This window comes from Schistocerca gregaria, chromosome 4 (assembly GCF_023897955.1).
Source record: "Schistocerca gregaria isolate iqSchGreg1 chromosome 4, iqSchGreg1.2, whole genome shotgun sequence".
NCBI classification, from domain to species: domain Eukaryota; kingdom Metazoa; phylum Arthropoda; class Insecta; order Orthoptera; family Acrididae; genus Schistocerca; species Schistocerca gregaria.
Genome location: NC_064923.1, coordinates 11,127,960 through 11,200,048, shown reverse-complemented (window position 1 = coordinate 11,200,048; position 72,089 = coordinate 11,127,960). Strand labels below are relative to the sequence as shown.

Genomic DNA, 72,089 nt, shown 5'->3' with positions numbered 1-72,089 from the left:
GAGGCAGTCTGAATTACATTTTATAGATGTATTTCTCACATATCTCAGAGCCTTTCGCGGTCGTCGTCGTCGTCGTCGTCGTCGTCGCTTCTGCAGAAGTAGCAAATGGGCATCGTAGCAAATGCGGCGACGGACGCCCTGCCTTTGATTCCGAATGCGCAAAGTGTGTGGTCTTGTGTCCCAGTCTATATTTGGTCGGTCTCGTTAGAGGCTGAATGTAACGAATGGGTGGGAAAGAGCAAGGGGCAGCGGCTGTGTTGAACGGAAACACAATTCCTCAGGGGTTGTGAGCGTTTCGAGATGAGTCGTATATAAGTTATACTTGGTCGTCAGTGACCGTGTGGTCTAATGGATTAGTCGTCGGACTTCGGATCTGAAGTTTACAGGTTCGAATGCTATCACGGTTGTGTTTTTCCAGTTCTGAAAAAGATACATACCGTTTTAATGTAGCAATTGAGCAGTACGAAATCGTCTGAATGTTGCTGTTGACATTTTCTGCTTGGAGATGCTCCTGAGCTTGAAACACACACAGCAAGACCGGTGATTATGGCGAGTGGCGTAGATAAAGCATTTGCCAAAGCGGTACAGCATAAGGTGGGACGAGGCAGTCTGAATTACATTTTATATATGTATTTCTCACATATCTCAGAGCCTTTCACGGTCGTCGTCGTCGTCGTCGCCGCCGCTTCTGCAGAAGCAGCAAATGACCATCGTAGCAAATGCGGCGAGGGACGCGCTGCCTTGGATTCCGAATGCACAAAGTGTGTGGTCTTGTGTCTCAGTCTATATTTGGTCGGTCTCGTAAGAGGTTGAATGTAACGAATGGGTGGGAAAGAGCAAGGGGCAGCGGCTGTGTAGAACGAAAACACAATTCCTCAGGCGTGTGAGCGTTTCGAAATGATTCGTATACACGGTAGACTTAGTCGTCAGTGACCGTGTGGCCTAATGGATAAAGCGTCGGACTTCGGATCTGAAGGTTAAAAGTTCGAATGCTGTCACGCTCGTGTTTCTCCAGTTCTGAAAAAGAAACATACCGTTTTAATGTAGCAATTGAGCAGTACGAAACCGTCTGAATGTTGCTGTTGACCATTGTCTGCTTGGAGATGCTCTTGAGCTTGAAACACACACAACAAGACCGTTGTTGACTAGCGAAATGGTCAGCAGTGTGCCGTCACCGCAAGTTTTGACTGGCACTTGCACATCTAAAACAACGTCGGATAGTAACTCGTTCTTCTTTTGAGTCACATCAAGTATGTGTGTTAATTTTGACGCCACTAGCTCCGCAGGTTGTCATGCAATTCCTTTACCTCTTAGAAACGATTCCGAAATAAAAGTGAAGTACGTGACGAGTGTGACGTTTGGAAAACATTAGGCAGCATGGAGAGATTCTGTATGGGACCATCCAACCCAAATGAGTACTGTGTGACGTGCTACCCGACAGGTATTCACCGAGGCAGCCGGCTAGCTCAGTCGGTAAATCATGAGACTGTTAATCCCAGGGTCGTGGGTACTAACCCAACGCTGGGCGGAACGGAATTTTGTTCCTCTGCAGATGTAAATTACCGTTTTTCTGATTAACGTGATGTAATGGCAATAGCAACTTTAAACTTTGCCTACGTCTCTGTCAGTCGCAAGGAAACTGTATTTGAGGGTGAAGGTGATTTTGTAGACATGTGTGAAAGACATGTTCTGAAATGCAAGTGTTGTTGTTTGGAGAGCACATCGGTTACGTGTCAGATATGTAGCCAAGCAGTAATGGGTCGCCATAGCTGCAGATATTAGTCGGTAATATGAAGTGTTGTCAGCTGAAGTCTGATGATCCACACGACCGTAAGGACGAAGTACGCAAAAGTACCGCTAGGCATCGCCTCTTTAGCTCAGTGGTAGAGCACTGATCCAGTAAACTAGGGGTTGTGAGTTCCATCCTCACAGGAGGAAGACGAATTTGGAAATCAGTTGCGCGTCGTGGCCGTATAGCAAACAGTATCTGTGATGATGAATAATTAGCGACAGGCGTTTTATTAAGAATTACTCTCATATGTGATTATGGCTAGTGGCGTAGATAAAGCATTTGCCAAAGCGGTACAGCCGGGATCTTCGGCGTAACTCGAGAGGGTTGCGCCCTTCGATATTATTGTCGTTAATATCGAAGTGCTAGCAGTTTCAGTGATCGCTGCAGCTGCCGTTGTGCCGAGCCTTTGCCGCCGTTGGTCCCAGCCGCCGCTGCCGCTGCCGCCGCCGCCGCCGCCGGTTCCCACCGCCGGTTCCCACCGCCGCCGTATCCGGTTCGTGCCGCTGCTGCTGTTGCCGACCGCCGCCGCCGCCGCCGCCGCCGCCGCCGCCGCCGCTCCCTGCCCGTCTTTCGTTCTGTCGTCTCTGCTTACGTCTTACCCTTCCTCTTCTTCAGTCTCTTGTCCTTGTCCTTGTCCTTTGACTGTCCCCTGTTATTTTTCCTCTTTTCCCCTCTCCCACTTATCCTCTCACCATGACAACCCCCACAACTACCGCCACTACCACTGCAATCGTGTACACGTCCCCCTCACTTGCTGCCACCACCATCACGTGGTGTGCTCAATCACCGCCTCCCCCATATATTCCCCCCCTCCTCACTCTTCCCACCCCCGCTCCTTTTGTTGCTCCCTCCCCTGTTCCTACCCCCCATGCCTCACGTGACCCATTCCCTCCCCTCCCACATGTAACTCATGCCACCCCCGCCAGGGTTGTTGCCCGTCGGGCCACCACCCACGCCACACCATCATCATCGTCATCACCATCACCATCACCATCGCCCTCGCCATCGCCAGTGCCAACCACTGCCACTGCATCTTCTGTGGCGCCAGCTCCAGCTCCAGCGCCAGCACCAGCACCACCACCAGTGCCTGCACCGCCGGTGGGACCTGCCATCTCCCGCCATCTCCCGGTCGTCCCCATCCCCCACACCTCTTCCCATCCCTCTCCCGCTGTGAAACGTCCCAGCGGCACCCCAGCCTCTTCTGCTCCCAAGAAGTCGCGGACTCTCCCCCCTCCAACCCCCCAGGATGCCATGGATACCACCCCACCTTCCCTATCTACTCCCTCCTCTACCTCCCCCTCCTACAGGTACCTCCTTTCTCACCCTGATCCCTCTCTCCTGGAGGCCCGCAATCTTACCCTTCTCCTCCGCCAGCACTTCCCCGGAGCCCCGATCTCCCTTCTCACCCCCTGTCGGGACTCCGTCCTGATCACATCCCCCAGCCCCACCCTCCACTCCGACATCCTCTCCCGCATTCCCCTCACCCGGTTTGGTCCCCATGCCTCCCTTGCCCCTGCTCCCTCCCCCTCCTCATCCCGACAACCCCAGCCGCCCCGTCGCCCACCGACCCTCACTGCCGTGATCACTCGGCTTAGCCCGATGATCACGGAGGAGGAGGTGTTGGCGGAGCTGAAGGCCCATCCCTATCTAGAGGTTCGAGCTGTCCGCCGGATTCACAATCCAGCCGGCCCCACCCGCCTCATGCGGGTGTTCTCCGAGCATGCTCCCTCCATAGACCTCCTCCTCAAGGAGGGTGCCCTCCTTTTCAACCGCCGTTATAAGGTCGACCCCTCCCGCTCCCTTCCACAGTCCATCCGCTGCCAGAGGTGCTTGCACTATAATGCACATCCTACATCTGAGTGCCGCGAGGCCCCCGTCTGCCCGCACTGCAAAGAAGCACACTTCCTCCGGCAGTGCCCCAACCTTCAGTCCCCCCCCTCCTGTAACACCTGTAACCTCCAACACCCAACCTACTCCCAAAAGTGCAAGGCCCGACCCCCTCCCTCCGCTCCTGAACTCACTGTCCCTGTCCGCCCCTTGGATGCCCCCACCCCTCCCGGCAATTCCCTCCGTCCCCCCCCCCCACAGCTGAGGACATCATCCGCTTTGTAACCGTTGTCCTTCAGAACATCCACCCCTTTCAGCGCCCCCACACCCTCCAGCAGATATCCCTTGCCGCCCGTTCCGTCTTCCAGCTCAACACTTACGCCACCTACTCCCATAACCAGGCCCATTTTACCTTCTCCCGTCTCGACACCCTCGTCTAAATTCCCACTATGGCGCGACAGCAACGTATCCTGTTTAACAACATCCGTTCCCTTCCTGTCAACAAGAATCTCCTTATGCATACCCTCACCACCCACCGCGTGGATGCCTTCCTCCTAAACGAAACATTTCTCCAGCCCCACCATACTGTCCATACCTCGCCCTACCTCCTTCACCGCTCTGACAACCCCCTCCCGATAGCGCGTGGCGGAGTTGCCATTGGCCACCATCGCCAGATCCCTGTTCGGCTCCAACCCCTCCTTCCCAACCCCACGGAACACCTGATCCTTAGTCTATTCTTCCCCGGCCTCACCGTTACCTGCGCCACCATCTATGTCCGCCCCTCTGCCCCTATTCCTTTTGACTTCCTTTCCCACATCGACCGTACCTTCTCCTCCTACGTGATTGTCGCAGATCTCAATATCCATAGTCGCTCCGCCACCCAGTTACGGCGGTGGCATCGGTTCCTCGCCACCATCCAAGGAGATGTCCTTCCTCTTCCCCAACACACCCGCCCTGAATCCAATACCACACCCGATGTCGTCCTAGCCTCCCCCAACCTCCTTGGCCGCATAGCGGTGGACGTCCTCGACCCTATTGGCAGTGACCATCTCCCTGTCCTTTTTACCATATCAGACGGTCGTCGCCCCCGTCCCGATCCTCGCCTTGACCCTCCCCCCAAGTATGTCCATGATTACTCCCGTGCCGACTGGAATGCATACCGGGATACCCTTACTACCCGAGTCGATAGCCACCCCCTCACCTACCACCGCCCACATGACATAACCCATGCCGCATCCTTTCTCCAGCAGACCTTGTCTGAGGCCGTGGAGGCCCACATCCCTACCGTCGCCATCCACCCGCACCGTCCCACTTTACCCCCACAGGCCGTCCTCCTCCTTCGAGAATCCCGTCGTCTCTACCATGCCTTCCTCCACACGCGTGACCGGGACACACTACAATGATACCGGCAACTCCAGAGACACATCCGGAACTTGCTCGCGGCTAAGAAACGCCGGGACTGGCGACAGACATGCACCCGTCTTAATGCTACCCTACCTATTAACTCGTCCAAATACTGGTCAGCCTTCCGCCGCCTTACTGGATCAAAACCCCCCCTTACTATCCTCTCCTTCTTAATGACAATCCCTTTCCTGACAACCTTAGTAAGGCCAACCATTTTGCCTCCTACCTCACCGATGTCTTTACCATCCCTGACGATCCCCAGTTCGATTATTCCCTCTTCCCCGATGTCCGCGATCGAACTGACACCTCTATCCCTCCACTGTTCCGTGCTGTGCTGCCCGTTTTTTAAAACTGAAACAGTGCTGCGTCGGTGAACGACTTCAATTCTTTTTATTCTCTGTTGTCTTCTGATTTTTGTCCTCGATGTCTGTGTTTTGAGATTATGTCTTCCTGTTTTTATCTCTTCTATGTTTCTTGTGGCCGAAGAGCGGCATATTAGGCCGCTGCCGGCCTACCTTTGTAGGTATAAAATGACAATAAAGGAAAAAAAAAAGCGGTACAGCATAAGGTGGGACGAGGCAGTCTCAATTACATTTTATAGATGTATTTCTCACATATCTCAGAGGTTGTCGTCGTCGTCGCCGATTCTGCAGAAGTAGCAAATGTCCATCGTAGCAAATGCGGCGAGGGTCGCCCTGCCTTGGATTCCGAATGCACGAAGTGTGTGGTCTTGTGACCCAGTCTATATTTGGTCGGTCTCGTAAGAGGTTGAATGTAACGAATGGGTGGGAAAGAGCAAGGGGGCAGCGGCTGTGTAGAACGAAAACACAATTCCTCAGAGGTGAGAACGTTTCGAGATGAGTCGTATACAAGTTATACTTAGTCGTCAGTGACCGTGTGGCCTAATGGATAAGGCGTCGGATTTCGGATCTGAAGGTTACAGGTTCGAATGCTATCACGCTCCTGTTTTTCCAGTTCTGAAAAAGAAACATACCGTTTTAATGTAGCAATTGAGCAGTACGAAACCGTCTGAATGTTGCTTTTGACCATTTTCTTCTTGGAGATGCTCTTGAGCTTGAAACACACACAACAAGACCGGTGTTAACTAGCGAAATGGTCGGCAGTGTGCCGTCACCGCGAGTTTTGACTGGCACTTGCACATCTAAAACAACGTCGGAAAGTAACTCGTTCTTCTTTTGAGTCACATCAAGTATGTGTGTTAATTTTGACGCCACTAGCTCTGCAGGTTGTCATGCAATTCGTTTACCTTCTAGAAATGATTATGAAATAAATGTGAAGTACGTGACGACTGTGACGTTTGGAAAACATTAGGCAGCATGGAGACATTTTGTATGGGACCACCCAACCCAAACGAGTACTGTGTGACGTGCTACCTGGCAGGTATTCACCGAGGCAGCCGGCTACCTCAGTCGGTAGAGCATGAGACTATTAATCCCAGGGTCGTGGGTTCGAGCCCCACGCTCTGCGGAACGGAATTTTGTTCCGCTGCAGATGTAAATTACCGTTTTTCTGATTAACATGATGTAATGGAAATAGCAACATTAAACTTTGCCTACATCTCTGTCAGTCGCAAGGAAACTGTATTTGAGGGTGAAGGTGACTTTGTAGACATGTGTGAAAGACAAGTTCTGAAATGCAAGTGTTGTTGTTTGGAGAGCACATCGGTTACGTGTCAGATGTGTAGCCAAGCAGTAATGGGTCGCCATAGCTGCAGATATTAGTCGGTAATATGAAGTGTTGTCAGCTGAAGTCTGATGATCCACACGACCGTAAGGACGAAGTACGCAAAAGTACCGCTAGGCCGCGCCTCTTTAGCTCAGTGGTAGAGCACTGGTCTAATAAACCGGGGGTTGTGATTTCCATCCTCACAGGAGGAAGACGAATTTTGGAAATCAGTTGCGCGTCGTGGCCGTATAGCAAATAGTATCTGTGGTGACGAACAATTGGCGACAGGCGTTTTATTAAGAATTACTCTCATATGTGATTAAGGCGAGTGGCGTAGATAAAGCATTTGCCAAAGCGGTACAGCATAAGGTGGGACGAGGCAGTCTCAATTACATCTTATAGATGTATTTCTCACATGCCTCAGAGCCTTTCGCGGTCGTCGTCGTCGCCGTCGCTTCTGCAGCAGTAGCAAATGGGCATTGTAGCAAATGCGGCGAGGAACGTCCTGCCTTGGAATCCGAATGCACGAAGTGTGTGGTCTTGTGCCCCAGTCTATATTTGGTCGGTCTCGTAAGAGGTCGAATGTAACGAATGGGTGGGAAAGACGAAGGGGTAGCGGCTGTGTAGAACGAAAACACAATTCCTCAGGGGTGTGAGCGTTTCGAGATAAGTCGTATACAAGTTACACTTGGTCGTCAGTGACCGTGTGGCCTAATGGATAAGGCGTCGGTCTTCGGATCTGAAGGTTGTAGATTCGAATGCTATCACGCTCGTGTTTTTCCAGGTCTGAAAAAGATAGATACCGTTTTAATGTAGCAATTGTGCAGTACGAAACCGTCTGAATGTTGCTGTTGACCATTTTCTGCTTGGAGATGCTCTTGAGCTTGAAACACACACAACAAGACCGGTGATTATGGCGAGTGGCGTAGATAAAGCATTTGCCAAAGCGGTACAGCATAAAATGGGACGAGGCAGTCTGAATTACATTTTATGGATGTATTTCTCACATATCTCAGAGCCTTTCGCGGCCGTCGTCGCCGCCGCCGCCGCCGCCGCCGCCGCCGCCGCCGCCGCCGCCGCCGCCGCCGCTTCTGCAGATGTAGCAAATGGCCATCGTAGCAAATGCGGCGAGGGACGCACTGCCTTGGATTCCGAATGCACAAAGTGTGTGGTCTTGTGTCCCAGTCTATATTTGGTCGGTCTCGTAAGAGGTTGAATGTAACGAATGGGTGGGAAAGAGCAAGGGGCAGCGGCTGTGTAGATCGAAAACACAATTCCTCAGGCCTGAGAGCGTTTCGAGATGAGTCGTATACAAATTATACTTGGTCGTCAGTGACCGTGTGGCCTAATGGATAAGGCGTCGTATTTCGGATCTGAAGGTTACAGGTTCGAATGCTATCATGCTCCTGTTTTTCCAGTTCTGAAAAACATACATACCGTTTTAATGTAGCAATTGAGCAGTACGAAACCGTCTGAATGTTGCTGTTGACCATTTTCTGCTTGGAGATGCTCTTGAGCTTGAAACACCCACAACAAGACGGGTGTTAACTAGCGAAATGATCGGCAGTGTGCCGTCACCGAGAGTTTTGACTGGCACTTGCACATCTAAAACAACGTCGGAAAGTAACTCGTTCTTCTTTTGAGTCACATCAAGTATGTGTGTTAATTTTGACGCCACTAGCTCTGCAGGTTGTCATGCAATTCCTTTATCTCTTAAAAATGATTATGAAATAAAAGTGAAGTACGTGACGAGTGTGACGTTTATGAAACATTAGGCAGCATGGAGAGATTCTGTATGGGACCACCCAACCCAAACGAGTACTGTGTGAGGTGCTACCTGGCAGGTATTCACCGAGGCAGCCGGCTAGCTCAGTCGGTGAAGCAGCAGGGCGTGGCCCCGGTCCCCGCTCCCTGCCGTCGTAGCAGCAGCCGCCGCCGCCGCCGTGTTCGCCTTCCTGGACTTGTGCAGTGTAGTGTAGTCTTCGTCTTCATCTTCGTCTTCGTTGTCTGTCATCCTTAGTGTTTCTTTTTCCCTCATCCCGTTCAGTTATTTCCTTTCACCATGACCACCCCTACCACCACCGCCTCTATCACAGCCATAACTTACACCTCCCCCTCATCAGCTACCACCACCATTACTTGGTGTGCTCAAACACCCCCCGCCCCCTACATCCCACCCCTCTTCACCCTTCCCTCCCCAGCTCCCTTTGTCGCTCCTTCTCCCCCAACCACCTCACCTGACCCCTACCCTCCACTCCCCCACGCCACTTCATCCGCTCATGCAGCCCCCGCCAGGGTTGTGGCTCGGAGAGCCACCACCCCTGCCGCACCTTCACTAGCACCAGCACCAGCACCAGCACCTGCAAAATCTGCAGCACCGGCCCCAGCGGCACTGCCGGGACCGGACACCCCCCACCATCTCCCAGTTGCTCCTGTACCCCGCCCCTCTTCCCATCCTGTAAAACGTCCAAGTGGCACCCCTGCCCACCCCACTCCCAAGAAATCACAGCCCCTTCCCCCTCCTCCCCCCAAAGATGCCATGGATGTCTCCCCGCCCGCCCCTTCTACCGCTACCTCTACCACCCCCTCCTACAGATACCTCCTTTCCCATCCGGATCTCTCTCTCCTGGAGGCCTGCTACCTCACCTTGCTCCTCCGCCAACACTTTCCTGGCGCCCCTATCTCCCTTGTCACCCCCCCTAGGGTCTCCGTCCTTATCACCTCCTCTAGCCCCACCCTCCACACCGACATTCTATCCCACATCCCCATTACCCGCTTTGGCCCAATGCCTCTCTCACCCCTGCTCCTTCCCCTTCCTCCTCCTGTCAACCCCAACCCCCGTGTCGCCCGCCAACCCTCACTGCCGTGATCACTCAGCTTAGTCCGATGATCACGGAGGAGGAGGTGTTGGCAGAGCTTAAGGCGCATCCCTACCTCGATGTTCGTGCCGTTCGCCGGATCCACAACCCTGCCAGCCCCACCCGCCTTATGCGGGTTTTTTCTGAGCACGCTCCTTCGATCGACCTTCTCCTTAAGGAGGGTGCCCTCCTCTTCAACCGCCGCTACAAGGTCGACTCTTCCCGCTCCCCTCCCCACTCCATCCGATGCCAGAGGTACGTGCGCTATAATGCACACCTAACATCTGAGTGCCGCGAGGCCCCTGTCTGCCCACACAGCAAGCAAGCTCACTTCCTCCGGCAGTGCCCCAACCTTCAGTCCCCTCCATCCTGCAACACCTGCAACCTCCCTCACCCCACATACTCCCAGAAATGCAAGGCTCGACCAGCCCCTTCCACTCCTGAACTCACCGTCCCTGTCCGCCCTCTGGATGACCCTACCCCCCTGGTAACTCCCTTCGTCCCCCCCCCCCCCCCCACTGCCGAGGACATCATCCGCTTTGTCACCATTGTCCTCCAAAACGTCCATCCTTTTCAGCGGCCCCACACCCTCCAGCAGATATCCCTCGCCGCACGCTCCGTGTTCCATCTCAATACCTATGCCACCTACTGCCATAACCAGGCCCACTTCACCTTCTCCCGTCTTGACACTCTCGTCTAAATTCCCATCATGGAGCGACAGCACCGTATCTTGTTCAATAACATCTGCTCCCTTCCTGTCAACAAGAACCTCCTTGTGCATACACTCACGACCCACCGCATGGATGCCTTCCTCCTGTCGAAACCTTTCTCCAGCCCTACATCACCGTCCACACCTCCCCCTACCTCCTTCATCGCTCCGACAATCCCCTCCCAATAGCGCGTGGTGGAGTCGCCATTGGCCACCACCGCCAGATCCCTGTTCGGCTCCAACCCCTCCTTCCTGACCCCACAGAACATCTGATCCTCAGCCTCTTCTTCCCCGGCCTCACCATTACCTGTGCCACCATTTATGTCCGCTCCACTGCCCCTATTCCTTTCGACTTCCTTTCCCACATCGACCGTACCTTCTCCTCCTACGTGATTGCCGCAGACCTTAACATCCATAGTCGCTCCGCTGCCCAGCTACAGCGGTAGCATCGGTTTCTCGCCACCCTCCAAGGAGATGTCCTTCCTCTTCCCCAACATACCCACCCTGAATCCAATACCACTGCCAATGTTGTCCTGGCCTCCCCCAACCTCCTTGGCCACATAGCGGTGGACGTCCTTGATCCTATTGGCAGTGACCATCTCCGGGTCCTCCTTACCATATCTGACGGTCGTCGCCCCCGTCCCGACCCTCGCCTTGACCCACCCCCCAAGTATGTCCATGATTACTCCCATGCCGACTGGAATGCCTACCGGGATACCCTTACTGCCTGAGTCGTTAGCCACCCCCTCACCTACCACCAACCTGATGACATCACCCATGCCGCGTCCTTTCTCCAGGAGACCTTGTCTGAGGCCGTGGAGGCCCACATCCCTACCGTCGCTATCCACCCGCACCGTCCCACTTTACCCCCACAGGTCGTTCTCCTCCTTCGAGAATCCCATCGTCTTTACCGTGCCTTCCTACACACGTGTGACTGGGTGACGCTACAACGCCACCGGCAACTCCAGAGACACATCCGGAACTTGCTCGCGGCTAAGAAACGCCGGGACTGGCGACAGACATGCACCCGTCTTAATGCTACCCTACCTCTTAACTCGTCCAAGTACTGGTCTGCCTTCCGCCGCCTTACCGGATCTAAACCCCCCCCCCTTACTATCCTCTCCTCCATAATGACCGTCCCTTTCCTGACAACCTTTGTAAGGCCAACCATTTTGCCTCCTACCTCACTGATATCTTTACCGTCCCTGACGATCCCCAGCTCGATTATTCCCTCTTCCCCGATGTCCGCGATCGAACTGACACCTCTGTCCCTCCACTCGCTCCTGGCTTCCAATACTTGGACAACATTACACACACCCAACTCAATACCCCTATCACTACTCAAGACATCCTAACTATACTCCGCACCAAACGCAACACCGCTCCTGGTCATGACCGTGTTACTTACCGTCACCTCCGTGAAGCTCCCGCCTCCTTCCTCTCCACCCTGGCCAGAATGTACAATGTGGTCTTGTCCACCGCCTTCTACCCCGACCTGCGGAAAACCTCCCGGATCCTAATGTTCCTCAAACCTGATAAACCACCTTCCGCTGTCTCCTCCTACCGTCCTATAAGCCTTACCTCGGTCTTCAGCAAGGTCCTGGAATCCGTTCTTACCCGCCGCATCCACCAGCACCTCAACCAACACCGCTTCCTTCCCTCCACCCAATGTGGCTTTCGGCCATCATCTCTGCCAATGACCTTCTCCTTCACCTCACTCACCTCCTCTCAGAACAACTCAACTCCCGTCGCTCTGCCATCTTCCTCTCCTTCGACCTTGAACGCGCATATGACCGAGTTTGGCATTCTGGTCTCCTCTTCAAGCTCCAAACCTTTGCCCTTTCCATAAACTACGTCCGTCTGGTCGCCTCCTTCATTTCCCACCGTCCTTCCTATGTCACAATACACAACAAGTATTCCTACACCTTCTACCCCTCCGCTGGTGTGCCCCAAGGCTCCGTCCTTTCCCCTCTTCTTTACTTTCTTTATACGGCGGACATGCCTCCGCCTGCAACCCCCCTACACCTTCTCCAGTACGCCGATGACAATGCCTTCCTAGCCCTCGCCCCCACCCTGCAACGCTCCCAGCACCTTCTCCAAACCCATCTTGACCGGTTCACCTCTTGGTGTAACCAGTGGTTGCTCAAGGTCAATCCTTCCAAGACCCAGGCAATCATCGTAGGCAAAACCACCCCTTCCTTCCGTCTCCTTGATTTCTATCTTACCATTTATGGCCGTCCTGTTAACCTCACCCCCACCCTCAAGTACCTTGGCGTCACCCTTGATCGTCGCCTCTCCTGGACCCCTCATCTCTGGACAATCCAAGCCAAGGCACACTCCCGACTCCGCCTCCTCAAGCTCCTCTCTGGCCGCACATGGGGTCTGGACCCGTCCACCGTCCTCCACACCTATAAATCCCTCATCTGTCCTATCCTTTGTTATGCCCATCCCGCCTGGATCTCCGCCCCTCCTACCTTTTACCAATCCCTTCAAATCCTTGAACGCCATGCACTCCGCCTCGCCTATCGCATCCGCCTCCCTTCCCCCACGCGGCTCCTCTATGACCTCATCCCCTTCCCACACCTCCTCCTTTGCCTCTAACGGATACGGATCCTCTACACCTCCCGCAAGCTTGATCCTCCCCACCCGCTTTTCTCTCCCATCCTCTCCCACCCCAACCCGCTGCTGCGCCTGTACTCCTGTATCCCATCTGCTCTCCATCTTCACACTCTCCACACCCTCTCCCAAGGTGGCTTCCGCCAACTCCCCCTCCCGGATGATGCCCTCCTCCACTCCATCTACCCCTCCTACCAACTTTGAGCCTTGCCTTCCCTCTCCTCTCCTTATCCTGTGGGCACCCTCTCTCCCTTCTCTTCCTCCCTCCTTCCCTCCCCTCCCCCTCTCCCTGGGCTTCCGCACACCACGCCTCCCTCTTCCATCCTCACCCAATTGGCATCAACCCCTCCCCCATTCCCTCCTACCCTCGCCACTTCCCTCTGGCAGGTCCCCGGCCTTACTCGTGTGACAAGTACACCACCAAACGCCGGAGATTGTCACCGCGGTGCTTATGTGTTTTGTCGTCCCGCTAGTGTATCCGTGTCTCTTGTTCCGTGCTCCATCGTTCACGTGTGCTACTTTCTATCTCACCGTTATGTGATGTGTGAATCACTTTTATCTTGACTGCCCCACAGTGAACGGCTTCTGTTATTTTACTCTGTTTTGTCTACTGTTTTTTAACCTCCATGTCTCTGTGTGTCTATTACTGCTTGTACTATGTTCATGTCTGTGGCCGAAGAGCGGCTTAGTTACGCCGCTGCTGGCCTACCTATGTATAGGTTTAAAATAACCATAAAGGAAAAAAAAGCGGTACAGCATAAGGTGGGACGAGGCAGTCAGAATTACATTTTATGGATGTATTTCTCACATATCTCAGAACCTCTCGCGGTTGTCTTCGTCGTAGTCGTCGTCGTCGTCGTCGCCGCTTCTGCAGATCGTAGAAAATGCGGCGAGGGACGCCCTGCCTTGGATTCCGAATGCAAAAAGTGTGTGGTCTTGTGTCCCAATCTATATTTGGTCGGTCTCGTAAGAGGTTGAATGTAACGAATGGGTGGGAAAGATCAAGGGGCAGCGGCTGTGTAGAACGAAAACACAATTCCTCAGGGGTGTGAGCGTTTCGAGATGAGTCGTATACAAGTTACACTTGGTCGTCAGTGACCGTGTGGCCTAATGGATAAGGCGTCGGATTTCGGATCTGAAGAATACAGGTTCGAATGATATTACGCTTGTGTTTTTCCAGTTCTGAAAAAGATACATACCGTTTTAATGTAGCAATTGAGCAGTACGAAACCGTCTGAATGTTGCTGTTGACCATTTTCTGCTTGGAGATGCTCTTGAGCTTGAAACACACACAACAAGACCGGTGTTAACTTGCGAAATGGTCGGCAGTGTGCCGTCACCGAGAGTTTTGACTGGCTCTTGCACATCTAAAACAACGTCGGAAAGTAATTCGTTCTTCTTTTGAGTCACATCAAGTATGTGTGTTATTTTTGACGCCACTAGCTCTGCAGGTTGTCATGCAATTCCTTTACCTCTTAGAAATGATTATGAAATAAAAGTGAAGTACGTGACGAGTGTGACGTTTGGGAAACATTAGGCAGCATGGAGAGATTCTGTATGCGACCACCCAACCCAAACGAGTACTGTGTGACGTGCTACCCGAGTGGTATTCACCGAGGTAGCCGGCTAGCTCAGTCGGTAAAGTATGAGACTCTTAGTCCCAGAGTCTTGGGTTCTAAACCCACGCTGGACGGATCGGAATTTTGTTCCGCTGCAGATGTAAATTACAGTTTTTCTGATTAACGTGATGTCATGGAAATACCAACATTAAACTTTGCCTAGATCCCTGTCAGTAGCAAGGAAACTGTATTTAAAGATGAAGGTGATTTTGTAGACATGTGTGAAAGACATGTTCTGAAATGCAAGTGTTGTTGTTTGGAGAGCACATCGGTTACGTGTCAGATGTGTAGCCAAGCAGTAATGGGTCGCCATAGCTTTAAATATTAGTCGGTAATATGAAGTGTTGTCAGCTGAAGTCTGATGATCCAGACGACTGTAAGGACGAAGTACGCAAAAGTATCGCTTGTCCGCGCCTTTTTAGCTCAGTGGTAGAGCAATGGTCTAGTAAACGAGGGGTTGTGTGTTCAATCCTCACAGGAGAAAGACGAATTTTGGAGATCAGTTGCGCATCGTGGCCGTATAGCAAACAGTATCTGTGATGACGAACAATTAGCGACAGGCGTTTTATTAAGAATTACTCTCAGATGTGATTAAGGCGAGTGGCGCAGATAAAGCATTTGCCAAAGCGGTAGAGCATCCCATCTTCGGCGTAACTCGAGAGGGTTGCGCCCTTCGATATTATTGTCGTTAATATCGAAGTGCTAGGAGTTTCAGTGATCGCTGCAGCTGCCGTTGTCCCGAGCCTTTGCCGCCGTTGGTCCCAGCCGCCGCTGCCGCCGCCGCCGGTTCCCACCGCCGCCGCCGCCGCTGCCGCCGGTCTCCCGCCGACGCCGGTTGCCGCCATCGTATCCGGTTCCTGCCGCTGCTGCTGTTGCCGACCGCCGCCGCCGCCGCCGCCGGTTTCCGCCGCCGCCGCCGCCGCCGCCGCCGGCGCCGCATCTGGTTCCTGCCGCCGCTGCCGCTGCTCGCCGCCGACGCCGCCGCCGGTTCCCGCCGCCGCCGCCGCCGCCGCCACAGCCGCCGCCGCCGCCGCCGGTTGCCGCCACCGTATCCGGTTCCTGCCGCTGCTGCTGTTGCCGACCGCCGCCACCGCCGCCACCGCCGCCGCCGCCGCCGCCGCCGCCGCTCCCTGCCCGTCTTTCGTTCTGTCGTCTCTGCTTACGTCTTACCCTTCCTCTTCTTCAGTCTCTTGTCCTTGTCCTTTGACTGTCCCCTGTTATTTTTCCTCTTTTCCCCTCTCCCACTTATCCTCTCACCATGACAACCCCCACAACTACCGCCACTACCACTGCAATCGTGTACACGTCCCCCTCACTTGCTGCCACCACCATCACGTGGTGTGCTCAATCACCGCCTCCCCCATATATTCCCCCCCTCCTCACTCTTCCCACCCCCACTCCTTTTGTTGCTCCCTCCCCTGTTCCTACCCCCCATGCCTCACGTGACCCATTCCCTCCCCTCCCACATGTAACTCATGCCACCCCCGCCAGGTTTGTTGCCCGTCGGGCCACCACCCACGCCACACCATCATCATCGTCATCACCATCACCATCACCATCGCCCTCGCCATCGCCAGTGCCAACCACTGCCACTGCATCTTCTGTGGCGCCAGCTCCAGCTCCAGCGCCAGCACCAGCACCACCACCAGTGCCTGCACCGCCGGTGGGACCTGCCATCTCCCGCCATCTCCCGGTCGTCCCCATCCTCCACACCTCTTCCCGTCCCTCTCCCGCTGTGAAACGTCCCAGCGGCACCCCAGCCTCTTCTGCTCCCAAGAAGTCGCGGACTCTCCCCCCTCCAACCCCCCAGGATGCCATGGATACCACCCCACCTTCCCTATCTACTCCCTCCTCTACCTCCCCCTCCTACAGGTACCTCCTTTCTCACCCTGATCCCTCTCTCCTGGAGGCCCGCAATCTTACCCTTCTCCTCCGCCAGCACTTCACCGGAGCCCCGATCTCCCTTCTCACCCCCTGTCGGGACTCCGTCCTGATCACATCCCCCAGCCCCACCCTCCACTCCGACATCCTCTCCCGCATTCCCCTCACCCGGTTTGGTCCCCATGCCTCCCTTGCCCCTGCTCCCTCCCTCTCCTCATCCCGACAACCCCAGCCGCCCCGTCGCCCCCCTGACCCTCACGGCCGTGATCACTCGGCTTAGCCCGATGATCACGGAGGAGGAGGTGTTGGCGGAGCTGAAGGCCCATCCCTATCTAGAGGTTCGAGCTGTCCGCCGGATTCACAATCCAGCCGGCCCCACCCGCCTCATGCGGGTGTTCTCCGAGCATGCTCCCTCCATAGACCTCCTCCTCAAGGAGGGTGCCCTCCTTTTCAACCGCCGTTATAAGGTCGACCCCTCCCGCTCCCTTCCACAGTCCATCCGCTGCCAGAGGTGCTTGCACTATAATGCACATCCTACATCTGAGTGCCGCGAGGCCCCCGTCTGCCCGCACTGCAAAGAAGCACACTTCCTCCGGCAGTGCCCCAACCTTCAGTCCCCCCCCTCCTGTAACACCTGTAACCTCCAACACCCAACCTACTCCCAAAAGTGCAAGGCCCGACCCCCTCCCTCCGCTCCTGAACTCACTGTCCCTGTCCGCCCCTTGGATGCCCCCACCCCTCCCGGCAATTCCCTCCGTCCCCCCCCCACAGCTGAGGACATCATCCGCTTTGTAACCGTTGTCCTTCAGAACATCCACCCCTTTCAGCGCCCCCACACCCTCCAGCAGATATCCCTTGCCGCCCGTTCCGTCTTCCAGCTCAACACTTACGCCACCTACTCCCATAACCAGGCCCATTTTACCTTCTCCCGTCTCGACACCCTCGTCTAAATTCCCACTATGGCGCGACAGCAACGTATCCTGTTTAACAACATCCGTTCCCTTCCTGTCAACAAGAATCTCCTTATGCATACCCTCACCACCCACCGCGTGGATGCCTTCCTCCTAAACGAAACATTTCTCCAGCCCCACCATACTGTCCATACCTCGCCCTACCTCCTTCACCGCTCTGACAACCCCCTCCCGATAGCGCGTGGCGGAGTTGCCATTGGCCACCATCGCCAGATCCCTGTTCGGCTCCAACCCCTCCTTCCCAACCCCACGGAACACCTGATCCTTAGTCTATTCTTCCCCGGCCTCACCGTTACCTGCGCCACCATCTATGTCCGCCCCTCTGCCCCTATTCCTTTTGACTTCCTTTCCCACATCGACCGTACCTTCTCCTCCTACGTGATTGCCGCAGATCTCAATATCCATAGTCGCTCCGCAACCCAGTTACGGCGGTGGCATCGGTTCCTCGCCACCATCCAAGGAGATGTCCTTCCTCTTCCCCAACACACCCGCCCTGAATCCAATACCACACCCGATGTCGTCCTAGCCTCCAACAACCTCCTTGGCCGCATAGCGGTGGACGTCCTCGACCCTATTGGCAGTGACCATCTCCCTGTCCTTCTTACCATATCAGACGGTCGTCGCCCCCGTCCCGATCCTCGCCTTGACCCTCCCCCCAAGTATGTCCATGATTACTCCCGTGCCGACTGGAATGCATACCGGGATACCCTTACTACCCGAGTCGATAGCCACCCCCTCACCTACCACCGCCCACATGACATAACCCATGCCGCATCCTTTCTCCAGCAGACCTTGTCTGAGGCCGTGGAGGCCCACATCCCTACCGTCGCCATCCACCCACACCGTCCCACTTTACCCCCACAGGCCGTCCTCCTCCTTCGAGAATCCCGTCGTCTCTACCATGCCTTCCTCCACACGCGTGACCGGGACAAACTACAATGATACCAGCAACTCCAGAGACACATCCGGAACTTGCTCGCGGCTAAGAAACGCCGGGACTGGCGACAGACATGCACCCGTCTTAATGCTACACTACCTATTAACTCGTCCAAATACTGGTCAGCCTTCCGCCGCCTTACTGGATCAAAACCCCCCCTTACTATCCTCTCCTTCTTAATGACAATCCCTTTCCTGACAACCTTAGTAAGGCCAACCATTTTGCCTCCTACCTCACCGATGTCTTTACCATCCCTGACGATCCCCAGTTCGATTATTCCCTCTTCCCCGATGTCCGCGATCGAACTGACACCTCTATCCCTCCACTAGCTCCTGGCTTCCAGTACTTGGACAACATTACACACACTGAACTCAATAACCCTATAACTACTCAAGACATCATCGATATACTCCGCACCAAACGCAACACTGCTCCCGGTCACGACCGTGTTACTTACCGTCACCGCCGTGAAGCTCCCGCCCCCTTCCTCTCCACCCTGGCCAGGCTGTACAATGTGGTCTTGTCCACCGGCTTCTACCCCGACCTGTGGAAAACCTCCCGGATCCTGATGTTCCTCAAACCCGATAAACCACCTTCCGCTGTCTCCTCCTACCGTCCTATAAGCCTTACCTCGGTCTTCAGCAAGGTCCTGGAATCCATTCTAACCCGCCGCATCCAGCAGCATCTCCACCGGCACCGCTTCCTTCCCTCCACCCAATGTGGCTTTCGACCATCCTTCTCTGCCGATGACCTTCTCCTTCACCTCACTCACCTCCTCTCCGAACAACTCAACTCCCGTCGCTCCGCCATATAACTCTCCCTTGACCTTGAACGCGCCTATGACCGTGTGTGGCATTCTGGTCTCCTCTTCAAGCTCCAAACCTTTGCTCTTCCTATTAACTACGTCGGTCTGATCGCCTCCTTCATTTCCCACCGCCCTTCCTATGTCACTATCCACAACACTGATTCCTACACCTTCTACCCCTCTGCCGGTGTGCCCCAAGGTTCCGTCCTTTCCCCTCTTCTTTACCTTCTTTATACGGCGGACATGCCTCCACCTGCACCCCCCCTTCACCTTCTCCAGTACGCCGATGACACCGCCTTCCTTGCCCTTGCCCCCACCCTGCAACGCTCCCAACACCTTCTCCAATCCCATCTGGACCGGTTCACCTCTTGGTGTAACCAGTGGTTGCTCAAGGTCAATCCTTCCAAGACCCAGGCAATCATCGTAGGCAAAACCACCCCTTCTTTCCGTCTCCTTGATTTCTATCTTACCATTTATGGCCGTCCTATTAACCTCACACCCACCCTCAAGTACCTTGGCGTCACCCTTGACCGTCGCCTCTCCTGGACCTCTCATCTCCGGACAATCCAAGCCAAGGCACGCTCCCGACTCCACCTCCTGAAGCTCCTTTCTGGCCGCACATGGGGTCTGGACCCCTCCACCGTCCTCCACACCTATAAATCTCTCATTCGCCCTATCCTCTGTTATGCCCATCCTGCCTGGATCTCTGCCCCGCCTACCTTTTACAAATCCCTTCAAATCCTTGAACGGCATGCACTCCGCCTCGCCTATCGCATCCGCCTCCCTTCCCCCACGCGGCTCCTCTATGACCTCATCCCCTTCCCACACCTCCTCCTCTTCCTCCAACGGATACGGATCCTCTACACCTCCCGCAAGCTTGATCCTCCCCACCCGCTTGTCTCTTCCATCCTCTCCCACCCCAACCCACTGCCGCGCCTGTACTCCTGTATCCCACCTGCTCTCCATCTTCACACTCTCCACACCCTCTCCCAAGGTGGCTTCCGCCGACTCCCCCTCCCGGATGATGCCCTCCTCCCCTCCATCTACCCCTCCTACCAACTTTGAGCCTTGCCTTCCCCTCTCCTCTCTTTTTCCTTTGGGCACCCTCTCACCCTTCTCTCCCTCCCTCTCTCCCTCCTTCCATCCTTACCTCCCCTCCCCCTCTCCCTGGGCTTCCACCCCCCTCTTTTCGTTTTCTCCCCTCCTCCTCCCTGGCATCCTCTCTCCCCCTCCCTCCTTCCCTCCCCCTGTTTTTTCCCTTGGCAGGCCCCCAGCTTTTCGGTGTGGACAGTGCCCCTGCAAGCGCCGAAGCCCATCTCCGCAGTGTCCGTGTCTTTCGACCCGTCTGTACCTCGAGTGTTTCTTCGTTTTCTGCTCCACCGTTCACCTGTGCTAGTGTTCTCTGTTCCGTGCTGTGCTGCCCGTTTTTTTTTTTTTTTTTTTTTTTAAAAAAAAAACTGAAACAGTGCTGCGTCGGTGAACGACTTCAATTCTTTTTATTCTCTGTTGTCTTCTGACTTTTGTCCTCCATGTCTGTGTTTTGAGATTATGTCTTCCTGTTTTTATCTCTTGTATGTTTCTTGTGGCCGAAGAGTGGCATATTAGGCCGCTGCCGGCCTACCTTTGTAGGTATAAAATGACAATAAAGGAAAAAAAAAAAGGTAGAGCATAAGGTGGGTCGAGGCAGTCTGAGTTACATTTTATAGATGTATTTTTTCACATATCTCAGAGGCGGTCGTCGTCGCAGTCGCCGCTGCTTCTGCAGAAGTAGCAAATGGCCATCATAGCAAATGCGGGGAGGGACGCCCTGCCTTCGATTCCGAATGCACAAAGTTTGTGGTCTTGTTTCCCAGTCTATATTTGGTCGGTCTCGTAAGAGGTTGAATGTAACGAATGGGTGGGAAAGAGCAAGGGGCAGCGGGTGTGTAGAACGAAAACACAATTCCTCAGGAGTGAGAGCGTTTCGAGATGAGTCGTATACAAGTTATATTTTTTCGTCAGTGACAGTGTGGCCTAATGGATAAGGCGTCGGACTTCGGATCTGAAGGTTACAGGTTCGAATGCTGTCACGCTCATGTTTTTCCAGTTCTGAAAAAGAAACATACCGTTTTAATGTAGCAATTGAGCAGTACGAAACCGTGTGAATGTTGCTGTTGACCATTCTTGCTTGGAGATGCTCTTGAGCTTGAAACACACACAACAAGACCGGTGTTAACTAGCGAATTGGTCAGCAGTGTGCCGTCACCGCGAGTTTTGACTGGCACTTGCACATCTAAAACAACGTTGGAAAGTAACTGGTTCGGCTTTTGAGTCACATCAAGTATGTGTGTTAATTTTGACGCCACTAGCTCTGCAGGTTGTCATGCAATTCCTTTAACTCTCAGAAATGATTATGAAATAAAAGTGAAGTACGTGACGAGTGTGACATTAGGAAAACATTAGGCAGCATGGAGAGATTCTGTATGGGACCACCCAACCCAAACGAGTACTGTGTGACGTTCTACCCGACAGGTATTCACCGAGGCAGCCGGCTAGCTCAGTCGGTATAGCATGAGACACTTAATCGCAGGGTCGTGGCTTCTAACCCCACGCTGGGCGGAACGGAATTTTGTTCCCCTGCAGATGTAAATTACCGTTTTTCTGATTAACGTAATGTAATGGAAATAGCAACTTTAAACTTTGCCTACGTCTCTGTCAGTCGCAAGGAAACTGTATTTGAAGGTGAAGGTGATTTTGTAGACATGTGTGAAAGACATGTTCTGAAATCCAAGTGTTGTTGTTTGGAGCGCAAATCGGTTACGTTTCAGATGTGTAGCCAAGCAGTAATGGGTCGCCATAGCTGCAAATATTAGTCGTAAATATGAAGTGTTGTCAGCTGAAGTCTGATGATCCAGACGACCGTAAGGACGAAGTACGCAAAAGTATAGCTAGGCTGCGCCTCTTTAGCTCAGTGGTAGAGCACTGGTTTAGTAAACCAGGGGTTGTGAGTTCCATCCTCACAGGAGGAAGACGAATTTTGGAAATCAGTTCCGCGTCGTGGCCGTATAGTAAACAGTATCTTTGATGACGAACAATTAGCGACAGGCGTTTTATTAAGAAATACTCTCAGATGTGATTAAGGCGAGTGCCGCAGATAAAGCATTTGCCAAAGCGGTAGAGCATAAGGTGGGTCGAGGCTGTCTGAATTACATTTTATAGATGTATTTCTCACATATCTCAGAGGCGCTCGTCGTCGTCGTCGCCGCTTCTGCAGAAGTAGCAAATGGCCATCGTAGCAAATGCGGCGAGGGACGCCCTGCCTTCGATTCCGAATGCACAAAGTTTGTGGTCTTGTTTACCAGTCTATATTCGGTCGGTCTCGTAAGAGGTTGAATGTAACGAATGGGTAAGAAAAAGCAAGGGGCAGCGGCTGTGTAGAACGAAAACACAATTCCCCAGGGGTGTGAGCGTTTCGAGATGAGTGGTATACAAGTTATATTTCGCCGCCAGTGACCATGTGGCCTAATGGATAAGGCGTCGGACTTCGGATCTGAAGATTACAGGTTCGAATGCTGTCACGCTCGTGTTTTTCCAGTTCTGAAAAAGAAACATACCGTTTTAATGTAGTAATTGAGCAGTACGGAACCGTCTGAATGTTGCTGTTGACCATTCTTACTTGGAGATGCTCTGGAGCTTGAAACTCACGCAACAAGACCCGTGTTAACTAGCGAAATGGTCGGCAGTGTGCCGTCACCGCGAGTTTTGACTGGCACTTGCACATCTAAAACAACGTTGGAAAGTAACTCGTTCGGGTTTTGAGTCACATCAAGTATGTGTGTTAATTTTGACGCCGCTAGCTCTGCAGGTTGTCATGCAATTCCTTTAACTCTCAGAGATGATTATGAAATAAAAGTGAAGTACGTGACGAGTGTGACATTAGGAAAACATTAGGCAGCATGCAGAGATCCTGTATGGGACCACCCAACCCGAACGAGTACTGTGTGATGTTCTACCCGACAGGTATTCACCGAGGCATTTGCTATCGAATCAACTTCATGCAAGGTCGTCACATTTGCCGCTCTTCACACTAAAACGATTATATTGATCGTGTGCAAAGCTAAGTCGCGTGCTGTGGAATGCGGAGACACTATACGCACCATAGTAGAACACAGAAGAAGGTTCTATGTTTATGTAATAGGAAGGATGCAGCAATGCAATTCAAGTTTTAGTTATGCCAGTGAGCAGCAGTACAATTCAAGTTTTAGTTATTGATTATTGACTTTTTAGACGGCTTTGGTGCCATGGACATGAGGTAGGACCTTGAGACTTTGCATGAAGGGAGGTCTAACACCCACGTTGAACGGGAGAATGGGAAAAGTGTTCATATGTAGTAAATACCTGAGAAATCCGCACGTTTTCGTCATTTTCTATCGAATCAACTTCATGCCTGGTCGTCACATTTGCCGCTCTTCTCACTGAAAGGAATATATTTATCGTGTGTAAAGCTATGTCGAGTGCTGTTGTATGTGGAGACACTATACGCACCACAGTAGAACACAGAAGAAGTTTCTAAGTTGATGTAATAGCCAGTAAGCACAGTACAATTTAAGTTTTAGATATCGATTATTGACTTTTTAGGGGGCTTTGGTGCCTTGGACAGTAGCTAGGACCTTAATATTTTGCATGAAGGAAGGTCTAGCACCCACGTTGCACGGGAGAATGTGAAAAGTGTTCGTAAGTAGTAAAAACCTGAGAAAACCGCAGGTTTTCGTCATTTGCTATCGAATCAACTTCATGCCCGATCGTCACATTTGCCGCTCTTCTCTCTGAAACGATCATATTTATCGTGTGTAAAGCTATGTCGAGTGCTGTTGTATGTGGAGACACTATACGCACCACAGTAGAACACGGAAGAAGTTTCTAAGTTGATGTAATAGCCAGTAAGCAGCAGTACAATTTAAGTTTTAGATATCGATTATTGAGTTTTTAGGCGGCGTTGGTGGATTGGACAGTAGCTAGGACCTTACGATTTTGCATGAAGGGAGGTGTAGGACCCACGTTGCATGGGAGAATGTGAAATAAGTTCATATGTAGTAGAAACCTGAGAAATCCTCACGTTTTTGTCATTTGGTATCGAATCAACTTCATGCCAGGTCGTCACATTTGCCGCTCTTCTCACTGAAACGATTATCTTGTGCAAAGCTATGTCGCGTGCTGTGGAATGCGGAGACACTATACGCACCATAGTAGAACACGGAAGAAGTTTCTAAGTTGATGAAATAGCCAGTAAGCAGCAGTATAATTCAAGTTTTAGTTATCGAGTACTGACTTTTTAGAGGGCTTTGGTGCCTTGGACATGAGCTAGGACCTTGAGATTCTGCATGAAGGTAGGTCTAGCACCCATGTTGCATGGGAGATTGTCGAAAGTGTTCTTATGTAGTAAAAACCTGAGGAATCCGCACGTTTTTGTCATTTGCTATCGAATCTACTGCATGCCAGATCGTCACATTTGCTGCTCTTCTCACTGAAACGATTATATTTATCGTGCGCAAAGCTATGTGGCGTGCTGTGGAATGCGGAGACACTATACACACCAAAGTAGAACACAGAAGAAGCTTCTAGGCAGTAAGCAGCAGTACAATTCAGGTTTCAGTTATCGATTATTTAGTTTTTAGACGGCTTTGGTGCCTTGGAAATGAACTAGGACCTTACGAATTTGCACGAAAGGAGGTCTAGCACCCGCGTTGCACGGGAGAATGTGAAAAGTGTTCGTAAGTAGAAAAAACCTGAGAAATCCGCACGTTTTCCTCGTTTGCTATCGAATCAGCTTCATGCCCGATCGTCACATTCGCCGTTCTTCTCTCTGAAAGGATTATATTTATCGTGTGTAAAGCTATGTCGCGTGCTGTTGTATGTGGAGACACTATACGCACCACAGTAGAACACATAAGAAGTTTGTAAGTTGATGCAATAGCCAGTAAGCAGCAGTACAATTTAGGTTTTAGATATCGATTATTGACTTTTTAATCGGCGTTGGTGGATTGGACATTAGCTACGTCCTTACGATTTTGCATGAAGGGAGGTGTGGGGCCCACGTTGCATGGGAGAATGTGAAAGGAGTTCATATGTAGTAAAAACCTGAGAAATCCGCACGTTTTAGTCATTTGGTATCGAATCAACTTCATGCCAGGTCGTCACATTTGCTGCTCTTCTCACTGAAACGATTATCTTGTGCAAAGCTATGTCGCGTGCTGTGGAATGCGGAGACACTATACGCACCATAGTAGAACAAAGCTTCTAAGTTGATGAAATAGCCAGTAAGCAGCAGTATAGTTCAAGTTTTAGTTATCGAGTATTGACTTTTTAGACGGGTTTGGTGCCTTGGACGTGAGATAGGACCTTGAGATTCTGCATGAAGGGAGGTCTAGCACACACGTTGCATGGGAGATTGTGAAAAGTGTTCATATGTAGTAAAAACCTGAGGAATCCGCACGTTTTTGTCATTTGCTATCGAATCAACTTCATGCCAGTTCGTCTCATTTGCCGCTCTTCTCTCTGAACCGATTATATTTATTGTGCGCAAAGCTATGTCGCGTGCTGTGGAATGCAGAGAAACTGTACGCACCATAGTAGAACACAGAAGAAGCTTCTAAGTTGATATAATAGAGAGTAAGCGTCAGTACAATTCAAGTTTTAGTTATCGATTATTGCCTCTTTAGACGGCTTTGGTGCCTTGGACAAGAGCTAGGAACTAAAGATTCTGCATGAAGGGAGGTTTAGCACACACGTTGCTTGGGAGAATGTTTAATGTGATCATATCTCGTAAAAACCTGAGAAATCTACACGTTTTCGTCATTTGCTATCGAATCAACTTCATGCCAGATCGTCTCATTTGCCGCTCTTCTCTCTGAACCGATTATATTTATCGTGCGCAAAGCTATGTCGCGTGCTGTGGAATACGGAGACACTATAGCACTATAGTAGAACACACAAGAAGCTTCTAAGTTGATGTAATAGCCAGTAAGCCGCAGTACTATTTAAGTTTTAGTTATCGATTATTGACTTTTTAGACGGATTTGAAGCCTTGGACATTAGCTTGGACTTTACGATATTGCATGAAGGGTGGTCTAGGACCCTCGTTGCATGGGAGAATGTGAAAGGTGTTCATACATAGTAAAAACCTGAGAAATCCGCACGTTTTCGTCATTTGCAATCGAATCAACTTCATGCCTGGTCGTTACATTTGCCGCTCTTCTCACTGAAACGATTATATTTATCTTGTGCAAAGCTATGTCGCGTGCTGTGGAATGCGGAGACACTATACAACCACAGTAGAACACAAAAGAAGCTTCTAAGTTGATGTAATAGCCAGTAAGGAGCAGTACAATTCAAGTTTTAGTTATCGATTATTGCCTCTTTAGACGGCTTTGGTGCCTTGGACAAGAGCTAGGACCTTAAGATTCTGCATGAAGGGAGGTCTAGTACCCACGATGCTTGGGAGAATGTGAAAAGAGTTCATATGTAGTAAAAACCTGAGAAATCCGCACGTTTTAATCATTTGCTATTGAATCAACTTCATGCCAAATCGTCTCATTTTCTGCTCTTCTCACTGAAACGATTATCTTGTGCAAAGCTATGTCGCGTGCTGTGGAATGCGGAGACACTATACGCACCATAGTAGAACAAAGCTTCTAAGTTGACGTAATAGCCAGTAAGCAGTAGTACAACTCAAGTTTTAGTTATCGATTATTGACTTTTTAGACGGCTTTTGTGCCTTGGACATGAGCTAGGGCCTTAAGATTGTGCATGAAGGGAGATCTAGCACCTACGTTGCATGGGAGAATGTGAAAAGTGTTCGTATGTAGTAAAAACCTGAGAAATTCGCGCGTTTTTTTGCATTTGCTATCGAATCAACTTAATGCCAGGTCGTCACACTTCCAGCTCTTCTCTCTCAGACATTTATATTTATCCTGTTCAAAGTTATGTCGCGTACTGTGGTATGTGGAGACACTATACACACCACAGTAGAACACAGAAGAAGTTTCTAAGTTGATGTAATAGCCAGTAAGCAGCAGTACAATTTAAATTTTAGATATCGATTATTGACCTTTTAGGCGGCGTTGCTGGATTTTACATTAGCTTGGAATTTACGATTTTGCATGAAGGGAGGTGTAGAACCCACGTTGCATGGGAGAATGCGAAAAGCGTTCATATGTAGTAAAAACCTGAGAAATCCGCACGTATTCGTCATTTTCTATTGAATAAACTTAATTCCTGATCGTCACATTTGCCGCTCTTCTCATTGAAACAATTATATTTATCGTGTGCAAAGCTATGTCGCGTGCTGTGGAATGCGGAGACACTATACGCCCCATAGTAGAACTCAGAAGAAGCTTCCAAGTTGACGTAATAGCCAGTAACCTGCAGTACAATTCAAGTTTTAGTTATCGATTATTGACTTTTTATACGGCTTTGGTGCCTTGGACATGAGCTGGGGCTTTGAGATTCTGCATGAAGGGAGGTCTAGCATCCACGTTGCATGGGAGAATGTGAAAAGTGTTCGTATGTAGTAAAAACCTGAGATATCCGCGCTTTTTTGTCATTTGCTATCGAATCAACTTAATGCCAGCTCGTCACATTTCCAGCTCTTCTCTCTGAGACATTTATATTTATCGTGTGCAAAGTTATGTCGCGTGCTGTGGTTTGCGGAGACACTATACGCACCATAGTAGAACACAGAAGACACTTCTAAGTTGATGTAATAGCCAGTAAGCAGCAGTTCAATTCAAGTTTTAGTTATCGATTATTGACTTTTTAGATGGCTTTGGTGCCTTGGTCATGAGATGGGATCTGAATATTTTGCATGAAGGGAGGTCTAGCACCCACGTAGCACGGCATAATGCGAAAAGTGTTCATATGTAGTAAAAACCTGAGAAATCCGCACGTTGTCGTCATTTTCTATCGAATCAACGTCATGCCTGATCGTCACATTTGCCACTCTTCTCACTGAAACGATTATATTTATCGTGTGCAAAGCTATGTCGCGTGCTGTGGAATGCGGAGACACTATACGCATCATAGTAGAACACAGAAGAAGCTTCTACGTTGACGTAATAGCCATTTAGCAGCAGTATAATTCAAGTTTTAGTTATCAATTATTGACTTTTTAGACGGCTTTGGTGCCTTGGACATGGGCTAGGACCTTGAGATTCTGCATGAAGGGAGGTCTAGCACCAACGTTGCAAGGGAGAATGTGAAAAGTGTTTATATGAACTAAAAAGCTGAGAAGTCCGCACATTTTCGTCATTTGCTATCGAATCAACTTCATGCCAGATCGTCATATTTGCCGCTCTTCTCTCTGAAACGATTATATTTTGGGTCTGCAAAGCTATGTCGCGTGCTGTGGTATGCGGAGACACTAAACGCATCATTGTAGAACACAGAAGAAGCTTCTAAGTTGATGTAATAGCCAGTAAGCAGCAGTACACGTTTTAGCTATCGATTATTGACTTTTTATACGGCTTTGGTGCCTAGGACATGAGCTAGGACCTTAATTTTCCATAAAGGGAGGTCTAGCACCCACGTTGCATGGGAGAATGTGAAAAGTGTTCATATGTAGTAAAAACCTGAGAAATCCGCACGTTTTCATCATTTGCTATGAAGTAAACTTCATGCCAGATTGTCACATTTGCCGCTCTTCTCTCTGAAACGATTATATTTATCGTGTGCAAAGCTATGTCTTGTGCTGTGGTTTGCGGAGACACTATACGCACTATTGCAGAACACAGAAGAAGCTTCTAAGTTCATGTAATAGCCAGTAAGCAGAAGTACAATTCAAGTTTTAGTTATCGATTATTGTTTTTCTGACGGCTCTGTTGCCTTGCACATGAGCTAGGACCTTTAGTTTTTGCATGAAGGGAGGTGCAGCACCCACGTTGCACGGGAGAACGTGGAAAGTGTTCATACGTAGTAAAAACCTTAGAAATCCGCACGTTTTCGTCATTTTCTATCGAATCAACTTCATGCCTGGTCGTTACATTTGCCGCTCTTCTCACTAAAAGAATTATATTTATCGTGTTTAAAGCTATGTCGCGTGCTGTCGTGTGCGGAGATACCATACGCACCATAGTAGAACACAGAAGAAGCTTCTAAGTTGGTGAAATAGCCAGTAGGAGGCAGTAGAATTCAAGTTTTAGTTATCGATTATTGACTTTTTAGACGGCTTTGGTGCATTGGACATGAGCAACGACCTTACGATTCTGCATGAAGGGAGGCCAAGCACCCACGTTGCATGGAAAAATGTGAAAAGTGTTCATATGTAGTAAAAACCTAGCACCAACGTTGCAAGGGAGAATGTGAAAAGTGTTTATATGAACTAAAAAGCTGAGAAGTCCACACGTTCTCGTCATTTGCTATCGAACATCTTCATGCCAGGTCGTCACATTTGCCGCTCTTCTCACTGAAACGATTATATTTATCGTGTGCAAAGCTATGTGGCGTGCTGTGGAATGCGTAGACACTATACGCTCCATAGTAGAACACAGAAGAAGCTTCTAGGCAGTAAGCAGCAGTACAATTCAAGTTTTAGTTATCGATTATTTAGTTTTTTGACGGCTTTGGTGCCTTGGAAATGAAGTAGGACCTTACGATTTTGCACGAAAGGATGTCTAGCACCCACGTTACACGGGAGAGTGTGAAAAGTGTTCGTAAGTAGTAAAAACCTGAGAAATTCAGAGGTTTTCGTCATTTGATATCGAATCAACTTCATGCCCGATCGTCAAATTTGCCGCTCTTCTCTCTGAAAGGATTATATTTGTCGTGTGTAAAGCTATGTCGCGTGCTGTTGTATGAGGAGACGCTATACGCACCACAGTAGAACACAGCAGAAGTTTCTAAGTCGATGTAATAGCCAGTAAGTAGCAGTACAATTCAAGTTTTAGTTATCGATTATTGCCTCTTTAGACGGTTTTGGGGCCTTAGACAAGAGCTAGGACCTTAAGATCCTGCATGAAGGGAGGTCTAGCACCCACGTTGCTTGGGAGAATGTGGAAAGTGATCATATCTCGTAGAAACCTGCGAAATTTACACGTTTTCGTCATTTGCTATCGAATCAACTTCATGCCAGATCGGCTCATTTGCCGCTCTTCTCTCTGAACTGATTATACGCTCCTGGAAATTGAAATAAGAACGTGAATTCATTGTCCCAGGATGGGGAAACTTTATTGACACATTCCTGGGGTCAGATACATCACATGATTACACTGACAGAACCACAGGCACATAGACACAGGCAACAGAGCATGCACAATGTCGGCGCTAGTACAGTGTAAATCCACCTTTCGCAGCAATGCAGGCTGCTATTCTCCCATGGAGACGATCGTAGAGATGCGGGGTGTAGTCCTGTGGAACGGCTTGCCATGCCATTTCCACCTGGCGCCTCAGTTGGACCAGCGTTCGTGCTGGACGTGCAGACCACGTGAGACGACGCATCACCCAGTCCAAATATGCTCAATGGGGGAAAGATCCTGAGATCTTGCTGGCCAGGGTAGTTGACTTACACCTTCTAGAGCACGTTGGGTGGCACGGGATACATGCGGACGTGCATTGTCCTGTTGGAACAGCAAGTTCCCTTGCCGGTCTAGGAATGGTAGAAAGATGGGTTCGATGTCGGTTTGGATGTACGGTGCACTATTCAGTGTCCCCTCGACGATCACCAGAGGTGTACGGCCAGTATAGGAGATCGCTCCCCACACCATGATGCCGGGTGTTGGCCCTGTGTGCCTCGGTCGTATGCAGTCCTGATTGTGGCGCTCACCGGCACGGCGCCAAACACGCATACGACCATCATTGGCACCAAGGCAGAAGCGACTCTCATCGCTGAAGACGACACGTCTCCATTCGTCCCTCCATTCACGCCTGTCGCTACACCACTGGAGGCGGGCTGCACGATGTTGGGGCGTGAGCGGAAGACGGCCTAACGGTGTGCGGGACCTTAGCCTAGCTTCATGGAGACGGTTGCGAACGGTCCTCGCCGATACCCCAGGAGCAACAGTGTCCCTAATTTGCTGGGAAGTGGCGGTGCGGTTCCCTACGGCTCTGCGTAGGATCCTACGGTCTTGGCGTGCATCCGTGCGTCGCTGCGGTCCGGTCCCAGGTCGAAGGGCACGTGCACCTTCCGCCGACCACTGGCGACAACATCGATGTATTGTGGAGACCTCAAGCCCCACGTGTTGAGCAATTCGGCGGTACGTCCACCCGGCCTCCCGCATGCCCACTATACGCCCTCGCAAAAAGTCCGTCAACTGCATATACGGTTCACGTCCACGCTGTCGCGGCATGCTACCAGTGTTAAAGACTGCGATGGAGCTCCGTAGGCCACGGCAAACTGGCTGACACTGACGGCGGCGGTGCACAAATGCTGCTCAGCTAGCGCCATTCGATGGCCAACAGCTCGGTTCCTGGTATGTCCGCTGTGCCGTGCGTGTGATCATTGTTTGTACAGCCCTTTCGCAGTGTCCGGAGCAAGTATGGTGGGTCTGACACACCGGTGTCAATGTGTTCTTTTTTTCCATTTCCAGGAATGTATTTATCGTGCGCAATGCTATGTCGCGTGCTGTGGAATGCGGAGACACTATGCGCACCATAGTAGAACACAGAAGAAGCTTCTAAGTTGATGTAATAGCCAGTAAGCTGCAGTACAAATCAAGTTTTAGTTATCGATTATTGACTTTTTAGACGGCATTGGTGTCTAAGACATGGGCTAGGACCATACGATTTTGCATAAAAGGAGGTGTAGCACCCACGTTGCAGTGGAGAATGTGGAAAGTGTTCATATGTAGTAAAAACCTGAGAAATCCGCACGTTTTCGTCATTTGCTATCGAATCAACTTCATGCCAGATCGTCACATTTGCCGCTCTTCTCTGTGAAGCTGTTAAAATTATCGTGTTCAAAGCTATGTCGAGTTCTGCGGTACGCGGAGACACCATACACACCATTGTAGACCACAGAAGAAGCTTCTAAGTTGATGTAATAGTCCTTAAGCAGCAGTACAATTCAAGCTTTAGCTATCGATTATAGACTTTTTAGACGGCTTTGGTGCCTAGGACATGAGCTAGGACCTTAAGATGTTACATGAAGGGAGGTCTAGCACCCACGCTGCATGTGAGAATGGGAAAAGTGTTCATATGTAGTAAAAACTTGAGAAATCCGCACGTTTTCGTCATTTGCTATGAAGAAAACTTCATGCCAGATCGTCACATTAGCCGCTCTTCTCTCTGAAACGATTCATGTAATAGCCAGCAAGCAGCAGTACAATTCAAGTTTTAGTTATCGATTATTGACTTTCTGACGGCTTTGATGCCTTGCACATGTGCTAGGCCTTATGATTTTGCATGAAGGGAGGGGTAGCACCCACGTTGCACGGGAGAATGTGGAAAGTGTTCATATGTTGTAAAAAGCTGAGAAATCGGCAAGTTTTCGTCTTTTGCTATCGAATCAACTTCATGAAAGGGCGTCACATTTGCCGCTCTTCTCTCTGAAACGATTATATTTATCGTGTTCAAAGGTCTGTCGCGTGCTGTGATATGCGGAGACACTATACGCACCATAGTAGAACACAGAAGAAGCTTCTAAGTTGATGTAATAACCAGTAAGCAGCAGTACAATACAAGTTTTAGTTATCGATTATTGACTTTTTAGACGGCTTTAATGAATTGGACATGAGCTAGGACCTTACGATTATGCATGAAGGGAGGTCTAGATCCCGCGTTGCATTGGAGAATGTGAAAACTGTTCATATGTAGAAAAACCTGAGAAGTCCGCATGTATTCGTCATTTGCTATCGAATCAACTTCATGCCATATCGTCACATTTGCCACTCTTCTCTCTGAAACGATTATATTTATCGTGTGCAAAGCTATGACGCGTGCTGTGGTATGCGGAGACACTATACGCACCATAGTAGATTACAGAAGAAGCTTCTAAGTTGATGTAATAACCAGTAAGCAGCAGTACAATACATGTTTTAGTTATCGATTATTCACTTTCTGACGGCTTTGGTTCCTTGGACATCAGCTAGGACCTTGAGATTCTGCATGCATTGAGGTCTAGCACCCACGTTGCTTGGGAGAATGTGAAAAGTGTTCATATGCCGTAAAAACCTGAGAAATCCGCACGTTTTTGTCATTTGCAATCGATTCAATTTCATGACAGATCGTCACATTTGCCGCTCTTCTCTCTGAAACGATTATATTTATCGTGTGCAAAGCTATGTCGCGTTCTGCGGAAAGCGTAGACACTATACGCACCATAGTAAAACACAGGAGAAGCTTCTAAGTTCATGTAATAGCCAGCAAGCAGCAGTACAATTCAAGTTTTAGTTAGCGATTATTGACTTTCTGACGGCTTTGATGCCTTGCACATGAGCTAGGACCTTATGATTTTGCATGAAGGGAGGGGTAGCACCCACGTTGCACAGGAGAATGGGAAAAGTGTTCATATGTGGTAAAAACCTGAAAAATCCGCACGTTTTCGTCTTTTGCTGTCGAATCAACTTCAAGCCAGGTGGACACATTTGCCGCTCTTCTCTCTGAAACCACTATATTTACCGTGTGCAAAGCTATGTCGCGTGCTGTGGTATGCGGAGACACTATACACACCATATAGAACACAGAAGAAGCTTCTAAGTTGATGTAATAGCCAGTAAGCAGCAGTACAATTCAAGTATTAGTTATCGATTATTGACTTTCTGACGGCTTTGATGCATTGCACATGAGCTAGGAACTTAAGATTTTGCATAAAGGGAGGTGTAGCACCCACGTTGCACGGGAGAATGTGGAAAGTGCTCATATGTGGTAAAAAACTGAGAAATCGGCAAGTTTTCGTCTTTTGCTATCGAATCAACTTTATGCCAGGTCTTCACATTTGCCGTTCTTCTCCGTGAAGCTGTTAAAATTATCATGTGCAAAGCTTTGTCGAGTTCTGCGGTAAGCGGAGACACTATACACACCATATTAGAACACAGAAGAAGCTTCTAAGTTGATGTAATAGCCAGTAAGCAGCAGTACAATTCAAGTTTTAGTTAGCGATTATTGACTTCTTACACGGCTTTGGTGCCTTGAACGTGAGCTAGAACCTTAAGATTTTGCATGAAGGGAGGTCTAGCACTAACGTTGCATGGAAGAATGTGACAAGTGTTCATATGTTTTAAAACCCTGAAAAATCCGCACGTTTTCTTCATTTGCTATCGAATCAACTTAATGCCAGATCGTCACATTTGCCGCACTTCTCTCTGAAACGAATATATTTATCGTGTGCAAATTTATGTCGCGTGCTGTGGTTTGCGGAGACACTACACCCCCAATAGTAGAACACAGAAGAGGCTTCTAAGTTGATGGAATAACCAGTAAGCAGCAGTAAAATTCAAGTTTTAGTTATCGATTATTGAATTTTTAGACGGCATTGGTGCCTAGGACATGGGCTAGGACCATACGATTTTGCATGAAGGGAGATGTAGCACCCACGTTGCACGAGAGAATGTGGAAAGTGTTCATATGTAGTAAAAACCTGAGAAATCCGCACGTTTTCGTCATTTGCTATCGAATCAACTTCATGCCATATCGTCACATTTGCCGCTCTTCTCTGTGAAGCTGTTAAAATTATCGTGTTCAAAGCTATGTCGAGTTCTGCGGTAAGCGGAGACACTATACGCATCATTGTAGAACACAGAAGAAGCTTCTATGTTGATGTAATAGCCAGTAAGCAGCAGTACAATTCAAGTTTTAGTAATCGATTGTTGACTTTTTAGACAGCTTTGGTGCTTTGGAAAAGAGCTAGGACCTTAAGATTTAGCATGTAGTTAGGGCTAGCACCCACGTTGCATGGGAGAATGTGAAAAGTGTTCATATGTAGTAAAACCCTGAAAAATCCGCACGTTTTCTTCATTTGCTATCAAATCAACTTAATGCCAGATCGTCACATTTGCCGCACTTCTCTCTGAAACGATTATATTTATCGTGTGCAAATTTATGTCGCGTGCTGTGGTTTGCGGAAACACTATACGCCCGATAGTAGGAGACAGAAGAAGCTTCTAAGTTGATGTAATAGCCAGTAAGCAGCAGTAAAATTCAAGTTTTTGTTATCGAATATTGACTTTTTAGACGGCTATGGTGCCTTGGACATGGGCTAGGACCTTGAGATTCTCCATGAAGGGAGGTCTAGCACCCACGTTGCATGGAAGAATGTCAAAAGTGTTCATATGTAGTAAAGACCTGAGAAATCCGCACGTTTTCGTCATCTGCTATCAAATCAACTTCATGCCAGATCGTCACATTTGCCTCTCTTCTCTGTGAAGCTGTTAAAATTATCGTGTTCAAAGCTATGTCGAGATCTGCGGTAAGCGAAGACACTATACACACAATTGTAGACCACAGAAGAAGCTTCTAAGTTGATGTAATAGTCAGTAAGCAGCAGTACAATTGAAGTTTTAGCTATAGATTATTGACTTTTTAGACGGCTTTGGTGCCTAGGACATGAGCTAGGACCTTAAGATTTTACATAAATCGAGGTCTAGCACCCACGTTGCATGGGGGATTGGGAAAAGTGTTCATATGTAGTAAAAACCTGAGAAATCCGCACGTTTTCGTCATTTGCTATCGAATTAACTTCACGCCTGGTCGTCACATTTGCCGCTCTTCTCTCTGAAACGATTATATTTATCGTGTGCAAAGCTATGTTGCCTGCTGTGGTATGCGGAGACACTATACGCACCATAGTAGAACATAGAAGAAGCTTCTAAGTTGATGTAATAGCCAGTACGCAGCAGTACAATACAAGGTTTAACTATCGATTATTGACTTTTTGCGGCTTTGGTGCCTTGGACATGAGCTACGACCTTACGATTTTGCATGAATTGAGGTCTAGCACCCACGTTGAACGGGAGAATGTGAAAAGTGTTCATATGTAGGAAATACCTGAGAAATCCGCACGTTTTTCTCATTTGCTATCGAATCAACTTCATGCCTGGTCGTCACATTTGGCGCTCTTCTCACTAAAAGAATTATATTTATCGTGTTTAAGGCTATGTCGCGTGCTGTGGTATGCGGAGATACTATACGCACCATAGTAGAACGCAGAAGAAGCTTCTAAGTTGATGTAATAGCCAGTAAGAGGCAGTAGAATTCAAGTTGTAGTTATCGATTATTGACTTTTTAGATGGCTTTGGTGCATTGGACATGAGCAACGACCTTACGATTCTGCATGAAGGGAGGTATAGCACCCACGTTGCATGGAAAAATGTGAAAAGTGTTCATATGTAGTAAAAAGCTGAAAAGTCCGCACGTTTTCATCATTTGCTATCGAATCAACTTCATGCCAGATCGTCAAATTTGCCGCTATTCTCTCTGAAACGATTATATTTAATGTTTGCAAAGCTATGTCGCGTGCTGTGGTATGCGGAGACACTATACGCATCATTGTAGAACACAGAAGAAGCTTCAAAGTTATGTAATATCCAATAAGCAGCAGTAAAATTCAAGTTTTAGTTATCGATTAATGACTTTTTAGACAGCTTTGGTGCCTTGGACGTGAGCTAGAGCCTTAAGATTTTGCGTGAAGGGAGGTCTAGCTGTCCCGTTGCCCTGGAGAATGTGAAAATTGTTCATACGTAATAAAAACCTGAGAAATCCGCACGTTTTCGTCATTTGCTATCGAATCAACTTCTTGCCAGATCGTCACATTTGCCGCTGTTCTCTCTTAAACGATTATATTTATCGTGTGAAAAGCTATGACGCGCGCTGTGGTATGCGGAGACACTGTACGCACCATAGTAGAACACAGAAGAAGCTTCTACGTTGATGTAATAGCCAATAAGCAGCAGTACAATTCAAGTTTTAGTTATCTATTATTGACTTTTTAGACGGCTTTAATGAATTGGACATGAGCTAGGACCTTATGATTATGCATGAAGGGAGGTCTAGCACCCACGTTGCATGGGAGAATGTGAAAAGTGTTCATATGTAGTAAAACCCTGAAAAAACCGCACTTTTTCTTCATTTGCTATCGAATCAACTTCTTGCCAGATCGTCACATTTGCCGCTGTGCTCTCTTAAACGATTATATTTTTCGTGTGCAAAGCTATGTCGCGTTCTGCGGTAAGCGCAGACGCTATACGCACCATAGTAAATCACAGGAGAAGCTTGTAAGTTGATGTAATAGCCAGTAAGCAGCAGTAAAATTCAAGTTTTAGTTATGGATTATTGACTTTTTAGACGGCTTTTGTGCCTTGGACATGAGCTTGGACCTCGAGATTCTGCATGAAGGGAGGTTTAGCACCCACGTTGCATGGGAGAATGTGAAAAGTGTTCATATGTATTAAAAACCTGAGAAATCCGAACGTTTTCGTCATTTTCTATCAAATCAACATCATGCCAGTTCGTCACATTTGCCGCTCTTCTTTCTGAAAGGATATAATTTATCGTGTGTAAAGCAATGTTGCGTGCTGTGGTATGATGAGACACAATACGCGATATAGTAGTACACAGAAGAAGCTTCTAAGTTGATGTAATAGCCAGTAAGCAGCAGTACAATTTAAGTTTAGATATTGATTATTGACTTTTTGGACAGCTTTGGTGCCTTGGACATTAGCTAGGACTTGACGATTTTGCATGAAGGTAGGTCTAGGACCCTCGTTGCATTGGATAATGTGATAAGTTTTCATATGTAGTAAAAACCTGAGAAATCCGCACGTTTTCCTCATTTTCTATCGAATCAACTTCATGCCTAGACGTGACATTTGCCGCTCTTCTCACTGAAACGATTATATTCATCGTGTGCAAAGCTATGTCGCGAGCTGTGGAATACGGAGACACTATACGCACCATAGTAGAACACAGAAGAAGCTTCTAAGTTGACGTAATAGCCAGTAAGCAGCAGTATAATTCAAGTTTTAGTTATCGATTATTGACTTTTTAGACGGCTTTGGTGCCTTGGACATGGGCTAGGACCTTGAGATTCTCCATGAAGGGAGGTCTAGCACCCACGTTGCATGGAAGAATGTCAAAGGTGTTCATATGTAGTAAAGACCTGAGAAATCTGCACGTTTTTGTCATTTGCTATCGAATCAACTTTATAGCAGATCGTCACATTTGCCGCTCTTCTCTCTGAAACATTTATATTTATCGTGTGCAAAGCTATGTCGCGTGCTGTGGTATGCGGAGACACTATACGCACCATAGTAGAACACAGAAGAAGCTTCTAAGTTGATGTAATAGCCAGAAAGAGGCAGTACAATTCAAGTTTTAGTTATCGACTATTGACTTTTTAGACGGCTTTGGTGCCTTGGACATGAGCTAGGCCCTTAAGATTTAGGATGACGGGAGGTCTAGCACCCACGTTGCACGGGACAATGTGAAAAGTGTTCATATGTAGTAAAAACCTGAGAAATCCGCCCGTTTTCTTCACTTGCTATAGAATCGACTTAATGCCAGATCGTCATATTGGCCGTTCTTCTATCTTAGACGGTTACATTTATCGTGTGCAAAGCTGTGTCGCGTGCTGTGGTATGCGGAGACACTATAAGCACCATAGTATAACACAGAAGAAGCTTCTAAGTTGAAGTAATAGCCAGTAAGCAGCAGTAAAATTCAAGTTTTAGCTATCGATTATTGACTGTTTAGACGGCGTTGGTGCGTATTACATGGACTAGGACCATACGATTTTGCAAGAAGGGAGGTGTAGCACCCACGTTGCAGTGGAGAATGTGGAAAGTGTTCATATGTAGTAAAAACCTGAGAAATCCGCATGTTTTCGTCATTTGCTATCGAATCAACTTCATGCCAGATCGTCACATTTGCCACTCTTCTCTGTGAAGCTGTTAAAATTATTGTGTTCAAAGCTATGTCGAGATCTGCGGTAAGCGAAGACACTATACACACAATTGTAGACCACAGAAGAAGCTTCTAAGTTGATGTAATAGTTAGTAAGCAGCAACACAATTTAAGTTTTAGCTATGGATTATTGACTTTTTAGACGGCTTTGGGGCCTAGGACATGAGCTAGGTCTTTAAGATTTTACATAAATCGAGGTCTAGCACCCACGTTGCATGGGAGAATGGGAAAAGTGTTCATATGTAGTAAAAACCTAAGAAATCCGCACGTTTTCGTCATCTGCTATCAAATCAACTTCATGCCAGATCGTCACATTTGCCTCTCTTCTCTCTGAAACGGTTATATTTATCATGTGCAAAGCTATGTCGCGTGCTGTGATATGCGGAGACACTATACGCACCATAGTAGACCACAGAAGAAGCTTCTAAGTTGATGTAATAGAAAGTAAGCAGCCGTACAATTCAAGTTTTAGCTATCGATAATTGACTTTTTAGACGGCTTTGTTGCCTAGGACATGAGCTAGGACCTTAAGATTTTACATAAATCGAGGTCTAGCACCCACGTTGCATGAGAGAATGGGAAAAGTGTTCATATGTAGTAAAAACCTGAGAAATCCGCACGTTTTCGTCATTTGCTATGGAATTAACTTCACGCCTGGTCGTCACATTTGCCCCTCTTCTCTCTGAAACGATTATATTTATCGTGTGCAAAGCTATGTTGCCTGCTGTGGTATGCGGAGACACTATACGCACCATAGTAGAACACAGAAGAAGCTTCTAAGTTGATGTAATAGCCAGTAAGCAGCAGTACAATACAAGTTTTAGCTATCGATTATTGACTTTTTGGCGGCTTTGGTGCCTTGGACATGAGCTACGACCTTACGATTTTGCATGAAGGGAGGTCTAGCACCCACGTTGAACGGGAGAATGTGAAAAGTGTTCATATGTGTAAATACCTGAGAAATCCGCACGTTTTCGTCATTTGCTATAGAATCAACTTCATGCCTGGTCGTCACATTTGGCGCTCGTCTCACTAAAAGAATTATATTTATCGTGTTTAAGGCTATGTCGCGTGCTGTGGTATGCGGAGATACTATACGCACCATTGTAGAACGCATAAGAAGCTTCTAATTTGATGTAATAGCCAGTAAGAGGAAGTAGAATTAAAGTTTTAGCTATCGATTAATGACTTTTTAGACAGCTTTGGTGCCTTGGACGTTAGCTAGATCCTTACGATTTTGCGTGAAGGGTGGTCTAGCTATCCCGTTGCCCTGGAGAATGTGAAAATTGTTCATACGTAATAAAAAGCTGAGAAATCCGCACGTTTTCGTCATTTGCTATCGAATCAACTTCCTGCCAGATCGTCACATTTGCCGCTGTTCTCCCTTAAACGATTATATTTATCGTGTGAAAAGCTATGACGCGCGCTGTGGTATGCGGAGACATTATACGCACCATAGTAGAACACAGAAGAAGCTTCTAAGTTGATGTAATAGCCAATAAGAGGCAGTACAATACAAGTTTTGGTTATCGATTATTGACTTTTTCACGGCTTTGGTGTCTTGGACATGACCTAGGACCATACGATTTTGCATAAAGGGAGGACTAGCACCCACGTTGCACAGGAGAATGGGAAAACTGTTCATATGTGGTAAAAACCTGAGAAATCCGCACGTTTTCGTCTTTTGCTATCGAATCAACTTCATGCCAAGTGGACACATTTGCCGCTCTTCTCTCTGAAACGACTACATTTGCCGTGTGCAAAGCTATGTCGCGGGCTGTGATATGCGGAGACACTATACGGACCATAGTAGAACACAGAAGAAGCTTCTAAGTTGATGTAATAACCAGTAAGCAGCAGTACAATACAAGTTTTAGTTATCGATTATTGACTTTTTAGACGGCTTTAATGAATTGGACATGAGCTAGGACCTTACGATTATGCATGAAGGGAGGTCTAGCACCCACGTTGCATGGGAGAATGTAAAAAGTGTTGATATGGAGTAAAAACCTGAGATATCCGCATGTACTCGTCATTTGCTATCGAATCAACTTCATGCCAGATCGTCACATTTGCCGCTCTTCCCTCTGAAATGACTATATTTATCGAGTGCAAAGCTATGTCGCCTGCTGTCGTATGAAGAGACACTATACGCATCATAGTAGAACACAGAAGCAGCTACTAAGCTGATGTAATAGCCAGTAAGCAGCAGTAAAATTCAAGTTTTAGTTATCGATTTTTGACTTTTTGACGGCTTTGATGCCTTGCACATTAGCTAGGACCTTAAAATTTTGCATAAAGGAAGGTGTAGCACCCACGTTGCACGGGTGAATGTGGAAAGTGTTCATATGTGGTAAAAATCTGAGACATCGGCAAGTTTTCGTCTTTTGCTATCGAATCAACTTCATGACAGATCGTCACATTTGCCATTCTTCTCTGTGAAGCTGTTAAAATTATCATGTGCAAAGCTATGTCGAGTTCTGCAGTAAGCGGAGACACTATACACACCATAGTGGAACACAGAAGAAGCTTCTAAGTTGATGAAATAGCCAGTAAGCAGCAGTACAATACAAGTTTTAGTTATCGATTATTGACTTTTGACGGCTTTGGTGCCTGGGACATGAGCTAGGACCTTAGGATTTAGCATGAAGGGAGGTCTAGCACCCACGTTGCTTGGGAGAATGTGAAAAGTGTTCATATGTAGTAAAAACCTGAGAAATCCGCACGTTTTTGTCATTTGCAATCGATTCAACTTCATGACAGATCGTCACATTCGCCGCTCTTCTCTCTGGAAGGATATAATTTATCGTGCGTGGTATGATGAGACACTATATGCGCCATAGTAGTACACAGAAGAAGCTTCTAAGTTGATGTAATAGCCAGTAAGCAGCAGTACAATTTAAGTTTTAGGTATCGATTATTGCCTTTTTGACAGCTTTGCTGTCTTGGACATGAGCAAGGACCTTACGATTTTGCATGAACGGAGGTCTAGCACCCACGTTGCACGGGAGAATGTGAAAAGTGTTTATATGTACTATAAAGCTGAGGAGTCCGCACGTTTTCATCATTTGCTATCGAATCAACTTAATGCCAGATCGTCACATTTGCCGCTATTCTCTCTGAAACGATTATATTTTATAGTTGCAAAACTATGTTGCGTGCTGTGGTGTGCGGAGACACTATACGCATCATTGTAGAACACAGAAGAAGCTTCTAAGTTGATGTAATAGCCAGTAAGCAGCAGTAAAATTCAAGTTTTAGTTATCGGTTATTGATTTTTAGACAGCTTTGGTGTCTTGGACGTGAGATAGGGCCTTAAGATTTCGCATGAAGGGAGGTCTAGCTGCCCCGTTGCCCTGGAGAATGTGGAAAGTGTTCATACGTAGTAAAAACCTGAGAAATCCGCACGGTTTCGTCATTTTCTATCGAATCAACTTCTTGCCAGATCGTCATTTTTGCCGCTGTTCTCTCTTAAACGATTATATTTATCGTGTGCAAAGCTATGTCGCGTGCTGTGATATGCGGGGACACTATACGGACCATAGTAGAACACAGAAGAAGCTTCTAAGTTGATGTAATAGCCAGTAAGCAGCAGTACAGTTCAAGTTTTAGTAATCGATTGTTGACTTTTTAAACAGCTTCGGTGCTTTGGAAAAGAGCTAGGACCTTAAGATTTATCATGGAGTTAGGGCTAGCACCCATATTGCATAAGAGAATGTGAAGAGTGTTCATATGTAGTAAAACCCTGAAAATTCAGCACGTTTTCTTCATTTGCTATCAAATCAACTTAATGCCAGATCGTCACATTTGCCGCACTTCTCTCTGAAACGATTATATTTATCGTGTGCAAATTTATGTCGCGTGCTGTGGTTTGCAGAAACACTATACGCCCGATAGTAGGAGACAGAAGAAGCTTCTAAGTTGATGTAATAGCCAGTAAGAAGGAGTAAAATTCAAGTTTTAGTAATCGATTATTGACTTTTTAGACGGCATTGGTGCCTAGGACATGGGCTAGGACCATACAATTTTGCATGAAGGGAGGTGTAGCACCCACGTTGCAGGGGAGGATGTGGAAAGTGTTCATACGTAGTAAAAACCTGAGTAATCCGCACGTTTTCGTCATTTGCTATCGAATCAACTTCATGCCAGATCGTCACATTTGCCGCTCTTCACTGTGAAGCTGTTACAATTATCGTGTTCAAAGCTATGTCGAGTTCTGCGGTAAGCGCAGACACTATACGCACCATAGTAGAACACAGAAAAAGCTTCTAAACGATGTAATAGCCAGTAAGCAGCAGTACAATTCAAGTTTTAGTTATCGATTATTGACTTTTTGACGGCTTTGGTGCCTTGGACATTAGCTAGGACCTTAAGATTTTGCATGAAGCGAGGTCTAGAACCCACGTTCCATGGGAGAATGTGAAAAGTGTTCATATGTAGTAAAAAAGTGAGAAATTTTTCACGTTTTCGTCATTTGCTATCGAATCAACTTCATGCCAGATCGTCACATTTGCCACTCTTTTCTCTGAAACGATTATATTTATCATGTGCAAAGCTATGTCGCGTGCTGTGGTATGCGGAGACACTATACGCACCATAGTAGAAGACACAAGAAGCTTCTAAGTTGTTGTAATAGCCAGTAAGAAGCAGTACAATTCAAAATTTAGTTATCGATTATCGCCTTTTTGACAGCTTTGGTGCCTTGGACATGCGCTGGGGCCTTACGATTTTGCATGAAGGGAGGCCTAGAACCCACGTTGCAAGGGAGAATGTGAAAAGTGCTTATATGTATTAAAAAGCAGTGAAATCCGCACGTATTCATCAGTTGCTATGAAATCAAATTCATGCCAGATCGTCAATTTTGCCACTCTTCTCTCTTAAACGGTTACATTTATCGTGTGCAAAGCTATGTCGCGTGATCTGATATGCGGAGACACTATACGCACCATAGTAGAACACAGAAGAAGCTTCTATGTTGATGTAATAGATAGTAAGCAGCACTACAATTCAAGTTTTAGTAATCGATTGTTGACACTTTAGACAGCTTTGGTGCTTTGGAAATGAGCTAGGACCTTAAGATTTAGCATGGAGTGAGGTCTAGCACCCACGTTGCATGGGAGAATGTGAAAGGTGTTCATATGTAGTAAAACCCTGAAAAAACCGCACTTTTTCTTCATTTACTATCGAATCAACTTCTTGCCAGATCGTCACATTTGCCGCTGTTCTCTCTTAAACGATTATATTTATCGTGTGCAAAGCTATGTCGCGTGCTGTGGTATGCGGAGAAACTATACGCACCATAGTAGAACACAGTAGAAGCTTCTAAGTTGATGTAATAGCCAGAAAGAGGCAGTACAATTCAAGTTTTAGTTATCGACTATTGACTTTTTAGACGGCTTTGGTGCCTTGGACATGAGCTAGGACCTTAAGATTTAGGATGACGGGAGGTCTAGCACCCACGTTGCACGGGACAATGTGGAAATTGTTCATATGTAGTAAAAACCTGAGAAATCCGCACGTTTTCGTCATTTGGTGTTGAATCAACTTCATGCCTGATCGTCACATTTGGCGCTCTTGTCACTAAAAGAATTATATTTATCGTGTTTAAGGCTATGTCGCGTGCTGTGGTATGCGGAGATACTATCCGCACCATAGTAGAACGCAGAAGAAGCTTCTAAGTTGATGTAATACCCAGTAAGAGGCAGTAGAATTCAAGTTGTAGTTATCGATTATTGACTTTTTGACGGCTTTGGTGCCTTGGACATGAGCTAGGACGTTAAGATTTAGCATGAAGGGAGGTCTAGCCCCCACGTTGCTTGGGAGAATGTGAAAAGTGTTCATATGTAGTAAAAACCTGAGAAATCCAAACGGTTTTGGAATTTGCTATCGAATCAACATCATGCCAGATCGTCACATTTGCCGCTCTTCTCTCTGAAACGACTACATTTACCGTGTGCAAAGCTGTGATGCGTACTGTGGTATGCGGAGACACTATACACACCATATAGAACACAGTACAAGCTTCTAAGTTGATGAAATAGCCAGTAAGCAGCAGTACAATACAAGTTTTAGTTATCGATTATTGACTTTTTGACGGCTTTGGCGCCTTGGACATGAGCTAGGACATTACGATTTAGCATGAAGGGAGGTCTAGCACCCACGTTGCTTGGGAGAATGTGAAAAGTGTTCATATGTAGTAAAAACCTGAGAAATACGCACGTTTTTGTCATTTGCAATCGATTCAACTTCATGACAAATCGTCACATTTGCCGCTCTTCTCTCTGAAATGGTTATATTTATCGTGTGCAAAGCTATGTCGCGTTCTGCGGTAAGCGCAGACACTATACGCACCATAGTAAAACACAGGAGAAGCTTGTAAGTTGATGTAATAGCCAGTAAGAGGTAGTACAGTTCAAGTTTTAGTTATCGATTATTGACTTTTTTGACGGCTTTGGTGCCTTGGACATCAGCTAGGACCTTAAGATTTTGCATGAATCGAGGTCTAGAACCCACGTTGCATGGCAGAATGTGAAAAGTGTTCATATGTAGTAAAAACCTGAGGAATCCGCACGTTTTCGTCATTTGCAATCGAATCAACTTCATGCCAGATCGTCACATTTGCCACTCTTTTCCCTGAAAAGATTATATTTATCATGTGCAAAGCTATGCCGCGTGCTGTGGTATGCGGAGACACTATACGCACCATAGTAGAAGACACAAGAAGCTTCTAAGTTGATGTAATAGCCAGTAAGTGGCAGTAGAATTCAAGTTGTGGTTATCGATTGTTGACTTTTTAGACGGCTTTGGTGCATTGGACATGAGCAACGACCTTACGATTCTGCCAGAAGGGAGGTCTAGCACCCACGTTGCATGGAAAAATGTGAAAAGTGTTCATATGTAGTAAAAACCCGAGGAATCCGCACGTTTTCGTCATTTGTTATCGAATCAACTTCATGCCAGGTCGACACATTTGCCGCTCTTCTCACTGAAACGCGAATATTTATCGTGTGCAAAGCTATGCGGCGTGCTGTGGAATGCGGAGACACTATACGCACCATAGCAGAACACAGAAGAAGCTTCTAGGCAGTAAGCAGCAGTACAATTCCAGTTTTAGTTATCGATTATTTAGTTTTTAGACGGCTTTGGTGCTTTGGAAATGAAGTTGGACCTTACGATTTTGCACGAAAGGAGGTCTAGCACCTACGTTACACGGGAGAGTGTGAAAAGTGTTCGTAAGTAGTAAAAACCTGAGAAATCCGCAGGTTTTCCTCATTTGCTATCGAATCAACTTCATGCCCGATCGTCAGATTTGCCGCACTTCTCTCTGAAAGGATTATATTTATCGTGTGTAAAGCTATGTCGCGTGCTGTTGTATGTGGAGACACTATACGCACCACAGTAGAACACAGAAGAAGTTCCCAAGTTGATGTAATAGCCAGTAAGCAGCAGTACAATTTAAGTTTTAGATATCGATTATTGACTTTTTAGGCGGCATTGGAAGATTCGACATTAGCTAGGACCTTACGATTTTGCACGAAGGTAGGTGCAGGACCCACATTGCGTGGGAGAATGTGAAAAGAGTTCATATGTAGTAAAAACCTGAGAAATCCGCACGTTTTTGTCATTTGGTATTGAATCAACTTCATGCCAGGTCATCACATTTGCCGCTCTTCTCACTGAAACGATTATCTTGTGCAAAGCTATGTCGCGTGCTGTGGAATGCGGAGACACTATACGCACCATAGTAGAACACAGAAGAAGCTTCTAAGTAGATGTAATAGCCAGTAAGCAGCAATACAATTCAAGTTTTAGTTATCGGTTATTACCTCTTTAGACGGCTTTGGTGCCTTGGACAAGAGCGAGGACGTTAAGAATCTGCATGAAGGGAGATCTAGCACCCACGTTGCTTGGGATTATGTGGAAAGTGATCATATTTCGTAAAAACCTGAGAAAGCCACACGTTTTCGTCATTTGCTATCGAATCAACTTCATGCCAGATCGTCTCATTTGCCGCTCTTCTCTATGAACCGATTATACACTACTGGAAATTGAAATAAGAACACCGTGAATTCATTGTCCCAGGTAGGGGAAACTTTATTGACACATTGCTGGGGTCAGATACATCACATGATTACACTGACAGAACCACAGGCACATAGACACAGGCAACAGAGCATGCACAATGTCGGCACTAGTACAGTGTATATCCACCTTTCGCAGCAATGCAGGCTGCTATTCTCCCATGGAGACGATCGTAGAAATGCTGGATGTAGTCCTGTGGAACGGCTTGCCATGCTATTTCCACCTGGCGCCTCAGTTGGACCAGCGTTCCTGCTGGACGTGCAGACCACGTGAGACGACGCTTCATCCAGTCCCAAACATGCTCAATGGGGGAAAGATCCGGAGATCTTGCTGGCCAGGGTAGTTGACTCACACCTTCTAGAGCACGTTGGGTGGCACGGGATACATGCGGACGTGCATTGTCCTGTTGTAACAGCAAGTTCCCTTGCCGATCTTGGAATGGTAGAACGATGGGTTCGATGACGGTTTGGATGTACCGTGCACTATTCAGTGTCCCCTCGACGATCACGTGTACGGCCAGTATAGGAGATCGCTCCCCACACCATGATGCCGGGTGTTGGCCCTGTGTGCCTCGGTCGTATGCAGTCCTGATTGTGGCGCTCACCTGCACGGCGCCAAACACGCATACGACCATCATTGGCACCAAGGCAGAAGCGACTCTCATCGCTGAAGACGACACGTCTCCATTCGTCCCTCCATGTTGGGGCGTGAGCGGAAGACGGCCTAACGGTGTGCGGGACCTTAGCCTAGCTTCATGAAGACGGTTGCGAATGGTCCTCGCCGATACCCCAGGAGCAACAGTGTCCCTAATTTTCTGGGAAGTGGCGGTGCGGTCCCCTACGGCACTGCGTAGGATCCTACGGTCTTGGAGTGCATCCGTGCGTCGCTGCGGTCCGGTCCCAGGTCGACGGGCACGTGCACCTTCTGCCGACCACTGGCGACAACATCGATGTACTGTGGAGACCTCAAGCCCCACCTGTTGAGCAATTCGGCGGTACGTCCACCCGGCCTCCCGCATGCCCACTATACGCCCTCGCACAAAGTCCGTCAACTGCACATACGGTTCACGTCCACGCTGTCGCGGCATGCTACCAGTGTTAAAGACTGCGATGGAGCTCCGTATGCCACGGCAAACTGGCTGACACTGACGGCGGCAGTGCACAAATGCTGCACAGCTAGCGCCATTCGACGGCCAACACCGCGGTTCCTGGTGTGTCCGCTGTGCCGTGCGTGTGATCATTGCTTGTACAGCCCTCTCGCAGTGTCCGGAGCAAGTATGGTGGGTCTGACACACCGGTGTCAATGTGTTCTTTTTTCAATTTCCAGGACTGTATTTATCGTGCGCAAAGCTATGTCGCGTGCTGTGGAATGCGGAGACACTATGCGCACCATAGTAGAACGCAGAAGAAGCTTCTAAGTTGATGTAATAGCCAGTAAGCAGCACTACAATTCAAGTTTTAGTTATCGATTATTGACTTTTTTACGGCTTTGGTGTCTTGGACATGAGCTAGGACCTTGAGATTCTGCATGTACTGAGGTCTAGCACCCACGTTGCATGGGAGAATGTGAAAAGTGTTCGTATGTAGTAAAAACCTGAGAAATCCGCGCGTTTTTGTCATTTGCTATCGAATCAACTTCATGCCAGGTCGTCACATTTGCAGCTCTTCTCTCTGAAACGATTATATTTATCGTGTGCAAAGCTATGTCACGTGCTGTGGTTTGCGCAGACACTATACGCACCATAGCAGAACACAGTAGAAGCTTCTAAGTTGATGTAATAGCCAACAAGCAGCAACACAATTCAATTTTTAGGTATCGATTATTGCCTTTTTGACGGCTTTGGTGCCTTGGACATGAGCACGCCAATCGCAAGACTGTCACGGCCATGAACGTGGTGTACGCCCTGAAGAGGCAGGGGCGCACCCTGTACGGTTTCGGCGGTTAGGCGGTGTGAGACGAAGGAAGGAAAGAAAAAGAGATTTTGCATGAAGGGAGGTCTAGCAGCCACGTTGCAAGGGAGAATGTGAAAAGTGTTTATATGTACCAAAAAGCTGAGAAGTTCGCACGTTTTCATCATTTGCTATTGAATCAACTTCATGCCAGATCGTCACATTTGCTGCTCTTCTCTCTGAAATGACTATATTTATCGAGTGCAAAGCCATGTCGCGTGCTGTCGTATGAGGAGACACTATATGCACCATAGTAGAACACAGAAGAAGCTTCTAAGTTGATGTAATAGCCAGTAAGCAGCAGTAAAATTCAAGTTTTAGCTATCGATTATTGACTTTTTAGACGGCATTGGTGCCTAGGACATGATCTAGGACCATACGATTTTGCATGAAGGTAGGTGTAGCACCCACGTTACAGTGGAGAATGTGGAAAGTGTTCATATGTAGTAAAAACCTGAGAAATCGGCACGTTTGCGTCATTTGCTATCGAATCACCTTCATGCCAGATCGTCACATTTGTCGCTCTTTTCTGTGAAGCTGTTAAAATTATCATGTGTAAAGCTATGTCGAGTTCTGCGGTAAGCGGAGACACTATACACACCATATAGAACACAGAAGAAGCTTCTAAGTTCATGTAATAGCCAGCAAGCAGCAGTACAATTCAAGTTTTAGTTATCGATTATTGACTTTCTGACGGCTTTGATGCCTTGCACGTGAGCCAGGACCTTAAGATTTAGCATGAAGGGAGGTGTAGCACCCACGTTACACGGGAGAATGTGGAAAGTGTTCATATGTGGTAAAAAGATGAGAAATCGGCAAGTTTTCGTCTATTGCTATCGAATCAACTTCATGCCAGGTCTTCACATTCGCCGTTCTTCTCTGTGAAACTGTTAAAATTATCATGTGCAAAGCTATGTCGGGTTCTGCGGTATGCGGAGACACTATACGCACCATAGTAAAACACAGGAGAAGCTTGTAAGTTGATGTATTAGCCAGTAAGAGGCAGTACAATTCAAGTTTTAGTTATCGATTATTGACTTTTTTTACGGCTTTGGTGCCTTGGACATCAGCTAGGACCTTAAGATTTTGCATGAAGCGAGGTCTAGAATCCACGTTGCATGGGAGAATGTGAAAAGTGTTCATATGTAGTAAAAACCTGAGAAATCCGCACGTTTTTGTCATTTGCTATCGAAACAACTTCATGCCAGATCGTCACATTTGCCACTCTTTTCTCTGAAACGATTATTTTTATCATGTGCAAAACTATGTCGCGTGCTGTGGTATGCGGAGAAACAATACGCACCATAGTAGAAGACACTAGAAGCTTCTAAGTTGATAATATTGCCAGAAAAAAGCAGTACAATTCAAAATTTAGTTGTCGATTATAGAATTTTTAAACGGCTTTGGCGATTGGACATGATCTAGGACATTAAGAGTGTGCATGAAGGGAGGTCTAGAACCCACGTTGCACAGGACAATGGGAAAAGTGTTCATATGTGATAAAAACCTGAGAAATCCGCACGTTTTCGTCTTTTGCTAACGAATCAACTTCATGCCAAGTGGACACATTTGCCGCTCTTCTCTCTGAAACCACTATATTTACCGTGTGCAAAGCTATGTCGCGTGCTGTGGATTCCGGAGACACTATACGCACCGTAGCAGAACACAGAAGGAGCTTCTAAGTTCATGTAATAGCCAGCAAGCAGCAGTACAATTAAAGTTTTAGTTATCGATTATTGACTTTCTGACGGCTTTGATGCCTTGCACATGAGCTAGGACCTTAAAATTTTGCATAAAGGGATGTGTAGCACCCACGTTGCACGGGAGAATGTGGAAAGTGTTCATATGTGGTAAAAAGCTGAGAAATCGTCAAGTTTTCGTCTTTTGCTATCGAATCAACTTCATGCCAGGTCGTCACATTTCCCACTCTGCTCTCTGAAACGATTATATTTATCGTGTGCAAAGCTATGACGCGTGCTGTGGTATGCAGACACACTATACGCACCATAGTAAAACACAGGAGAAGCTTGTAAGTTGATGTAATAGCCAGTAAGAGGCAGTACAATTCAAGTTTTAGCTATCGATTATTGACTTTTTAAACAGCTTTGGTGCCTTGGACGTGAGCTAGGACCTTAAGATTTTGCATAAACGGAAGTGTAGCTGCCCCGTTGCCCTGGAGAATGTGGAAAGTGTTCATACGTAGTAAAAACCTGAGAAATCCGCACGTTTTCGTCATTTGCTATCGAATCAACTTCATGCCAGATCGTCACATTTGCCGCTGTTCTCTCTTAAACGATTATATTTATCGTGTGCAAAGCTATGTGGCGTGCTGTGGAATGCGGAGACACTATACGCTCCATAATAGAACACAGAAGAAGCTTCTAGGCAGTAAGCAGCAGTACAATTCAAGTTTTAGTTATCGATTATTGACTTTGTAGACGGCTTTGATGTCTTGGACATGAGCTAGGACCTTGAGATTCTGCATGAAGGGAGGTCTAGCACCCACGTTGCATGGGGGAATGTGAAAAGTGTTCGTATATAGTAAAAACCTGAGAAATCCGCACGTTTTCTTCATTTGCTATGAAGTAAACTTCATGCCAGATCGTCACATTTGCCGCTCTTCTCTCTGAAACGTTAATATTTATCGTGTGCAAAGCTATGTCGAGTTCTGCGGTAAGCGGAGTCACTATACACACCTTAGTAGAACACAGAAGAAGTTTCTAAGTAGATGTAATAGCCAGTAAGCAGCAGTACAATACAAGTTTTAGTTATCGATTATACACCTTCTGACGGCTTTGATGCCTTGCACATGAGATAGGACCTTAAAATTTTGCAAAAAGGGAGGTGTAGCACCCACGTTGCACGGGAGAATGTGGAAAGTGTTCATATGTGGTAAAAAGCTGAGAAATCGGCAAGTTTTCGTCTTTTGCTATCGAATCATCTTCATGCCAGGTCGTCACATTTGCCGTTCTTCTCTGTGAAGCTGTTAAAATTATCATGTGTAAAGCTATGTCGAGTTCTGCGGTAAGCGGAGACACTATACACACCATAGTAGAACACAGAAGAAGCTTCTAAGTTGATGTAATAGCCAGTAAGCAGCAGTACAATACAAGTTTTAGTTATCGATTATTGACTTTTTGACGGCTTTGGTGCCTTGGACATGAGATAAGACCTTACGATTTAGCATGAAGGGAGGTCTAGCACCCACGTTGCTTGGTAGAATGTGAAAAGTGTTCATATGTAGTAAAAACCTGAGAATTCCGCACGTTTTCGTCATTTGCTATCGAATCAACTTCATGCCATACCGTCACATTTGCCACTCTGCTCCCTGAAGCGATTATAACTATCGTGTGCAAAGCTATGACGCGTGCTGTGGTATGCGGAGACACTATACGCACCATAGTAGAACACAGAAGAAGCTTCTAAGTTGATTCAATAGCCAGTAAGATAGAGTAAAACTGAAGTTTTAGCTTTCGATTTTTGACTTTTTAGCCAGGTTTGGTGTCTTGGTAATGAGCTAGGACCTTAAGATTTTGCGTGAAGGGAGGACTAGCATACGCGTTGCACTCGAGAATGCGAAAAGTGTTCATAAGTAGTAGAAACCTGAGAAATCCGCAAGTTTTCGTCATTTGCTATCGAATCGACTTAATGCCAGATCGTCATACTGGCCGTTCTTCTTTCTGAAACGGTTACATTTATCGTGTGCAAAGCTGTGGCGATTGTTGCGGAATGCGCAGACACTAAAACCACCATAGTAGAACGCAGAATAAGATTCTAAGTTGATGTAATAGGCAGTAAGAAAAAGTACAAATCAAGTTTTAGTTATCGATTATTGACTTTTTAGATAACTTTGGTGCCCTGGACATGAGATAGGAAGCTAGGAAGCTTTCTGAAACGGTTACATTTAATGTTTGTAAAGCTGTGTCGCGTGCTGCGGAATGCGGAGACACCAAAAGCACCATAGTAGAACACAGAAGAAGCTTCTAAGTTGATTTAATAGCCAGTAAGATAGAGTACAATTGAAGTTTTAGTTATCGACTTTTGACTTATTAGGAGGCTTGGGTGCATTGGTCATGAGCTAGGACCTTAAGATTTTGCATGAAGGGAGGACTATCATCCGCGTTTCACTCGAGAATGTGAAAAGTGTTCATATGTAGTAAAAACCTGAGAAAACTGCCCGTATTCGTCATTTGCTATCGAATCGACTGTATGACAGATCGTCATATTGGCCGTTCTTCTTTCTGAAACGGTTACATTTATCGCGTGCAAAGCTGTGTCGCGTGCTGCGGCATGCGCATACACTAAAAGCACCATAGTAGAACACTGAAGAAGGTTCTACGTTGATGTAATAACCAGAAAGGAATAGTACAACTCAAGTTTTAGTTATCAAATTTTGACTTTTTAGCCGGATGTGGTGTCTTGGTCATGAGCTAGGACCTTAAGATTTTGCATGAAGGGAGGACTAGCATCCGCGTTGCATGGGAGAATATGAAAAGTGTTCATATGTACTAAAAACCTGAGATATCCGGACGTTTTCGACATTTTCAATCGAATCGACTTAATACCAGATCGTCATATTGGCCGTTCTTCTTTCTGAAAGGATAACAATTGTCGTGTGCAAAGCTGTGTCGCGTGATGCGATATGTGGAGACACTAAATGCACCATAGTAGAACACAGAAGAAGCTTCTAAGCTGATTTAATAGCCAGTAAGGTAGAGTACAATTGAAGATTTAGTTATCGATTTTGACTTTTTAGTCGGCTTTGGTGCCTTGGTCATGAGATAGGACCTTAAGAATTTGCGTGAAGTGAGGACTAGCCACCGCGTTGCACGGGAGAATGAGAAAAGTGTTCATATGCAGTAATAACCTGAGAAATCCGCCCGTTTTCGTCATTTGTAATCGAATCGACTTAATACCAGATCGTCATATTGGCCGTTATTCTTTCTGAAGCGGTTACATTTATCGTGTGAAATCTGTTTCGCGTGCTGCGGAATGCGGAGACACTAAAAGCACCCTAGTAGAACACAGAATAAGGTTCTAAGTTGATGTAATAGCCAGTAAGAAACAGTACAATTCAAGTTTTAGTTATCGACTTTTGACTTATTAGCCGGCTTTGGTGTCTTGGTCATGTTCTTGGACCTTAAGATTTTGCATGCAGGAAGGACTAGCATCTGCGTTGCATAGAGAATGTGAAATGTGTTCATATGTAGTAAAAACCTGAGAAATCAGCACGTTTCGTCATTTGCTATCGACTCGACTTCATACCATATCGTCATTTTTGCCGTTCTTCTTTCTGATACGGTTACATTTATCGTGTGCAAAGCTGTGTTGCATGCTAAGGAATGCTGAGACACTAAAAGCTCCATAGTAGAAAACAGAAAAAGTTTCTAAGTTGATTTAATAGCCAGTAAGAAACAGTACAATTCTAGTTTTAGTTATCGGTATTTGAGTTTTTAGCCGGGTTTGGTGTCATCGTCATGAGCTAGGACCTTAAGATTTTTCATGAAGGGAGGACTAGCATTCGCGTTGCACGGGAGAATGTGAAAAGTGTTCATATGTAGTAAAAACTTGAGAAATCCGCCCGTTTTCGTCATTTGCTATCGAATCGACTTAATACCAGATCGTCATATTGGCCGTCCTTCTTTCTGAAGCGGTTTCATTTATCGTGTGCAATGCTGTGTCGCGTGCTGCGGAATGCGGAGACACTAAAAGCACCATAGTAGAACACAGAAGAAGGTTCTAAGTTGATGTAATAGACAGTAAGAAACAGTACAATTCAAGTTTTACTTATCGATGTTTGACTTTTTAGCCGGGTTTGGTGTCTTGGTCATGAGCTAGTACCTTAAGATTTTGCATAAAGGGGGGACTAGCGTCCGTGTTGGACGGGAGAATGGGAAAAGTGCTCATATGTAGTAAAAATCTGAGAAATCCGCCCGTTTTCGTCATTTGCCATCGAATCGACTTAATGCCAGATCGTCATATTGGCCGTTCTTCTTTCTGAAACGGTTACATTTATAGTGTGCAAAGCTGTGTCGCGTGCTGCGGAATGCGGAGACACTAAAAGCACCATAGTAGAACCCAGAAGAAGTTTCTAAGTTGATTTAATAGCCAATAAGGAAGAGTACAATTCAAGTTTTAGTTATCAATTTTTGACTTTTTAGCCGGGTTTGGTGTCATCGTCATGAGCTAGGACCTTAAGATTTTTCATGAAGGGAGGACTAGGATTCGCGTTGCACGGGAGAATGTGAAAAGTGTTCATATGTAGTAAAAACTTGAGAAATCCGCCCGTTTTCGTCATTTGCTATCGAATCGACTTAATACCAGATCGTCATATTGGCCGTCCTTCTTTCTGAAGCGGTTTCATTTATCGTGTGCAATGCTGTGTCGCGTGCTGCGGAATGCGGAGACACTAAAAGCACCATAGTAGAACACAGAAGAAGGTTCTAAGTTGATGTAATAGCCAGTAAGAAACAGTACAATTCAAGTTTTACTTATCGATGTTTGACTTTTTAGCCGGGTTTGGTGTCTTGGTCATGAGCTAGTACCTTAAGATTTTGCATAAAGGGGGGACTAGCATCCGTGTTGGACGGGAGAATGGGAAAAGTGCTCATATGTAGTAAAAATCTGAGAAATCCGCCCGTTTTCGTCATTTGCCATCGAATCGACTTAATGCCAGATCGTCATATTGGCCGTTCTTCTTTCTGAAACGGTTACATTTATAGTGTGCAAAGCTGTGTCGCGTGCTGCGGAATGCGGAGACACTAAAAGCACCATAGTAGAACCCAGAAGAAGTTTCTAAGTTGATTTAATAGCCAATAAGGAAGAGTACAATTCAAGTTTTAGTTATCAATTTTTGACTTTTTAGCCGGGTTTGGTGTCATCGTCATGAGCTAGGACCTTAAGATTTTTCATGAAGGGAGGACTAGGATTCGCGTTGCACGGGAGAATGTGAAAAGTGTTCATATGTAGTAAAAACTTGAGAAATCCGCCCGTTTTCGTCATTTGCTATCGAATCGACTTAATACCAGATCGTCATATTGGCCTTCCTTCTTTCTGAAGCGGTTTCATTTATCGTGTGCAATGCTGTGTCGCGTGCTGCGGAATGCGGAGACACTAAAAGCACCATAGTAGAACACAGAATCAGGTTCTAAGTCGATGTAAGAGCCAGTAAGAAACAGTACAATTCAAGTTTTAATTATCGATTTTTGACTTTTTAGCCGGCTTTGGTGTCTTGGTCATGAGCGTCGACCTTAAGATTTTGCATGCAGGTAGAACTAGCATCCGAGTTGCACGGGAGAATGTGAAAAGTGTTCATATGTAGTAAAAACCTGAGAAATCCGCCTTTTTTCGTCATTTGCTATCGAATCGACTTAATTCCAGATCGTCATATTGGCCGTTCTTCTTTCGGAAGCTGTTACATTTATCGTGTGCAAAGCTGTGTCACGTGCTGCGGAATGCGGAGGCACTAAAAGCACAATAGTAGAACACAGAAGAAGCTTCTAAGATGATTTAATAGCCAGTAAGATAGAGAACAATTCAAGTTTTAGTTTTCGATTATTTACTTTTTAGCCGGCTCTGGTGTCTTGGTTGTGAGCTAGGACACTTCATCACAGGACACGGCCCCTAACCCACGCACATGAACCGCGTGAGTCTGCAGCTGACTAATAGATGCACATGCGGGGAAGAAGGTACCCCTGAACACATCGTCTTTTTCTGCGGACAACGCACGATCACAAGACACACAGTACACGTAGACCACTTGAACACACAAAATGAACTACATGCCATAGTACGCGTTCTTGAAAGGTGGACTGAACTTAATACACTGACTGACGAAATCTCAAAGATTCAACATGTTGAATATTTACGCAACAGATCATACAGAAGGCAAGTCGGCACAACGAGACAACAGGATGCCCAGGGGATCACAGACATTACTGATACATCGAGTGAAGAAGAAGAAGACACAGATGCAGACCAAGGCACCAACACAGATATTGAGGCGTCCAGCGCGTATGACCCAGAGTGTCAACTAAAGTGGCCTCAAAGACTTTTCCCGAAAGTCCGACAAATGGTGCATATGTCACATAAATTCTGGAAAACTGATTGCACCTAAATGTAAATATGTATATAGTTAATAGTACCTCCATGTCTAACATTAGCTTAAAGCTAGGCACCTCTTCAAGGGACCTACGCCTTCTGGTAAGAGGCAGCGCACGGCCTGGATGGAAGGATCTTAATTGTGGTCCCTCTTGACTGAGCCCAACCCGACGTATACATATTGTAGATCGGGGAAAACCACTTATCAGGCTGTGTTGCTGGCGGGGCCGGGAGGTGCTAACTAACGCATTATGCAGTATCATAAGCCTTATTGCTTCAACACAAATTGTCAGTTTTAATGCACCTGTACAACCGCTACCTTAACCACTATTTTACCAATACCATCGAAGCCAAAGCTTAAAGGTAGGCACCTCCTCAAGGGACCTACGCCTCCTGGTAAGAGGCGGCACACGGCCTGGATGGAAGGATCTTAATTGTGGTTCCTCTTGACTGAGCCCAACCCGACGGATACATATTGTAGATCGGGGAAAACCACCTATCAGGCTGTGTTGCTGGCGGGGCCGGGAGGTGCTAACTAACGCATTATGCAGTATCATAAGCCTTATTGCTTCAACACAAATTGTCAGTTTTAATGCACCTGTACAACCGCTACCTTAACCACTATTTTACCAATACCATCGAAGCCAAAGCTTAGAGGTAGGCACCTCCTCAAGGGACCTACGCCTCCTGGTAAGAGGCGGCACACGGCCTGGATGGAAGGATCTTAATTGTGGTTCCTCTTGACTGAGCCCAACCCGACAGATACATATTGTAGATCGGGGAAAACCACCGTTCAGGCCGTGTTGTCGGCGGGGCCGGGAGGTGCTAACAACCGAACAGTCTTTATTAGGAGCCATGCAAGCCCGAAATAAACAGCTACATTCCATCTCACCTCTATTACCATTACCATAACAACTTTCCACCAATAACGTCTGAGCCAGATCATAAAGCTGGGCATTATTTGTTATTCATCACAAGGTAGCTTTGCAGACTAGACATGGAGGGTTAGTTGGCTAATGTACCTCAACCTTCCATAGTTAAGTAAGTACTTAGAATGGCAGACATTAGAAGGAATGGTGAGCGACGTCCAGCGACTTGAGGATCATTCCAAGACCCTGGACGCCGCCCACAACCAGGTGACGGGCCCATACTACACCATTCCTTTCCCTATTCCTTTCCCTTTTCTCTACTTCTTACAAACATCCTATTAATATTAAGTTTTGTATTATTATTTTCTTAATTCTTTCGTATACTTGTTTGTCTGTCTGTATCCTACTTATTTTATATTTTATATTATTTTTAAGATTTTAATATGCTGCACAATAACAAAAAAAAGATAAGAACCATACAAAGCCCGCCTCCACGTGGCGGGACACGGGCAACGGTGTGGGTGGGGACGGGAGCCGGGGTGATGGCACAACCAGCCACTCCGGACCCCGGACCCAGCCACAGCGGCCAAGAGGCTATATAAGACCCACCATAAGAAATTAGGCGGTGGGTCATTAAATATAAAGCAGCAAGTGAAAAAAAAAGTAAAACACAGAATAAGGTTCTAAGTTGATGTAATAGCCAGTAAGAAACAGTACAATTCAAGTTTTACTTATCGATGTTTGACTTTTTAGCCGGCTTTTGTGTCTTGGTCATGTTCTAGGACCTTAAGATTTTGCATGAAGGGAGGACTAGCATTCGCGTTGCACGGGAGAATGTGAAAAGTGTTCATATGTAGTAAAAACCTGAGAAATCCGCCCGTTTTCGTCATTTGCAATCGATCCGACTTAATACCAAATCGTCATACTGGCCGTTCTTCTTTCTCAAACGGTTACATTTTATCGTGTGCAAAGCTGTGTCGCGTGCTGCGGAATGCGGAGAAACTAAAAGCACCATAGTAGAACCCAGAAGAAGCTTCTAATTTGATTTAATAGACAGTAAGATAGAGTACAATTCAAGTTTTAGTTATCAATTTTTGACTTTTTAGATGGCTTTGGTATCTTGGTCATGAGCTAGGACCTTAAGATTTTGCATGAAGGGAGGACTAGCTTCCGAGTTGCACGGGAGAATGTGAAAAGTGTTCACATGTAGTAAAAACCTGAGAAATCCGCCCATTTTCGTCATTTGCTATCGAATCGACTTAATGACAGATGTTCATATTGGAGGCCCTTCTTTCTGAAGCGGTTACATTCATCGTGTGCAATGCTGTGTCGCGTGCTGCGGAATGCGAAGACACTAAAAGCACCATAGTAGAACACAGAAGAAGCTTCTAAATTGATTTAATAGCCTTTGAGATAGAGTACAATTCAAGTTTTAGTCATCGATTTTTGACTTTTTAGGCGGCTGTGGTGTCTAGGTCATGAGCTGGGAACTTAAGATTTTGCATTATGGAAGGACTAGCATCTGCGTTGCATAGAGAATGTGAAGTGTGTTCATATGTAGTAAAAAAAAATGATAAATCAGCATGTTTTCGTCATATGCTATCGAATCGACTTAGTACCAGATCGTCATATTGGCCGTTCTTCTTTCTGAAACGGTTACACTTATCGTGTGCAAAGCTGTGTCGCGTGCAGCGGAATGCGGAGACACTAAAACCACCATAGTAGAACACAGAATAAGGTTCTAAGTTGATGTAATAGCCAGTAAGAAACAGTACAATTCAAGTTTTACTTATCGATGTTTGACTTTTTAGCCGGCTTTTGTGTCTTGGTCATGTTCTAGGACCTTAAGATTTTGCATGAAGGGAGGAATAACATCCGCGTTGCACGGGACAATGTGAAAAATGTTCATATGTATTAAAAACCTGAGAAATCCGCCCGTTTTCGTCATTTGCTACCGAATCGACTTAATGCCAGATCGTCACATTGGCCGTTCTTGTTTCTGAAACGGTTACATTTATCAAGTGCAAGGCTGTGTTGCGTGCTGCGGAATCCGTAGACACTAAAAGCACTATAGAATATCACAGAAGAAGCTTCTAAGTTTATGTAATAGCCAGTAAGAAACAGTACAATTCAAGTTTCATTTATCGATTTTTACTTTTTAGCCGGCATTGGTGTCTTGGTCATGAGCTAGGACCTTAAGATTTATCATGAAAGGAGGACTGGCATTTGCGTTGCACGGGAGAATGTGAAAAGTGTTCATATGTAGTAAAAACTTGTAAATCCGCCCGTTTTCGAGATTTGCTATCGAATCGACTTAATGCCAGATCGTCATATTGGCCGTCCTTCTTTCTGAAGCGGTTACATTTATCGTGTGCAATGCTGTGTCGCGTGCAGCGGAATGCGGAGACACTAAAACCACCATAGTAGAACACAGAATAAGGTTCTAAGTTGATGTAATAGCCAGTAAGAAACAGTACAATTCAAGTTTTACTTATCGATGTTTGACTTTTTAGACGGGTTTGGTGTCTTCGTCATGAGCTAGGACCTTACGATTTTGCATGAAGGGAGGAGTAGCATCCGCGTTGCTCGATAGATTGTGAAAAGTGCTCATATGTAGTAAAAACCTGAGCAATCAGCCCGTTTCCGTCATTTGCAATCGAATCGACTTAATACCAGATCGTCATATTGGCCGTTCTTCTTTCTGGAACGGTTACATTTTTCGTGTGCAAAGCTGTGTAGCGTGCTGCCGAATACGGAGACACTAAAAGCACCATAGCAGATCACAGTAGAAGCTTCTAAGTTGATGTAATAGCCAGTAAGGAACAGTTGAATTCAAGTATTAGTTATCGATGTTTGACTTTCTAGCCGGCTTTGGTGTGTTGGTCATGAGCTAGGACCTTAAGATTTTTCATGAAGGGAGGACTAGCATCCGCGTTGCATGGGAGAATGTGAAAAGTGTTCATATGTAGTAATAACCTGAGAATTCCGCCCGTTTTCGTCATTTGCAGTCGAATCGACTTAATGCCAAATCGTCATACTGGCCGTTCTTATTTCTGAAACGGTTACATTTATCAAGTGCAAGGCTGTGTTGCGTGCTGCGGAATCCGTAGACACTAAAAGCACTATAGAATAACACGGACGAAGCTTCTAAGTTTATGTAATAGCCAGTAAGAAGGAATACCATTCAAGTTTTAGTTAAAGATTTTTGACTTTTTAGCCGGCTTTGGTGTCTTGGAAATGAGCTAGGACCTTAAGATTTTGCATGAAGGGAGGACTAGCATCCGAGTTGCACGGGAGAATGTGAAAAATGTTCATATATATTAAAATCTGAGAAATCCGACCGTTTTCGTCATTTGCTATCGAATCGACTTAATGCCAGATCGTCATATTGGCCGTTCATCTTTCTGAAACGGTTACATTTATCGTGTGCAAAGCTGTGTCGCGTGCATCGGAATGCGGAGACACTAAAGACACCATAGTAGAACACGGAATAAGGTTCTAAGTTGATGTAATAGCCAGTAAGAAACAGTACCATTCAAGTTTTAGTTATAGATTTTTGACTTTTTAAACGGCTTTGGTGTCTTGGTAATGAGCTGGGACCTTAAGATTTTGCATGAAGGGAGGACTAGCATCCGAGTTGGACGGGAGAATGTGAAAAGTGATCATATGTATTAAAAACCTGAGAAATCCGACCGTTTTCGATATTTGCTGTCGAATCGACGTAATGCCAGATCGTCATATTGGCCGTTCATCTTTCTGAAACGGTTACATTTATCGTGTGCAAAGCTGTGTCGCGTGCAGCAGAATGCGGAGACACTAAAACCACCATAGTAGAACACGGAATAAGGTTCTAAGTTGATGTAATGGCCAGTAAGAAACAGTACCATTCAAGTTTTAGTTACAGATTTTTGACTTTTTAGCCGGCTTTTGTGCCTTGGTCATGTTCTAGGACTTTAAGATTTTCCATGAAGGGAGGACTAGCATCCGCGTTGCACGTGAGAAAGTGAAGAGTGTTCATATGTTGTAAAAAATTGAGAAATCTACTCGTTTTCGTCATTTGCTATCAAATCAACTTAATGCCAGAACGTCATATTGGCCGTTCTTCTTTCTGAAGCTGTTACATTTATCGTGTGCAAAGCTGTGTCGCGTGCTGCGGAATGCGGAGACACTAAAACCACCATAGTAGAACACAGAATAAGGTTCTAAGTTGATGTAATAGCCAGTAAGAAATAGTACAATTCAAGTTTTAGTTATCGATGTTTGACTTTTTAGACGCCTTTTGTGTCTTGGTCTTGTTCTAGGACCTTAAGATTTTGCATGAAGTGAGGACTAGCATCCGCGTTGCACGGGAGAATGTGAAAAATGTTCATAAATATTAAAAACCTGATAAATCCGCCCGTTTTCGTCATTTGCTACCGAATCGACTTAATGCCAGATCGTCATACTGGCCGTTCTTCTTTCTGAAACGGTTACATTTATCAAGTGCAAGGCTGTGTTGCGTGATGCGGAATCCGTAGACACTAAAGGCACTATAGAATAACACAGAAGAAGCTTCTAAGTTTATGTAATAGCCAGTAAGAAGCAGTACAATTGAAGTTTCATTTATCGATTTTTACTTTTCATCCGGCTTTGGTGTTTTGGTCATGAGCTAGGACCTTAAGATTTTGCTTGAAGAGAGGACTAGCATCCGCGTTGCACGAGAGAATGTGAAAAATGTTCATATGTGGTAAAACCTGAGAAATCCAACCGTTTTCGTCATTTGCTATCGAATTGATTTAATGCCAGATTGTCATATTGGCCGTTCTTCTTTCTGAAACAGTTACATTTGTAGTGTGCAAAGCTGTGTAGCGTGCTGCCGAATGCGGAGACACTAAAAGCATCATAGTAGATCACAGTAGAAGCTTCTAAGATGATGTAATAGCCAGTAAGAAACAGTAGAATTCAAGTATTAGTTATCGATGTTTGACTTTTCAGCCGCCTTATGGGTCTTGGTCATGACTAGGACCTTAAGATTTTGCATGAAGGGAGGACTAGCATCCGTGTTGGACGAGAGAATTAGAAAAGTGTTCATATGTAGTAAAAACCTAAGAAATCCGCCCGTTTTCGTCATTTGCCATCGAATCGACTTAATGCCAGATCGTCATATTGGCCGTTCTTCGTTCTGAAACGGTTACTTTTATCGTGTGCAGCGGAATGCGGAGACACTAAAACCACCATAGTAGATCACGAAATAAGGTTCTAAGTTAATGTAATAGAAAGTAAGAAACAGTTCCATTCAAGTTTTAGTTATAGATTTTTAAATTTTTAGCCGGCTTTGGTGTCTTGGTAATGAGCTAGGACCTTAAGATTTTGCATGAAGGGAGGACTAGCATTCGAGTTGCACGGGAGAATGTGAAAAATGTTCATATGTATTAAAAACCTGAGAAATCCGCCCGTTTTCGTCATTTGGTACCGAATCGACTTAATGCCAGGTCGTCATATTGGCCGTTCTTCTTTCTGAAGCTGTTACATTTATCGTGTGCAAAGCTGTGTAGCGTGCTGCTGAGTGCGGAGGCACTAAAAGCACCATAGTAGATCACAGTAGAAGCTTCTAAAATGATGTAATAGCCAGTAAGAAACAGTAGAATTCATGTTATAGTTATCGATTTTTGACTTTTTAGCCGGCTTTTGTGCCTTGGTCATGTTCTAGGACCTTAAGATTTTCCATGATGGGAGGACTAGCATTCGCGTTGCACGTAAGAATATGAAAAGTGTTCATATGTTGTAAAAACCTGAGAAATCTACTCGTTTTCGTCATTTGCTATCAAATCAACTTAATGCCAGATCGTCATACTGGCCGTTCTACTTTCTGAAACGGTTACATTTATCATGTGCAACGCAGTGTCGCGTGCTGCGGAATGCGGAGACACTAAAAGCACTATAGAAGAACACTGAAGAAGCTTCTAAGTTTATGTAATAGCCAGTAAGAAACAGTACAATTCAAGTTTCATTTATCGATTTTTGACATTTTAGCCGGCTTTGGTGTCTTGATCATGAGCTAGGACCTTAAGATTTTGCATGAAGGGAGGACTAGCATCCGCGTTGCACGGGAGAATGTGAAAAATGTTCATATGTGGTAAAACCTGAGAAATCCGCCCGTTTTCATCATTTGCTATCGAATCCACTTAATACCAGATCGTCAGATTGGACGTTCATATTTCTGAAACGCTTACGTTTGTCGTGTGCAAAGCTGTGTTGCGTGCAGCGGAATGCGGAGACACTAAAACCACCATAGTAGAACACAGAATAAGGTTCTAAGTTGATGTAATAGCCAGTAAGAAACAGTACAATTCAAGTTATAGTTATCGATTTTTGACTTTTTAGCCGGGTTTGGTGTCTTGGTCATGAGCTAGGACCTTAAGGTTTTGCATGAAGGGAGGACTAGCATTGGCGTTGCACGGGAGAATGTGAAAAGTGTTCATATGTAGTAAAAACCTTAGAAATCCGCCCGTTTTCGTCATTTGCTATCTAATCGACTTAATGCCAGATCGTCTTATTTGCCGTTCTTCTTTCTGAAGCTGTTACATTTATCGTGTGCAAAGCTGTGTCGCGTGCTGCGGAATGCGGAGACACTAAAAGCACCATAGTAGAACACATAAGAAGGTTCTAAGTTGATGTAATAGCCAGTAAGAAATAGTACAATTGAAGTTTTAGTTATCGATGTTTGACTTTTTAGACGGCTTTTGTGTCTTGGTCTTGTTCTAGGACCTTAAGATTTTGCATGAAGTGAGGACTAGCATCCGCGTTGCACGGGAGAATGTGAAAAATGTTCATATGTATTAAAAACCTGAGAAATCCGGCCCTTTTCGTCATTTGCTATCGAATCGACTTAATGCCAGATCGTCATATTGGCAGTTCTTCTTTCTGAAACGGTTACATTTATCGTGTGCAAAGCTGTGTCGCGTGCAGCAGAATGCGGAGACACTAAAACCACCATAGTAGAACACGGAATACGGTTCTAAGTTGATGTAATGGCTAGTAAGAAACAGTACCATTCAAGTTTTAGTTATAGATTTTTGACTTTTTAGCCGGCTTTTGTGACTTGGTCATGTTCTAGGACCTTAAGATTTTCCATGAAGGGAGGACTAGCATCCGCGTTGCACGTGAGAAAGTGAAGAGTGTTCATATGTTGTAAAAAACAGAGAAATCTACTCGTTTCCGTCATTTGGTACCGAATCGACTTAATGCCAGATCGTCATATTGGCCGTTCTTCTTTCTGAAGCTGTTACATTTATCGTGTGCAAAGCTGTGTAGCGTGCTGCGGAATGCGGAGACACTAAAAGCACTATAGAAGAACACTGAAGAAGCTTCTAAGTTTATGTAATAGCCAGTAAGAAACAGTACAATTCAAGTTTCATTTATCGATTTTTGACATTTTAGCCGGCTTTGGTGTCTTGATCATGAGCTAGGACTTTAAGATTTTGCATGAAGGGGGGACTAGCATCCGCGTTGCACGGGAGAATGTGAAAAGTGTTCATATGTATTAAAAACCAGAGAAATCCGCCCGTTTTCGTCATTTGCTATCGAATCCACTTAATACCAGATCGTCAGATTGGACGTTCATATTTCTGAAACGGTTACGTTTGTCGTGTGTAAAGCTGTGTTGCGTGCAGCGGAATGCGGAGACACTAAAAGCACCATAGTAGAACACGGAATAAGATTCTAAGTTAATGTAATAGCCAGTAAGAAACAGTACCATTCAAGTTTTAGTTATAGATTTTTGAATTTTTAGCCAGCTTTAGTGTCTTGGTAATGAGCTAGTACCTTAAGATTTTGCATGAAGGGAGAAATAGCATCCGAGTTGCACGGGAGAATGTGAAAAATGTTCAAATCTATTAAAAACCTGAGAAGTCCGCCCGTTTTCGACCTTTGCTATCGAATCGACTTAATGCCAGATCGTCATTTTGGACTTCTTCTTTATGAAGCTGTTATATTTATCGTGTGCAAAGCTGTGTCACGTGCTGCGGAAAGCGGAGACACTAAGAGCACCATAGTAGAACACAGAAGAAGGTTCTAAGTTGATGTAATAGCCACTAAGAAATAGTACAATTCAAGTTTTAGTTATTGATGTTTGACTTTTTAGCCGGCTTTTGTGTCTTGGTCATGTTCTAGGACCTTAAGATTTTGCATGAAGGGAGGACTAGCATCCGCGTTGCACGGGAGAATGTGAAAAATGTTCATATGTATTAAAAACCAGAGAAATCTGCCAGTTTTCGTCATTTGCTACCGAATCGACTTAATGCCAGAACGTCATATTGGCCGTTCTTCTTTCTGAAGCTGTTACATTTATCGTGTGCAAAGCTATGCCGCGTGCTGCGTAATGCGGAGACACTAAAAGCACCATAGTAGAACACAGAAGAAGGTTCTAAGTTGATGTAATAACCAGTAAGAAATAGTACAATTCAAGTTTTAGTTATCGATGTTTGACTTTTTAGCCAGCATTGGTGTATTGGTCATGTTCTAGGACCTTAAGATTTTTGCGTGAAGGGAGGACTAGCATCCGCGTTTCACGGGAGAATGTGAAAAGTTTTCATATGTTGTAAAGACCTGAGAAATCTACCCGTTTTCGTCATTTGCTATCGAATCGACTTAATGCCAGATCGTCATATTGGCCGTTCTTCTTTCTGAATTTGTTACATTGATCGTGTGTAAACCTGTGTCGCGTGCTGCGGAATGCGGAGACACTAAAACCGCCATATTTGAACACGGAATAAGGTTCTAAGTTGATGTAATAGCCAGTAAGAAACAGTACCATTCAAGTTTTAGTTATAGATTTTTGACTTTTTTAAACGGCTTTGGTGTCTTGGTAATGAGCTGGGACCTTAAGATTTTGCATGAAGGGAGGACTAGCATCCGAGTTGCACGGGAGAATGTGAAAAATGTTCATATGTATTAAAAACCTGAGAAATCCGGCCCTTTTCGTCATTTGCTATAGAATCGACTTAATGCCAGATCGTCATATTGGCCGTTTTTCTTTCTGAAACGGTTACATTTATCGTGTGCAAAGCTGTGTCGCGTGCAGCAGAATGCGGAGACACTAAAACCACCATAGTAGAACACGGAATAGGGTTCTAAGTTGATGTAATGGCTAGTAAGAAACAGTACCATTCAGGTTTTAGTTATAGATTTTTGACTTTTTAGCCGGCTTTTGTGACTTGGTCATGTTCTAGGACCTTAAGATTTTCCATGAAGGGAGGACTAGCATCCGCGTTGCACGTGAGAAAGTGAAGAGTGTTCATATGTTGTAAAAAACAGAGAAATCTACTCGTTTCCGTCATTTGGTACCGAATCGACTTAATGCCAGATCGTCATATTGGCCGTTCTTCTTTCTGAAGCTGTTACATTTATCGTGTGCAAAGCTGTGTAGCGTGCTGCGGAATGCGGAGACACTAAAAGCACTATAGAAGAACACTGAAGAAGCTTCTAAGTTTATGTAATAGCCAGTAAGAAACAGTACAATTCAAGTTTCATTTATCGATTTTTGACATTTTAGCCGGCTTTGGTGTCTTGATCATGAGCTAGGAGCTTAAGATTTTGCATGAAGGGGGACTAGCATCCGCGTTGCACGGGAGAATGTGAAAAGTGTTCATATGTGGTAAAACCAGAGAAATCCGCCCGTTTTCGTCATTTGCTATCGAATCCACTTAATGCCAGATCGTCAGATTGGACGTTCATATTTCTGAAACGGTTACGTTTGTCGTGTGTAAAGCTGTGTTGCGTGCAGCGGAATGCGGAGACACTAAGAGCACCATAGTAGAACACAGAAGAAGGTTCTAAGTTGATGTAATAGCCACTAAGAAATAGTACAATTCAAGTTTTAGTTATCAATGTTTGACTTTTTAGCCGGCTTTTGTGTCTTGGTCATGTTCTAGGACCTTAAGATTTTGCATGAAGGGAGGACTAGCATCCGCGTTGCACGGGAGAATGTGAAAAATGTTCATATGTATTAAAAACCAGAGAAATCTGCCAGTTTTCGTCATTTGCTACCGAATCGACTTAATGCCAGAACGTCATATTGGCCGTTCTTCTTTCTGAAGCTGTTACATTTATCGTGTGCAAAGCTGTGTCGCGTGCTGCGGAATGCGGAGACACTAAAACCACCATAGTAGAACACAGAATAAGGTTCTAAGTTGATGTAATAGCCAGTAAGAAATAGTACAATTCAAGTTTTAGTTATCGATGTTTGACTTTTTAGACGGCTTTTGTGTCTTGGTCTTGTTCTAGGACCTTAAGATTTTGCATGAAGTGAGGACTAGCATCCGCGTTGCACGGGAGAATGTGAAAAATGTTCATAAATATTAAAAACCTGATAAATCCGCCCGTTTTCGTCATTTGCTACCGAATCGACTTAATGCCAGAACGTCATATTGGCCGTTCTTCTTTCTGAAGCTGTTACATTTATCGTGTGCAAAGCTATGCCGCGTGCTGCGTAATGCGAAGACACTAAAAGCACCATAGTAGAACACAGAAGAAGGTTCTAAGTTGATGTAATAACCAGTAAGAAATAGTACAATTCAAGTTTTAGTTATCGATGTTTGACTTTTTAGCCAGCATTGGTGTATCGGTCATGTTCTAGGACCTTAAGATTTTTGCGTGAAGGGAGGACTAGCATCCGCGTTTCACGGGAGAATGTGAAAAGTTTTCATATGTTGTAAAGACCTGAGAAATCTACCCGTTTTCGTCATTTGCTATCGAATCGACTTAATGCCAGATCGTCATATTGGCCGTTCTTCTTTCTGAAGCTGTTGCATTTATCGTGTGCAAAGCTGTGTCGCGTGCGGCGGAATGCGGAGACACTAAAAGCACCATAGTAGATCACAGAAGAAGGTTCTAAGTTGATGTAATAGCCAGTAAGAAATAGTACAATTCAAGTTTTAGTTATCGATGTTTGACTTTTTAGCCGGCTTTTGTGTCTTGGTCATGTTCTAGGACCTTAAGATTTTGCATGAAGGGAGGACTAGCATTCGCGTTGCACGTGAGAATATGAAAAGTGTTCATATGTTGTAAAAACCTGAGAAATCTACTCGTTTTCGTCATTTGCTATCAAATCGACTTAATGCCAGATCGTCATACTGGCCGTTCTTCTTTCTGAAACGGTTACATTTATCATGTGCAACGCAGTGTCGCGTGCTGCGGAATGCGGAGACACTAAAAGCACTATAGAAGGACACTGAAGAAGCTTCTAAGTTTATGTAATAGCCAGTAAGAAACAGTACAATTCAAGTTTCAGTCATCGATTTTTGACATTTTAGCCGGCTTTGGTGTCTTGATCATGAGCTAGGACCTTAAGATTTTGCATGAAGGGGGGACTAGCATCCGCGTTGCACGGGAGAATGTGAAAAGTGTTCATATGTGGTAAAACCTGAGAAATCCGACCGTTTTCGTCATTTGCTATCGAACCCACTTAATACCAGATCGTCAGATTGGAAGTTCATATTTCTGAAACGGTTACGTTTGTCGTGTGCAAAGCTGTGTTGCGTTTAGCGGAATGCGGAGACACTAAAACCACCATAGTAGAACACGAAATAAGGTTCTAAGTTAATGTAATAGCCAGTAAGGAACAGTACCATTCAAGATTTAGTTATAGATTTTTGAATTTTTAGCCGGCTTTAGTGTCTTGGTAATGAGCTAGGACCTTAAGATTTTGCATGAAGGGAGACATAGCAACCGAGTTGCACGGGAGAATCTGAAAAATGTTCATATCTATTAAAAACCTGAGAAGTCGGCCCGTTTTCGACATTTGCTATCGAATCGACTTAATGCCAGATCGTCATATTGGCCGTTCTTCTTTCTGAAGCTGTTACATTGATCGTGTGCAAAGCTGTGTCGCGTGCTGCGAAATGCGGAGACAGTAAAACCGCCATAGTAGAACACGGAATATGGTTCTAAGTTGATGTAATAGCCAGTTAGAAACAGTACCATTCAAGTTTTAGATATATAGATTTTTGACTTTTTAGTCGGCTTTGGTGTCTTGGTAATGAGCTAGGACCTTAAGATTTTGTATGAAGGGAGGACTAGCATTCGAGTTGCACGGGAGAATGTGAAAAATGTTCATATGTATTTAAAGCCTGAGAAATCCGCCCGTTTTCGTCATTTGCTATCGAATCGACTTAATGCCAGATCGTCATATTGGCCGTTCATCTTTCTGAAGCTGTTGCATTTATCGTTTGCAAAGCTATGTCACGTGCTGCGGAATGCGGAGACACAAAAAGCACCGTAGTAGCACACAGAAGAAGGTTCTAAGTTGATGTAATAGCCAGTAAGAAATAGTACAATTCAAGTTTTAGTTATCGATGTTTGACTTTTTAGCCGGCTTTTGTGTCTTGGTCATGTTCTAGGACCTTAAGATTTTGCATGAAGGGAGGACTAGCATCCGCGTTCCACGGGAGAATGTGAAAAATGGTCATATGCATTAAAAACTTGAGAAATCCGCCCGTTTTCGTCATTTGGTACCGAATCGACTTAATGCCAGATCGTCATACTGGCCGTTCTTCTTTCTGAAGCTGTTACATTTATCGTGTGCAAAGCTTTGTCGCGTGCTGCGGAATGCAGAGACACTAAGAGCACCATAGTAGAACACAGAAGAAAGTTCTAAGTTGATGTAATAGCCACTAAGAAATAGTACAATTCAAGTTTTAGTTATCGATGTTTGTCTTTTTAGCCCTCTTTTGTGTCTTGGTCATGTTCTAGGACCTTAAGATTTTGTATAAGGGGGGGACTAGCATCCGCGTTGCACGGGAGAATGTAAAAAGTGTTCATATGTTGTAAAAAACCTGAGAAATCTACCCGTTTTGGTCATTTGCTATCAAATCGACTTAATGCCAGATCGTCATATTGGCCGTTCTTCTTTCTGAAGCTGTTACATTAATCGTGTGCAAAGCCGTGTCGCGTCAGCGGAATGCGGAGACACTAAAAGCACCATAGTAGAACACGGAATAAGGTTCTAAGTTAATGTAATAGGCAGTAAGAAACAGTTTTAGTTATAGATTTTTGTCTTTTTAGCCGGCTTTGGTGTATTGGTCATGTTCTAGGACCTTAAGATTTTTGCGTGAAGGGAGGACTAGCATCCGCGTTGCACGGGAGAATGTGAAAAGTTTTCATATGTTGTAAAGACCTGAGAAATCTACCCGTTTTCGTCATTTGCTATGGAATCGACTTAATGCCAGATCGTCATATTGGCCGTTCTTCTTTCTGAATTTGTTACATTGATCGTGTGTAAACGTGTGTCGCGTGCTGCGGAATGCGGAGACACTAAAACTGCCACATTTGAACACGGAATAAGGTTCTAAGTTGATGTAATAGCCAGTAAAAAACAGAACCATTCAAGTTTTAGTTATAGATTTTTGACTTTTTAGCCGGCTTTTGTGTCTTGGTCATGTTCTAGGACCTTAAGATTTTGCATGAAGGGAGGACTAGCATCCGCGTTGCACGGGAGAATGTGATAGGTGTTCATATGTTGTAAAAACCTGAGAAATCTACTTGTTTTCGTCATTTGCTATCGAATCGACTTAATACCTGATCGTCATATTGAACGTTCATCTTTCTGAAACGGTTACATTTATCGTGTGCAAAGCTGTGGCGCTTGCAGCGAAATGCGGAGACACTAAGACAACCATAGTAGAACACGGAATAAGGTTCTAAGTTAATGTAATAGCCAGTAAGAAACAGTTTTAGTTATAGATTTTTGACTTTTTAACCGTCTTTGGTGTCTTGGTAATGAGCTATTACCTTAAGATTTTGCATGAAGGGAGGACTAGCATTCGCGTTGCACGGGAGAATGTGAAAAGTGTTCATATGTAGTAAAATCCAGAGAAATCCGCCCGTTTTCGTCATTCGACTTAATCCCAGATCGTCATATTGGCCGTTCTTCTTTCTGAAGCTGTTACATTTATTGTGTGCAAAGCTGTGTCGCGTGCTGCGGAATGCGTAGACACTAAAACCACCACAGTAGAATACAGAATAAGGTTCTAAGTTGATGTAATAGCCAGTAAGAAACAGTACAATTCAAGTTTTAGTTATCGATGTTTGACTTTTTAGTCAGCTTTGGTGTGTTGGTCATGAGCTAGGACCTTAAGATTTTTC

The 72,089-nt window shown here is 45.9% G+C and overlaps 2 non-coding genes across 2 annotated transcripts; both read left to right on the top strand.

Moving 5' to 3' along the window:
- The first annotated feature begins 6,436 nt into the window (after positions 1 to 6,436).
- Trnan-auu (transfer RNA asparagine (anticodon AUU)) lies at positions 6,437 to 6,511 on the top strand. Its single transcript has one exon. It is a non-coding gene; the product is annotated as a tRNA-Asn (tRNA).
- Positions 6,512 to 22,041: 15,530 nt separating this feature from the next.
- Trnat-agu (transfer RNA threonine (anticodon AGU)) lies at positions 22,042 to 22,113 on the top strand. The gene has a single exon. It is a non-coding gene; the product is annotated as a tRNA-Thr (tRNA).
- The last annotated feature ends 49,976 nt before the right edge of the window (positions 22,114 to 72,089 follow it).